We start from the raw sequence: 72,089 nt of genomic DNA on the forward strand, positions 1-72,089 counted from the left end.
GACTACCACTTCTTCTTTGTTTTCTATACATAACAATACATATACATGAATGCTTATGTGATGCTATGAATATGCAGTTATAATATAAACATACTAAGTTGTATCTTGAATACAACCTTCCTTCATGGTACACACTAGTCACTAGGGTTTTTTGGGTTAGTACTCTATTAGGGTTAGGCAATCATACCCTAGGAAGGTAGTGTTTTAGGTTTGGGAGCAAACAATGTCCAAAACATGTCAAACTCTACCCAAAGGCTTTAATCATCAAACTAGGCTTACCCAAAAAGTTTTATTATTTTTGGAGCTACCAAATTAATTTTAAAATTCTAAAAGGCCAGGTTTAGGCATCTTAAAATGCCAAATAATTCCAGGCTTGGACTAAAAATCTTGGAACTATTTTTATGAATTACTAGGTGAATTTAGGAGTCTAGCAAAATTGGTCCTATAACTTTACCCCTTTTCTAGAATTTCCTATAAATTTCTAAGTTTGGCAAAAAAAGGAAAAAGGAAAAGAATGAATAGTACTGGGCTGAAACTAGCACGATCCGGCCCACGATCAGGCGAAAAGCGCCCTCGCGCACCCGCGCTGGCCAAATTACATAGAGGACCCCAACTATTCGAAAAACCATTAAAGAATCATATTCCCTATTCAACTGTGTCTCTGACATGTGCACCGAGGCCCCTCCCTTTTCTTTTCTTCGCAAGATCAGGTCCCCGACCATGGACGGCGGCGTGTACGCTCCGGCGAACTTGTACCGGCCGCAATACCCAACAACCCGTGCTCTAATATGGTATACGCCTAATTCTAACCTTGATGATCCACTGGGAATCACTAATTTAACCAGAACGCAACTCTAGAGCTCAGTCCACGCACACCCGCGGAGCTTGAGACAATCCCGACGCATTCTTAGGGATCTAGCGTTGTCACACCCGGGTTTTAGGGGACCAAAGCCCGGGCGCGAACATAATCACCAGGTGTGCTGGGACCAAGTCTCACACATATGATGAATCATGGCACAGGATCGAATGTCACATCTTTACTACATAACAGGAGTTCTATACAAAATAAATAAATAATTACATTATAAGGAGACAACGGTCCAGCAACCCCAAAGTTGAATGGGAGACGACGACCTAGACCTCTCACGAACACATCACGACATCCTCCAAGCGCCTCATCCTGCGGTACCTGTTCTTGACCTGTGGGGGGGTGTGAGACAGCAAGAGTGAGCTCACATACGTTCATCGCTCAACAAGTTGTGGGGAATAATGTGCATGAACTCGCCAAAGGTGGGAGCTCACGTGAAGTGTAAGGCTTACCAAAGAGAATGGTTAGAGCTGAGCATTGCTTTTAAAGTTGGTCAAAATTTTATTAGCAATTACTAAGTATAAATAAATACCAACCCAATTAAGTAGTAGAACAAAAGTAACAACCTCACCTGCGATGCAATGCATATGACAAATTGAGTTTAAGTTCCATAATTTAATCATGTGAGGGTCCGAGCTGCTCATGACCGTGAGCACGGCTAGTATACCAGTTTTACACTCTGCAGAGGTGGCACATCTTTACCCACAAGTCATGTTACCCATCTGCCAAGGGATCGCGACTTCCCATACACCTCTACCGAGGAGGCGAGGCAGGGTAACACTACGAGGCCTTTACAAAGTTCCACTAGCTTCAGAAAACCCGCTATAGTTTATAGGAAGCTCCAATGCAGGAATTCCCTTGCAGGACCGCCATCGCAGCAAAAATCCTCCCGAGGGCCTCCCTACACTGACCACTCCCCTACTGCCCTTGCCCCTTTCGGGTAAGGTAGTCCTCCACTAGCTTTCCTAATTAATCAGCCAAGGGCGTCCCATTATACCCTTGTGGTAGCACTGTTTTCCCGGGTGGTCGCTCCATGTTCCAATTAACATAATGATCTTATCATGAACGATAAATAACAACGGATAACAAAAGTATAATCATGAGTAATGTATCTTCATACCCAAAACCACATAAAGCACTAGCAAGTACTACCCAAAAAGTTCAGTGGTAACAAGGTATAAAGATAATCAAACTAGGGTAACCTATTGGGTCCCATCAAAATTAACCTATGCAGATCATTATGATTAATTAGAACATGGCTGGGTAAAAAGAGGTGATCAAGGGCACAACTTGCCTGGGACTTGAGATTCCAGGTACCAACTTGCTCTTCAGATGACACGTGTCCTCACTGCTAAACGTAGTAATATAAACAAACAGTGTATAGGCAAAGTTAACATTACACCAAACATATATGCAAAACACATATTAATAATCTACATATTGAAATAAGATCATAGGAACAGGAATCATTAATTTTGGAGTTATATATTTCAAGTTATGAATTTCTGTAGCTTTTATGTATTTAATACAAGATTAAGTATTAGATAAATTTAAATGAGCCTTACATGCCAAAACAGAGGCACTAAGTGATAGATAATAAAATTACAAAAATTTAGAAAGTGGAATGGATCAATTTGGACTAAAAATGGATTTTCTATGGATTAAACAAGTTCTAGGATTATTTTTACACATAAAAATCTATTTTCTAAATTATTTTATAAGTTTTCTCACTGTCTGGACTAGGCCCCAATTCCCAGAAAGCGCAGGGACTAACGTGAAAGAATTCCCAAGACTCATCGCCATGCCCTGTGGACGGCGGGTTCATAACACAAAACCCCAGGGACTCTTTAGTAAAATCACACGGCCGAAGCGGTATGGTGTGATATGGGCCGTTGGATCCGAGATCGAGCGCCCCGATTAGATCCGGCGGCCGCACGAATCGGAATGCAACGCGAACCCCACGATTTGAACGGAACGGTTCAGATTTTATTATGCCCGATTCACTGAGATCCACCCGATCGGATCCGACGGCTACGGTTTACGCACGCGAAAGGGTATTCGGCGTTCTAATCCTGACCGTTCATCCACGAATCAACGGCCCAGGTGCCTCCCCCAATACCCACGTCGAGCTACGGTGGCACCGCCCAGGGCACATGGCGGACCATCGCCGGAGCACAGCGTGCGCCCGATTTGAGGCCCCGTAACCAAATTCCCTGCTTCTACTCTATCCCCATGAGTTAGCGAATGCAAGGGCAGCGTTAATACCTTAATTCGATGTGCTGAACGCCCTGTCCACGGCGCGGCATGGATTTCGGTCATGGCGACAGCGTCCGCCGCGACGGACGAGGGCGAATCCGGCCGGGTTTGTTTGAGCGCGAGAAGAAAGCTGGGACAAGGGAAAGGGTCGCGGCGGTCTCCTTATATGGGGGTAGGGCATGGAGGATAGGCCGGAGCATACCAGACTACTCCGAGGTTCACGGCGGGTTTATGGTGAGCTTGAGATTGTGGCCGAGACCTGGGCATGGACGCGGAGTCCGGGAGCCGTTGCAACGAACCGGAAGTCCCGGCCGAGGGGTTGCGCGAGCGATCCGGTTTGAGGGGATAGAGCTGACGAGGGCTTGAATCCATCATCCAACGAGCGAGGCCGAGGCAGCGGATCTCGCCCGCCATTTACGCATTTGGTTTGGGAGGATGAAGAAGATGGTGGAGCTGACCAGTGGGTCCCAACGAACAGCGACGCACGCGCAAACGGCAGGAGTAGACAGAGGCTGTGCAGTGGGCTCCACGCGACGGTGTCTGGTAAGCAAGCGCGCGCGGATGGGCAGCGCAGTGGGGTAAGTGGGCCGAATTGGCGCCCGGTGGCCCAATTAGGGTTTTACTCCTTTTCTTTTTTTATATATTTCTTATTTTCTTTTCTTTTGAATCTCAAGTTTGAATTTGATTCTTGTTATGAGGTTCAACTTTGAGTCAATTATACAAATTCAAATCTTAATGTGGAAGTAATATATTCTTTATATATATATTTTTATACCATTTTAATCACATAGTATTTCCTTTCTTCTTTTCCAAACTCTATAATTTCTTTTAGGATTTAAGTTCCCCATTTGGATATTTAACATATTTCTTTTCACATTACTGTAATATTGTCACAAAAATGCACATAAGAGAAAATATCCCAGCATGATGCATGTTTTTTTTTTGTGTCCTTTGTTATTTATTATTATTTTCTCTTGTGTAAGTGAGATGTACACATGAAATAATAAATAGAGATAGCACACATATCTATAGGGTAATATAATTTCTCTTTCTAGATTTTTCTTACAAAGTGGGTATTACAAATCCTACCCCCTTAAAAATAATCTCGTCCTCGAGATTTGTAAGGAAAGGGATGTAAAAAAAATATTTATTTATAGTTTAGCGTTTAACTTCTAAATTAGTTTAAGAATAAGAAGTTTCATGTTAATTAGAAAGTGATTATGAAAGCATGGGTATCTATATGTATAGTCATTTTATTACAAAAGATGGGTATGTTAGGGCAAGAATAGCCTAGGGTAAGAAAGTTTATGGTGAGAAAGAACTCCATGTTAAGTGGTAATGCATCTGAAGATTGAGTTTGACTTCTCTCCTCCCTTGATGAGGTTGGTCTTTTCTCCTCCGATCTTGGTCCCATTGATTCGCGGTGAGTGCATATCATCGAGGTTGGGGCATATGGTTAGGATAGATATGGATGAGATAGACTACATGATGTTGGTCAAAAGTTTGGATAGTCCGATTATGTAATTCATCATGACTCTACTGGTTGAGTTAGATCTATTAGGATGACATAAAATCTTTTCAAGATAAGATGAATCCACTAAGGTAATAGAGTATTTTTTTAAGATAAGATGGATCTATTAAGCTTAATATATTTTAGTGGGGGATAATCTAAGTTGGCTAGTTATTTTATTAACATTTTTTTACTATATGTATATACAGATGTAATTGTGGACATTACTCCACAACTCATCGCACTCAATCAAAGATCCAAATCAAACAAGTATCACAAGAACAAGCATTTCAAGCATATAGATACAAAAAAATAGTTTTGTTTTTTTCCTAAGAGTAGGTCTCCTGTTCCTAAAGTCACTTTAGGCACAGGATTTCAAAGTGTGAAATCCACATTTGTCTTTAGAATGAAAAGGTAAGAATAATCAGAGTAAAGCGGAAATAGATGAGAAAAGATTAAGATAAGTTTAGAAAGGATCAGAGTAGCAAAGATAAGTAGATATTGGTTGTCCAGTTCTATCTAGGTTTCGTCCTACAGTCAACATTCCTCTGATACCACTTCTGTCACACCCGGGTTTTAGGGGACCAAAGCCCGGGCGCGAACATAATCACCAGGTGTGCTGGGACCAAGTCTCACACATATGATGAATCATGGCACAGGATCGAATGTCACATCTTTACTACATAATAGGAGTTCTATACAAAATAAATAAATAATTACATTATAAGGAGACAATGGTCCAGCAACCCCAAAGTTGACTGGGAGACGACGACCTAGACCTCTCACGAACACATCACGACATCCTCCAAGCGCCTCATCCTGTGGTACCTGTTCTTGACCTGTGGGGGGGTGTGAGACAGCAAGAGTGAGCTCACATACGTTCATCGCTCAACAAGTTGTGGGGAATAATGTGCATGAACTCGCCAAAGGTGGGAGCTCACGTGAAGTGTAAGGCTTACCAAAGAGAATGGTTAGAGCTGAGCATTGCTTTTAAAGTTGGTCAAAATTTTATTAGCAATTACTAAGTATAAATAAATACCAGCCCAATTAAGTAGTAGAACAAAAGTAACAACCTCACCTGCGATGCAATGCATATGACAAATTGAGTTTAAGTTCCATAATTTAATCATGTGAGGGTCCGAGCTGCTCATGACCGTGAGCACGGCTAGTATACCAGTTTTACACTCTGCAGAGGTGGCGCATCTTTACCCACAAGTCATGTTACCCATCTGCCAAGGGATCGCGACTTCCCATACACCTCTACCGAGGAGGCGAGGCAGGGTAACACTACGAGGCCTTTACAAAGTTCCACTAGCTTCAGAAAACCCGCTACAGTTTATAGGAAGCTCCAATGCAGGAATTCCCTTGCAGGACCGCCATCGCAGCAAAAATCCTCCCGAGGGCCTCCCTACACTGACCACTCCCCTACTGCCCTTGCCCTTTCGGGTAAGGTAGTCCTCCACTAGCTTTCCTAATTAATCAGCCAAGGGCATCCCATTATACCCTTGTGGTAGCACTGTTTTCCCGGGTGGTCGCTCCATGTTCCAATTAAAATAATGATCTTATCATGAATGATAAATAACAACGGATAACAAAAGTATAATCATGAGTAATGTATCTTCATACCCAAAACCACATAAAGCACTAGCAAGTACTACCCAAAAAGTTCAGTGGTAACAAGGTATAAAGATAATCAAACTAGTGTAACCTATTGGGTCCCATCAAAATTAACCTATGCAGATCATTATGATTAATTAGAACATGGCTGGGTAAAAAGAGGTGATCAAGGGCACAACTTGCCTGGGACTTGAGATTCCAGGTACCAACTTGCTCTTCAGATGACACGTGTCCTCACTGCTAAACGTAGTAATATAAACAAACAGTGTATAGGCAAAGTTAACATTACACCAAACATATATGCAAAACACATATTAATAATCTACATATTGAAATAAGATCATAGGAACAGGAATCATTAATTTTGGAGTTATATATTTCAAGTTATGAATTTCTGTAGCTTTTATGTATTTAATACAAGATTAAGTATTAGATAAATTTAAATGAGCCTTACATGCCAAAACAGAGGCACTAAGTGATAGATAATAAAATTACAAAAATTTAGAAAGTGGAATGGATCAATTTGGACTAAAAATGGATTTTCTATGGATTAAACAAGTTCTAGGATTATTTTTACACATAAAAATCTATTTTCTAAATTATTTTATAAGTTTTCTCACTGTCTGGACTAGGCCCCAATTCCCAGAAAGCGCAGGGACTAACGTGAAAGAATTCCCAAGACTCATCGCCATGCCCTGTGGACGGCGGGTTCATAACACAAAACCCCAGGGACTCTTTAGTAAAATCACACGGCCGAAGCGGTATGGTGTGATATGGGCCGTTGGATCCGAGATCGAGCGCCCCGATTAGATCCGGCGGCCGCACGAATCGGAATGCAACGCGAACCCCACGATTTGAAAGGAACGGTTCAGATTTTATTATGCCCGATTCACTGAGATCCACCCGATCGGATCCGACGGCTACGGTTTACGCACGCGAAAGGGTATTCGGCGTTCTAATCCTGACCGTTCATCCACGAATCAACGGCCCAGGTGCCTCCCCCAATACCCACGTCGAGCTACGGTGGCGCCGCCCAGGGCACATGGCGGACCATCGCCGGAGCACAGCGCGCGCCCGATTTGAGGCCCCGTAACCAAATTCCCTGCTTCTACTCTATCCCCATGAGTTAGCGAATGCAAGGGCAGCGTTAATACCTTAATTCGATGTGCTGAACGCCCTGTCCACGGCGCGGCATGGATTTCGGTCATGGCGACAGCGTCCGCCGCGACGGACGAGGGCGAATCCGGCCGGGTTTGTTTGAGCGCGAGAAGAAAGCTGGGACAAGGGAAAGGGTCGCGGCGGTCTCCTTATATGGGGGTAGGGCATGGAGGATAGGCCGGAGCATACCAGACCACTCCGAGGTTCACGGCGGGTTTATGGTGAGCTTGAGATTGTGGCCGAGACCTGGGCATGGACGCGGAGTCCGGGAGCCGTTGCAACGAACCGGAAGTCCTGGCCGAGGGGTTGCGCGAGCGATCCGGTTTGAGGGGATAGAGCTGACGAGGGCTTGAATCCATCATCCAACGAGCGAGGCCGAGGCAGCGGATCTCGCCCGCCATTTACGCATTTGGTTTGGGAGGATGAAGAAGATGGTGGAGCTGACCAGTGGGTCCCAACGAACAGCGACGCACGTGCAAACGGCAGGAGTAGACAGAGGCTGTGCAGTGGGCTCCACGCGACGGTGTCTGGTAAGCAAGCGCGCGCGGATGGGCAGCGCAGTGGGGTAAGTGGGCCGAATTGGCGCCTGGTGGCCCAATTAGGGTTTTACTCCTTTTCTTTTTTTTATATATTTCTTATTTTCTTTTCGTTTGAATCTCAAGTTTGAATTTGATTCTTGTTATGAGGTTCAACTTTGAGTCAATTATACAAATTCAAATCTTAATGTGGAAGTAATATATTCTTTATATATATATTTTTATACCATTTTTAATCACATAGTATTTCCTTTCTTCTTTTCCAAACTCTATAATTTCTTTTAGGATTTAATTTCCCCATTTGGATATTTAACATATTTCTTTTCACATTACTGTAATATTGTCACAAAAATGCACATAAGAGAAAATATCCCAGCATGATGCATGTTTTTTTTGTGTCCTTTGTTATTTATTATTATTTTCTCTTGTGTAAGTGAGATGTACACATGAAATAATAAATAGAGATAACACACATATCTATAGGGTAATATAATTTCTCTTTCTAGATTTTTCTTACAAAGTGGGTATTACAAGCGTGGTATAGCTTAATTGGTCGAGTCAACGAGCATCACAAGCATGCGAGAGTGCTGAAACATGGACAAGGAGGGTGAGGGCGGACCTAAGAGCGGCTGGTCACGGTGGGGTGACACACGGTGGCGCAGACGGCCGATTTGGTGGAAGCAAGAAATTCTCCGGCTATGGTGGCTAATCGACGACGAGGGTTGGTGCTCTGGCTTCGTAACAATCTAGTGGAGCTAGTTGTGCACTAAATTTATAGTATCCGTGAGCGGTGGCTCCGAATTTGGAAGAGGGAAGCTGGCGGCCGAAGAGACGGGTGAGTCACAGGTGCGAACTTCCGTGGCGTTCACCGGGCAAAAGGTTACAACTGTCACTTGGTTATCCTACACAACCCGTGACGACATGGTAGAATAGCTTAAGGCGTGTCGTGACCGAGGTAAGTGGAGGCACAACGACAACGGTCGAGCGGCCACGTCGCCGGTGCAAGTGGGTACGATGAAGCCGGCTCAATCCATTCCCCCTTCGATCTTTTTGCGTCCTCGGTAATATCCTACCCGAGCTGAGCATGAATCGTGGCAGACAGCACGGATCGCAGCACGGAGATCTCTGGCGGCGAAGTTCATTGAATCTGATCTTGTTCAGTTACTGTACCATCGCGAACACCCATCAGTGCGTCTGCCAGAGCAAGTTAGATGGCTTTGTTCTCCAATTTCTATACAACAACCCATTAATCCATCTGCAGCAAAGTTGCTCTCCTATAAACCAGCTTTGGTTTTGTTATAGAAACCTTAATCAAACATCCAATGCATCTTACTCAAAATTGCTCTCACAGTTTGTCCCAGTTCACTGTCAGTCATAATTCAGCTTCAGGGTTGACTGAGAGCCTGACTTTAAGCCCATTTATCTCCCATTTTCATACAGCATCAATGCTTAGTCTCTTAATCAAAATTGTACCCCTAACATAGCTCTATAAGTTTGATGTATTGACCTAGAGCAAAACCTTCATGGATTAAGAAATACAAGGCCCCAAACTTGGCCTAATTACACTGATTTTTCCGAGTTAACAACATAGATGCTCTTGAGGCTTTTTGCAATTAAGTCCAATTTGTTCCACATTACTTGAAAAATCCTCCAATGTAAAAGTTACTTAGTTTTTGATATTCTACCACTTCTCTATATACACTTTGGTCCAAAAGTGTATATAAACTGAAATCACCATATAGGGCACAAATTAGGGTTTCTAGGGTTCCATTTAGGGTTTTGGAGGTACTTTAGGGTCTTTGTGCCACTCAAATCCATCACACTTAATCTCTTGTCAACATTTCCAACAACTTTTGAGGTAATACTCAATTTGGCCTCACATTCACCCCTATACCCCAAACCCAGGGTTAAGTACCCTACTCTAGGGTTCAGAACACTTCAAATCACCACATCACACTGATTTTGAAGTTTTACCTAGTGGATGCATTCTAAGTATAACAAACATAATGACATGTCAATGCATATGATGCCATGCTCAAGTTTTTGTTTTGGTAACACCAGGGGTGTTACATCCTTCCCCCCATAAAAGAATCTCGTCCCGAGATTTAAGGTCGTAGGGTAAGTAATGGAAAAGGAAACACGTCACAACTTTATTTCCTTATTTATCTTACAGAGCAGGGGGTGGTATGGGGCTTGTTCCAGCTTTACAATAAAATATACAAATCTTACAGGTTACATGAAGCTAAAAACCTAGGAAAATTTTTCTCTAAGAAATCTTGAGTTTCCCGGGTAGCTTCGTCTTCAGTGTTGGTTCCATTGTACCTTATAGAACTTGAGAGTCCTTTTTCGAGTGATTCTGTCCTTTTGATCTAGAACTCGAATGGGATGTTCCGCATAAGTCAAGTCTGGTTCCAAAGTAACATCCACCACATCTATGGTTCGATCAGGAATCCGAAGGCATTTCTTTAACTAGGATACATGGAACACATTATGCACCGCAAATAATGATTCGGGTAGTTGAAGTCTGTACGCCACTGGTCTGCATTGTTCAAGAATGGGAAATGGGCCAATATATCGGGGTGCCAACTTTCCTTTTACCCCGAACTGGTTAACACCCTTCATCGGTGATACTTTCAGGTATACATAATCGTTAACTTGAAAGACCAAAGGTCGGCGTCGCTTGTCCGCATAGTTTTTCTGTCGAGCTTGAGCTTCTTTCAAGTTGTGTCTTTTCCGTTGAACTTTTTCCTCCGTTTCTTTAACCAAGTCAGGCCTGAAAAACCATCGTTCTCCCGGTTCAGACCAATTTAAGGGTGTTCGGCATCGTCGTCCGTACAGTGCTTCAAACGGTGCCATCTTAATGCTTTCTTGATAGCTATTATTATAAGAAAATTCTGCCAATGGTAGACAATCATCCCATTTCTGTGGAAATTACAGGACACATGCTCGTAGCATATCTTCAAGTATCTGATTTACTCTCTCAGTTTGCCCACTTGTCTGAGGATGATAAGCCGAACTGTGGAGTAATTTAGTACCCAAGGATTTGTGCAACTCCTCCCAAAACTTGGATACAAATTGTGGTCCCCAGTCCGACACTATCATCTCTGGGATTCCATGTAAACTGAGAATACGAGCCACATATATCTGAGCATAAGTAATGACCGGGTAATATGTTTTGACTGGTAGAAAATGAGTTGTCTTTGTAAGCCGGTCAATTATGACCCAGATAGAGTCAAATCCTGTAGTTGTCCTAGGTAATCCCACAATGAAATCCATACTAATATCTTCCCATTTCTAGGTTGGGATTGGTAGAGATTGCAATGGTCCAGCAGCCTTCATATATATCGCTTTGACCCGTCTGCAAGTGTCACACTTTGCCACATAACGTGCGATTTCAATCTTCATTTTAGTCCACCAATAATGTTGCTTCACGTCTTGATACATCTTAGTGCTTCTAGGATGAATGGAATATCGACTAAGATGAGCTTTGTCCAAGATTTGTTGGCGGCCTTCAACATCTTTTGGCACTACTATGCAATCTTTAAACCATATTACTCCCTGATAATCTTTCCGGAAGCAATTTGACTTGTCGGCCTTCATTTTCTCATGAATATACTTCATACCCTTATCTGTTCTTTGAGCATCAATAATTCTTTGTAGAAGAACTGACTCAAGCTTCAAATTCGTCAAAGTTCCTTTTTGCACTATCCCTAGATTTAACTTCTCCATTTCTTGACATAAAGTGGTGTCAGGTGTTCTTATTGTAAGACAATGACAAGAAGCCTTGCGACTTAAAGCATCTGCCACCACATTAGCTTTTCCTGGGTGATAATGAATTTCCAAGTCATAATCTATGATTAGCTCAAGCCACCTTCTTTGTCTCATGTTTAGTTCTGACTGGGTAAAGATATACTTCAAACTTTTGAGATCCGTGTACAAATCACATATATTCCCCAACAGATAATGATGCCAAATCTTAAGGGCATGAACCACTGCAGCTAGTTCTAGATCATGAGTTGGATAATGTTCTTCATGCCGGCGCAACTGCCTTGAAGCATAGGTATCACTCATCCTTCTTCCATCAAGACACATCCAAGTCCACTGCCTGACGCATCACAATACACATCAAAAGGCTTTTCAATATCCGGTTGAGCTAAAACCGGTGTAGTGGTCAACAACACTTTCATTTGCTCAAAGGCTTCGTTGCATTTCGAGGACCAATCAAACTTAGTATCATTCTTCAATAACCCAATAATGGGTTTAACAATTTTGGGGGAAGTCCAGAATAAATCTGCGGTAATAACCAGCCAGTCAAAGGAAACTCCGAACTTGATGTACTGTAGTAGGTGAGTTCCATTCCAGAATATCCTTGACTTTGCTGGGATCAACCACAATCCCTTTTGCAGACAAAACATGTCCAAGAAACTGGATTTCCTCCAACCAGAACGCACATTTGCTGAATTTGGCATACAGTTGATGTCCCCTTAAGCGCGTTAACACGATCCACAGGTGTTTTGCATGCTCCTTCTCATTCTTAGAATAGATCAGAATATCGTTAATAAAGACCACCACAAACTTGTCTAACTCGGGCATGAATATCGAATTCATCAAGTAGGTGAAGTGGGCTGGAGCATTGGTTAATCCAAAAGACATGACCAAATATTCAAATAATCCATACCGCGTGGTGAATGCGGTCTTGGGTATATCCTCGGGTCGAATACGGACCTGATGATAGCTCGATCTGAGATCAATTTTAGAAAACACTCTCAGGCTCCAGTGAGTTGATCAAATAAAATATCAATCCGAGGGAGAGGATACTTGTTCTTGATAGTGACTTCATTGAGGGGTCTATAGTCCACGCACATTCGAAGAGTTTGATCCTTCTTCTTAACGAAGATTGCTGGACAACCCCACGGCGATGAACTTGGCCTAATGAACCCTTTCTCCAACAAGTCTTGTAGTTGTGTCTTGAGTTCTGCCAGTTCATTAGGTGGCATACGGTACGATCTTCTGGAAATAGGAGTCGTACCGAGCTTCAACTCGATCACAAATTCCACATCCCTTTCCAAAGGCAATCCGGGCAAGTCTTCGGGAAATACATCTAGAAATTCACATACAACAGGAACATCCTTGAGTTCTTGTACTATGGCCTCAAAAACATGTCCAGATGCTTTGATTGGGACAGTTATAGGGATGGACAATTGGACTTCTTCATGACCATAACTCAATTTAATGGTCCTTTGGTCCGCATTGATGATTGCCTTATTCTGGGCTAACAAGTTCATTCCCAGAATCACATCTATATCTTGTCCATTTATAACAATAATGTTGGTAGGGAATTCTCGTCCGGCCAAGGTTACGGGTACATGGAAGACTACTTCCTTTGTAAATATCTGACCCCCAGGTGAGTGGATAACAAATCCCTCCCTTGATTCAGTGCTAAGTATGCAATGCTTATCCACAAAAGTCTTGATCATAATGGTATGTGATGCACCAGAATCAAAAAGGATAACTGCTGGGTGGTTGGCAACGAGGAACGTACCCATCATCACCGGTTCGCCTTCTGGTGTAGTAGCCACCTGGGTATAATAGACTCGCCCAGTTTTCTTCAGATTTTTGCTCGCTCGTGGATTCGTCGGGTTTCCCTTTCCTTGATTTGTGTTCTCGAAAGTCTGTGGAAAGTTGGATTTGTTCTGCTTCGGGTAGGGGTAGTCTTTGATGAAATGTCTGGACTTGCCACAACTGAAGCAACAACTCGAGGAACTGGAAAGGGCAGGGAAACGAGCGCCAGGGGCACTCGGCTGATTTGTCTAGGCGGGGGCAGGAGTGGGACGAATGAACATGGGTTGTCTGAAGGGATATGTTGGCGGACGAGGAGAAGAATGATTGGAATTGAAAGGTCAGATTACTAACCTTGTCCTCTTTTTAGGTCCCTGAGTTGATCTTTCACCCGCATATCCTTTTGACTTTCCTTGCCTGCATTTTTGGCTTCAACTGACAGTGTTGTGCTGACAGCCCTGCTATATGTAAGGTCCAGACACGTAGCCATCTTACGCTGGAGTCTATCATTTAGTCCCCTCATGAAGCAATTCTTCTTTTTCAAGTTTGTGTCCACTTGATCGATGGCGTATTGGGAGAGATGATTAAATTTGTTGAGATACTGCATCACAGAATCTCCCCCTTGCTTCAAACGTATGAATTCTTCCAGCCTCATCTGTAGCACTCCTTCCAGAACATAAAGTTCCCTAAATGCTAGTTTGAACTCTTCCCACGTGAGCTGGTGTCCCATAGGTTGAAAGGAGGAAAAGTTTGCCCACTAGGTGCTGGCGGGGCCTCTTAATTGTTGAGCGACAAATATGGGCTTCCATATCTCAGTGCATCGGATGAGCCTAAACTTTTGTTCCATCACTCGCACCCATTCATCAGTTTCCAAGGGTTCCTCCGCCTTGACAAAGAGTGGTGGACGGGTCTCGGAGAGCTCCAGATATGTGGTGTCTCATGGTCCCTGAGGTTGACCTCTTCCTCCGTGTTGTTGAAATTGATTTCCCACCATTTCACGCAGGAAGCACGTGTTGTTGGTGGTAGCGTTGACCAAGGCAGCGATAGCCTCGGCCAGGGTAGGAGGTACAGGTGGTGGATTGGGAGTGTCCTCCCCGCTGCAGGATGTACCCACCCCATCATGAGCACGAGTTCGCGATGACATCTGAGGAAGAAAACATCCTGAATTATTACATGCCAACACACCACCTTTATTACATTGCGGAACAGTAATGATTACACATACTCAGTATACAACTCAAGCTTCCTTATTTATGATACATAAGTACATTACTTAAACTATACTACTCTAATCCTCTTCATCCTTAGCTGCTCCACTGCCCGCTTCAGGAGACCGTTCATCTGCAAGGTTCATGGAAGGAGGGGCCCCAAAAAGGTCTAGCTCCCCATAAGATCCTCAATTTGCTGTTCCAGATGGTCCAGCTCCCATTGCTACAACTTCTGGTGGCACGTTCGGGTGCAACTGATCATACAACACATGCACCTCTTCATGTAGGGTGTTGCAGTACGCTTGCAGGTTTTCCAGGGATGCGCTAAGTTCTGCTACTCGAGCTAGAGCTTTGGCTTCACAATCCCAAGCGAAAGAGCGTGAGTTTACGACCCATTCAATGGCCATATCGTGTTTCGTGATTTCTTGCTGCAGGCGAGTAACTTCTGCTGATAGTTCAGCAATGTGGCAGCTATCGCGCGCATGCTCCCTACACCCGTTGCGTAGCTCAGACCTGAGTCGCTCCACTCTGGTCTCCAAATCCCCGATAGGGTTGTTGCTTCCACTGCTGCTTCCTTCATGCCTAGAGGCCAGCTGGTGCCGGGGTACACCATGTGGTCCGGTTGATTTGCGCTGAGTGGTCTTGGTTTGTGCCATATCTCGATAAGAGGGAAAAAATTATTTAGTGTAGTTTAATCATGATGCATGCATAACCTAATAATCATGGGATCAACTTTTCATTGATCCCCTATTTCCTACATATACCTTTTATTTAGCACTCTGTTACCCGACTTTAAAAAGTGACTACTAGAAAGTGGTAAGATAAGAATGAAAGAATATTTTAAGGTAAGTATTTAAAAATTCTTTTGAAGTAATAAGTAATGTTCGAAGAGACAGGCTTCGCTCCGATACCAGCTGTCACAGAACCTCCTAAGGTTTTAGGCCCACCTATAGATGTTCTTGTCCTAAGGACCTCGGACAACCATGTAGATGCGCATAATCACTCGACAAGTTCGATCATCTGTATCATCATCATATCAGCCAAGAGCGCTTCACCCATCAAGCAGACATTACACACATAATCGGAGTAAGAATAAGGGGAAGGATTACAATAACATAATTTACATTCATATAAAATATAGAGAGAGTACTTATTACAACATCGAGTGTCTGAGTGCATAACTTATTATTACATATCAGGGAGGTAAAACATCCTCCCACCAACAAGTTTACTGATTTTTCTCCTGCTTCGGCACCACCTTCGAGCAGAAACAACAAAACTCAGTTGTTTCATCACCTATAACATTATTTGTTTGAAAACCCTAGGTACGAAGTAAACTTTTGCAGGTATTACCCGACAAAGGAAAAAGACTTCTCAAGGATATGATGGCTTATGTGATTCAAGGTAAAGCTGATCAATAATCAAAGACTCTGTTTGCAGAAAAGCTTACTAACATTGGATCCTTAAAAATCCAGTTTTATTATCAGGTTAAGTCATTACCTGTATCTAGAGTTCTTTCTATCCTAGTTCAGGCACTTAGCATACACTAGCCATCTTTTATCACCCCTTCAGTTCATTGGATTGCTACGTGTAAGTCAGTGACCAAGTCTTCATGTCCGAGAAGTAACGGCGATCCAAATCGATTAATACCCAGCTGGGGATCTCCAACCACACGACATATGTAGCACTTAACCCTTGCATATGTCAACTCGCCACCGGGTTTCTCAAGACCAGAACGGGTTCACGCTAACCGAGAGCACAGATACACCACCGTCCAGCCTCTTGCCACGGAGGGTACATGCTACTCTCGCCATCTCACCACTCCCATTGCATGGTGGCCTTTCTGGTATTGGTCCGACCGAAGCAAAGCTTAAACATGACGAGGCATGTGGCTAGTTAAGAGGTCCTCGATCATCAAGCCTACATCGACACAGACCTTAATTGACTCAGACGGAGACACTACACCGAGACTTCTTGTCGTGCAAGTCACCCGCTCGATCTCGCCTTTATCATTTACAACCCAAAATTTGGTACCTGACAGAGGTACATCTTTTCAGATGTTGAACCCATCATAGCCATGATGGATTCACCATCAAGTCTTTTCTTTGAAAACTTCCCATCCCATATGAAGCATCATCTTTGTTTAAAACAAAACATTTTGTTTTCTAAGGCAAGACTAAGCATCAGAAAACTTTTAAGTAAAATAGGTTTCAAGGAATGGTAATCAGTTCCAAGGAAGGAAATGCAGCAATTGTTTAGCATACAACTCCTATCACCTAATGCATCATCTCAAGTGGTAAAGAGTTTAAACAACAAGGAAAGGGGTGAATGCATCGTGGCTTTCCTTGTGTTGTAGGAGGCACTGGGTCTGTCCCGCAGATGTCAAAATAGAAGTTGATCTCGACAGGTGAATTTCAGCTTGTGGGGCAACTTCTTCTTTGACTACCACTTCTTCTTCGTTTTCTATACATAACAATACATATACATGAATGCTTATGTGATGCTATGAATATGTAGTTATAATAGAAACACACTAAGTTGTATCTTGAATACAACCTTCCTTCATGGTACACACTAGTCACTAGGGTTTCCTGGGTTAGTACTCTATTATTAGGGTTAGGCAATCATACCCTACGAAGCTAGTTATTTAGGTTTGGGATCAAACAATGTCCAAAACATGTTAAACTCTACCCTTATGCTGATAGTTCAGCAATGTGGCAGCAATCGCGCGCACGCTCCCTACACCCATTGCGTAGCTCAGACCTGAGTCGCTCCACTCTGGTCTCCAAATCCCCGATAGGGTCGTTGCTTCCACGGCTGCTTCCTTCATGCCTAGAGGCCAGCTGGTGCCGGGGTACACCATGTGGTCCGGTTGATTTGCGTTGAGTGGTCTTGGTTTGCGCCATATCTCGATAAGAGGGAAAAAATTATTTAGTGTAGTTTAATCATGATGCATGCATAACCTAATAATCATGGGATCAACTTTTCATTGATCCCCTATTTCCTACATATAACTTTTATTTAGCACTCTGTTACCCGACTTTAAAAATTGACTACTAGAAAGTGGTAAGATAAGAATGAAAGAATATTTTAAGGTAAGTATTTAAAAATTCTTTTGAAGAAATAAGTAATGTCCGAAGAGACGGGCTTTGCTTCGATACCAGCTGTCACATAACCTCCCAAGGTATTAGGCCCACCTACAAATATTCTTGTCCTAAGGACCTCGGACAACCATGTAGATGCGCATAATCACTCGACAAGTTCGGTCATCTGTATCATCATCATATCAGCCAAGAGCGCTTCACCCATCAAGTAGACATTACACACATAATCGGAGTAAGAATAAGCGGAAGGATTACAATAACATAATTTACATTCATATAAAATATAGAGAGAGTACTTATTACAACACCGAGTGTCTAAGTGCATAACTTATTATTACATATCAGGGAGGTAAAACATCCTCCCACCAACAAGTTTACTGATTGTTCTCCTGCTTCGGCACCACTTTCGAGCAGAAACAGCAAAACTCGACTATTTCATCACCTATAACATTATTTGTTTGAAAACCCTAGGTACGGAGTATACATTCGCAAGTATTACCCGACAAAGGAAAAAGACTTCTCAAGGATATGCTGGCTTATGTGATTCAAGGTAAAGCTAATCAATAATCAAAGACTTTGTTTGCATAAAAGCTTACTAACATTGGATCCTTAAAAATCCAGTTTTATTATCAAGTTAAGTCATTACCTATATCTAGAGTTCTTTCTATCCTAGTTCAGGCACTTAGCCTACACTAGCCATCTTTTATCACCCCTTCAGTTCATTGGATTGCTACGGATGTGTTTGGTTGCCTGGTCCAACCCACAACCAGGCCCGTTTGGTACAGTGTAGATTTGTTTGGTTGACTGGCCCAGCTCGGCAGCCTGGCTGAGGCGAGCCAGAAACAAATTTGGGCCTGGCTGAGTACAAACGTGAGGTTTCGAGGTTCTCAGTGCGGCCTGGCCCGACTTTGGTTAGGGTTTGCCTCAATTGACGTCTTCTCTCTCGCCTCTCTCGTCGCTCGCAGAACTCGTCGTCGGAGGGCAACTCGGGGTCCGCCGCCGAGGTCGGCTGCGTGGGGGAGGTCGTCAAGCACGAGCGCTTCGCCGATGACTGGTTCTTCCTCATCTGCAAGGGCCAGCAGAGGTTCCGCGTCGCCCGCGTCGTGCGCACCAAGCCCTACCTCGTCGCCGCCGTGCACTGGCTCGAGGACCGCCCGCCCGCCAAGCCCCCGGCACACGAGGAGGACGCCGAGGCGTTGGCCACCGACGTCGAGGCCCTCATGCGGGATGTCATACACATCACCAACCGCCTCAACGGTAAGCCCGAGAAGGAGGTCGAGGACTTGCGCAGGGGCCTGTTCCTCACCCCCTTCTCCTTCTATGTCGGCAACACCTTCGAGGGCGCACCCCGCGAGCAGCAGGCGCTTCTCGAGCTCGAGGACACCGCCGCTAGGCTGCGCAGGGAGCGGGACACGCTGCGCAACACGCTCAACTACCTCACCACCGCCTCCGCCGTCAAGGACGCATTCCCATCCTCGCCGTCTTCGGGGTGAGGTGAGGTCGTCACTTGTCAGCTAGGAATGGATGACGATAAGGGCTCTGTGGTCGAGGCTATAGGATAAAACTTTGTTATCACTCTTCGAAGCCCTTTTTTTCTTGGCATTTTTTCTTATTATATTTTTATGGCTAGGTTCTATCTGCATATGTTAGCATTCTAGCGTGTAAAATTGTATAACATGGTGTGTGTCAACTCAAGAAAATTTGGAGCTGTGATATATAGGTCCTTGATAAGGACGAGAATTTTGCTCTCAGAGAGTGACTCATGCTTCAGCCCCTAAATTGGAGTTGAATCGAAGTTAGTACTTTTAACTCTGACTCTTGGTTTAAACAATTTCCAGTAATCCAGTACTTGTAGAATGTTCTAATGGAGTTTTATTGTTTAGGAAAGTTTGTATGTGAACTGAAGTAGTGATAGTTGCTACTGACCTGCCTTCATCGTAATACCTGCAAATGGTTCAGGATAGCAATTCATAATCATGTGCCTTTATATTGAGGAAGCATGCAACCGATATGAAAGCCTTCTGAGGTTTTGAAAGTTTGCTTTCTATCTGAACCTTTGATTTCAACTTCTTTCAGATGCTTTTTAGACAGTATGTTTTCAGCTTTGCACCACTTCTCTTCATTTTGATGCTCTAGATGAGTCTGCTGTTCTAGACATTTCGCCAAATGCTGAATCTGAGCTTTTAGATTACTTAACAATCTATGTAGTCTCGCCGTGCTTGTAGTTTTATTTAGGTGTTGTTTGAATGCCCTACAACTAATAATTAGTTGGCTAAAAAATGCTAGTGAAATTAGCTAGCTAATAAATAGCTAACTAACTATTAAGTACATATATGTTTTTTTCTGTTTCCTGATTGTGTTTAGTTGTAAAATAGTGTGCTTCTTTTTCTGTTTGCATGCAGATATCTTGTGTTTTTTGTTCAATTACTTCGTGTAGCACCCTTGTTTTGCATTGGAACCTCCAATCAAATAATTGACGGTACTCACTGATGTCATATTAGGCTGTTTCTGTAGATATATTTATTAGGCAAAATATATACTGTTTTTGTTTCTCATATTAGGTTAAAATGTCATATGGATTTCTTCTCAACTTGATAAACATATGGGTGTTAAACAGAAGAAACCCGTATGATTGTTTCTTCTGTTTATGTTTTTTCTCTTCTCTTCTCAAGTTGTATTACTCTCTTCTGTTTATGTTATTTCTCATATTCAAATGATTGTATTCACTACACCACAACCCAAAATCTGCAACTTACTGTCAGTCGCTAAAAGCCCTTTTAGCGTCTTACAATCCATCGCTAAAAACATATGCCGACTACACATATCTGACGCTATAAGTCACTACACGACGGTTGATCTTTAGCGACCCTTATTAGGGACCGACGGTTGGTCACTAAAAGTTATGGACTGACGGTTGGTCGCTAAATACGTTTATAGCGACGATCTGTGGGTCGCTAAAAGTCTAGAAATTTAATGACTTATGGTCGGTCGCTATAGGGGTAAGTGTGTGACTGATGGTGGGTCGCTATAGGGGTACGTGATTTTTTTTTGTTTCTTATTTACTCACCAAAGCCCATCTAAAGGCCTACTAAACAAGCGACCATGTGGAACCGGTTGGGGAAAACTATTTCGTGGCGGCTAGGGTTTAACAAATGCCAACCACGCTGCTTTGCTAGACCGCCGCCGATATCTACAGTCGGATTAGGTTCGGTGCCCTCTTCGCCTCTGTCTCCCGAGGTCTCCCTGCGGCGGCGGTCACCGTAGTGGACCCGGCCACCCCCACGACGACCGGCAAAAGGGTGAGGAAGTGCAAGAAACTGGGGTACACCGGCCTCGCGAACAGCTCCATCAACAATCTCTTTGATCTCATCACGAACCAAGGTACGGGAGTGTGAACTATGCCGTGCAAAGACCTGCGCTTCACTGCCTTTGCCCACACCGCAGGCTAGAAAATGGTTCCTGATTCCGTCAATAACCAAGGTATGAATAGTTGAAAGCTATTGCAATATACTACTGCAACATTCATTGCTTTGTACCACTTTGCTTATGTCAGTAATTTCGACATGCTCTGCTTATTTAGTTGACACTTGTTGATACGATTGTGCTTGCTGTCCATAAGTGAGTTCTAAAGACTATTGATTTCATTGACGATATTTAATCTTATGTACTATTTTTATGTGCCCTATTAATATTTTTGCTGCTTTGTTGATTGCTTATACCTCTTTACTGTTATCTCAGGACAGTTATAGTTTTCCAATTTGTACACTTACATAGAGATTACTATTTGAAGTCCAATTGTTGTTAACAAAAAATATTCCTTAGACATACAGTGCGTTAAGAAAATACCGATGAAGTTGTGTAAAAAGTCTTTACTACGATTGAGTTACACCCTTAGTTAAATAGGGACTTTATTTTGGAGCAATGAATATTGATCAGCACATTCCCTTAGTATGTTGCTACCTGCAATTTTTTTCTTACAACCTGAGAAGCGGCATGTTTACTACAAGGTATCATCTTCACATGTTTGCATTACACGCCCATTTTCATTATCCCTCTTTTCTCTTTTCTGTGATAATAATGGAATTAATGGCACTCTTTCTCAGCTTGCAGTTCAACAGTTGAATTTCATCGAGTCCCAGCCAGTTTGATTATATGAACCAGAGGCAAGCCAGGATGCCCTAGCTGTGGATCTCTGTTAGGCTGTGAAGCCTTTTTTATCATAAAGTTACTGCCTTCTCCATTCTTGTTTGCCTATATTTTTGTGAGATATAGCTTGCCCGAGAGAGGGAGTTTTTAAAAGCGGTATGAAAATCTAAACTTTGCTACAACCTGCAGTGTATATATTTGTAGATTTTCGTAATCAATGCTTTTCCGATGGTGTACTACTCTATTTTCTAGGTTTTGGATCGTATGTGCTTAATATTATTTGGGCACACAACACAGTTCACTAAGTGTATCTATATTTTTTATTCCTGATGTTTTCGTCCAAGAAGATGCACTCTGACTGTATTAAACCAATCTTCTGAAGTGTACACAGTTGATTTTACTTCCAAAGCATAACTGAGTATATGTTTCCTCTAGGTACATAAATGTGTTTCTGGTGGAGGTAAAGTTCTAATTCCAATGTTTGCTCTGGGAAGAGCTCAGGTATTGTAGTTCTCTTAATTCTACTTTATGAGACAAAGTGATGGTTAAGTGTGATAACTATATATGACTTAAATGAGCAAGTTTCCCTAAGAAGTACCATTCCGAGGGCACACTGTTCAAAGGTTTCATAATTTGTGATGACTTGTTCCACTTTTTAAAAAAATCAGTAGAGTTGTCTGGACAGCTAACCTCTTGACTGCTTATGTTTGATTTGTATTTGATATGTGCTTTTAATTATTTATTAACTAGCAGTAGACTCCTAATTCCATGCTTGGTTAATTACTCTGAACTTAAACTAGCTAAATATAGCTTATGCAAGTTCTTAGACTGGCACATATCACTTGCATCCACTGCCTGTAGCCCTGTACATGCAAAAATTCGTGTTAGTAGTATGTAATGGCCCTAGCTACAACTGCAAATAGTACAAGGGACAGCAGTAGAGAAAACAAATGCGGTGAGAATGAGAATCAAGGTAAGTTGGCTTGCAAGCTTCTATGCAAGTGTTTCCTGTATCCATAACTCTGCAAAAGTTTTGGCTAGGATAGGAATCAAAGGGAGAGCTAATTCTTCCATTGACTTGCTAGTTCGGTGGTACTCCCAACAGAAACTAAATTGCAAGGTAATGAACTTAACTTTATATATTCCGTTTTGTGGTACTCCCAACAGAATCTAAAATTGCAAGGTAATTGCAAGTGTTCTTTGCTAATCCTCTTGACTGGTGGGATAACAGGACAAATAAGGTTAGACTGGGATTGTTCAAAGTTATAACCACTTGTCATTTACATGGTAACAGTTTACCTCGCATCTGAATAAATTAAACCTTCCTTTTGAGCGCATTCTAATTAGCAAACATAAAAAAACAGAGAACACATGAGAACTCAAGAACTAAATAAAAAAAAGTTCAAATATTTACTGAGGGAGAGGGATATATGGTCAGTAGAGTGGGTGAATATTGAGACGAAAATAATAAACAGCCAAATGAGTTATGAAAGGTATTATTGTTTTTCTAGTGATTTAATGCAGATGGAAATAATAAACAACCAAATGAGTTATGAAAGGTATTATTGTTTTTCTAGTGATTTAATGCATATTTTGTGTGTCTTTTTATCATGGTCCATATGACGTTTAATCTGAGTAACATGTTACTTGCATGATTTTTTCTGATGATTGATACTTATATGACTGACTATTCACCCTTTAAAATTATTGCAGTTTACCAGGATACATATTTTTGTAATTGTTTGTGACATGTTAGTCTTTTGTTTAACCTATGTTCATCCATAGGGTTCTGCTAAAAACCTTTTAGAGTCTGTCAGTGCCCTTTCTTTTCTTTTCAATGCAGTAGTCTTGAGGTTGAGGATATATCCATTGTGATACGTGTACTTTAATTTCTGCAGGATTGTTTGATTTCTCTTGTGGGATTTTGGTGGTGTCGATGGTAAGGTTTAGGCAATTATTGAAACTGTGTTGGAGAATGATCAATAACTTGGCAATCATTCAATGATATATTCTTTTTTTTTATTTTCACCACTGTGTGGTCCTTTTCCTAATAGTTAACGTTGCATATTCAGGAGCTGCTAATAATAGTGTTTTGGCAGTAATTTGTTCAATAGTATAGAGCATATTTATGACTAAATACTTATAACTAACATTCTAACGGGCGTACATTTGTACAGCTGGAGAGTGAATTCGAGGAACGATGGGCCAATGGAGAAATACCTGGATGGGGAAATAAAGGTGCAGAAAAAGGTCTGAAATAGATCTTGATTACTACAGCACAGTTGAAGAACTTGTTGAGCTTGGCCCAGAAAAATTAAAACAGGTTTGATCTTAAAACATTATGTTGTTACCAAGCATTATTTTCTTGTCACTTAGCATTGACTGTACATCGGTTTCTTGTCTGATGAGTTCTGTTGATGCATTTACATCTTTTTAGGCTTTATCTGCTCAAGGTTTGAAGTGTGGTGGTACTGTTCAACAGCGTGCGTATCGGCTTTTCTTGCTGAAGGTGATATTAAAGACGCCAATGCTACTGTAGATTCATTTATATTCACTTGTTTCGTGTTGCAGTCTTTAAGATTATGTATGCTTAGAATATACTAGTAAATTTACATTCACTTGTTTCCCTTGCAGGTACTTGAATGCTATACAGACAAATGCACACCATCTTATTAGGTATCTAGCTACTACAGTTGTTGTCAACAAAAGGAGAAGGAATATGCTTAAAGAGTTGATTAAGGTCATTCAATAGGAGCACCATAGCTACAAGGATCCCGTAACTGAATTTCTGGAATGCTTATATGTTAACTATGATTTTGATGGTGCTCAACAGAAACTCATAGAGTGTGAGCAGGTAACTTTGAGGTTGTTTTTCCTGCAATTTTCAAGGCCTCAATTTTGTTATTCACGTGTGTGCTTCTTGAATTATGGAAAAAGCCTGAAAGACAACACATCCTTTTTTGTGTGTGCAAAACATCCTTCTGTGAAATGATCCTCAACCGTCAATTCTTTTAAATGTTCCCTAGTAAAATGATTTATTCTTGATGGTTCAAAAGTTTCCCTATTCCTTGGATGTATCATATGCATCGGGGATGTCATATTGAAGAATCAGTATAATAATATGGACTATTCGGAGGGGTCTTTAAATGAGCTTGGAAGTTGGTGCATAAGGCTGCAACACCGTCTAGTGGAGGTAGATAAGGCATCAAAACTGTATTTTTATTTGCAAATGTAGCAACAATATACTAATTTGATGTACTTTTTTCTAGGGTGTTTTGGACAAAGAAAGCTTGTACCTTAAAACAGGAGGATACAAGAAGCTGGAGTGGTTGTCTGAAGGCTTTTGAACTGCTTGAAGCATTAGTGTAGCTTTGGTGCTTTTGTGACTGATCAACTCTGGAGCAGCTAGAGTGATGTAGTTGTGGGCTTTTGAACAATAGCTGGAGTGATATGAAATATTAGTGATGTAGTTGTGGGCTTTTGAACTGCTTCAAGCTGGAGTGATGTCGTTGTGGTGCTTTTGTGACTGATCATCTCTGGAGCTTTTGTGAATGATCTAGCTAGCTATCTGTAAATGATCTAGTCGTGAATGATATTATAATTGTGATGCTTTTGTGAATATATAATTGTGGTGCTTTTGTGTTTATGTGATGGATCTATGGCTGTGGTATACTGATTAACTGTGTATATCTTTGTGTATAAAAATCAGTGATTTGTGCTGCTTAATTAAATGTATATTATTATTAATAATAACTGTAAAAGGGTGACTTTCTGTTAGTTGCTAAATGTATAGTATGACGACTTACGGTTGGTTGCTAAATCTATAGTACAGCAACCCACGATTGGTCGCTAAATGTACAATATTAGCAACAGACGGTCGGTCGCTAAAAAGATGTCGGTCGCTAAAGCCTTTAGCGACGGCACTTACAGCGACCATCCTTATGGGTCGCTAAAAGTTTTTAGCGACCAACCGTAGGTCGCTGAGGGCCGTTTTAGCAACCAACCGTAGGTCGCTGTAAGTGAACCGTCGTGTAGTGAGTGCCGTCGGGATAAATCTATAGCGACGCACGGTTTTTGCCGACTGATCATCTAGCACTGATGAAACATATGCCGACTGACTTAGATATAGCGACGCACAGTTCATTAGGATTTACGCTGACTAAAGATTAGACGCTAAAAATTCTTTTAACGACTGTAAGTAAGTTGCAGAACATATAAACTTGAATAGACAATAAATATATTATTCTGCATAAGCATCAAACACAATTGGCAGATTAACATAGTTTTCTTTGAACATATCAACATAACAACCGTTATATTATAGGAGCCAATACATGTTTAGGTACAACAAAAAAAATAGAATTCATGATAGCAGCCATTATATGTTTAACTACAACAAAATAGGATTCATGATAGCAGCCGTTACATGTTTAGCTAACCAAAATCAGGACTCATCTACAAAATGATTCATCTCTGAGTCTCAAACAAAAAATCCTACATATAGCATGCCATGCCATGACATGTTTAGCTACAAATCAGGACTCATTGTCTACAAAATGCTCTATCAGTCTCTTGTTTGTCCAACTGCAGCTTGCCTCTAGTCTCATCCACCTGCAATCCAAAGATTACATTTGAATAAGTTGCCATCCACAATGAATTTCTAAAGCAGAGCAGATCAGCCATATGTCCATTTTTTAACAACAAAATGCTAGTCTTCGAGGCCACAAAAATGCAGAGCAACATTACCAAAAAAATGTGTGGGTTTTTTGTTATCGTGCTTAATCTATGATCTTAATGTATCACAGAAGTGGGTTAGTATGAACAGCTAGCACATAAAGCAAGGATCCAATGGCTGCAGATTTTTTACTTGCCTCAACTAATAAAGCTATATATATGAGAGCGAGAGATAGAAGAGACAAAACATTCATGAGTATGGTCAGACAGATCGATTTTTAGACACTGCGGAAATTACGAGAGTTAAAAAAATGTGCTTGGAGGTTGAACCAAAACAAAACAACTTTAGTACTCTGCGTCAACAAATAAATTGTTGTAGTGTGAAAAGATGTGTTCATGTGTCAGCTAGCACTAGAGTCATAGTTACAGCCATACTAGAATGTGGTGCTCTTTCTCATCGATATCATAAATTTTCTATTTTTTCATGCAAAAGTAGCCAATTAGTGTATATGTGGGTAATAATGTACTAATCATCAAAGTAGGATAATGATATACCTTCATATCTTCCCACACCTCATACTTCTTTTGAGGATCCACAAGTCTCCAGACAGAACAACCAACTGATAATTTCCTTCTCACATGGCAGCCAAGAGCACTAGAAAACCTTCTACAATTGTCCCCAATAGGCTGACCATATTTATTGAGTTCTACTTTGATTTTAGGCATGCTGGGCTTCCTTGCAAATATTTCATCCAATCTAGTGATACCCCTTCCTTTCCTCTTCTTTTCTGCGATGTTGCGTGAATCTATTACATGTAATTTAAAATATGAGAAACTTGCTACAATACATGCTATAACAAGATACATATTTGCACAACAAGATATATATCATACATGGTACAATACCTTCATTATCACATAAGAAATCTTCAATTGATTCACAACCAAGGTCTTCATTAATTTGTTCATTTCCATTTTCAACACAATTCTTTTGTGGCCTTGCACGCAGATTGTGACCTTCAGTTGCTACATCACTAGTGTTATGAATCCTCTGCAATCATTAAACATGGTGTAAAAAGATGTTTTGAAATGAACAAATCCTATTTGAAGAGAATATATATACATAACCTTAGTTCTTTTTTTAGTTCTACCATGTTGATTCATATTGCTCAAAGTAGGGATATTAAGAGCTTCCAATCGCCTTTTGTTTTCTGCGATGGTTGCAAGTCGTTGTTCCCCGTACTCGTTAAGGGAGGCATCCTTATCCCTTCTTCTTCCGCTTGCCATCTTTCCTAAAACAAAGAAGAAAGAGTACAACAAAACAGTGTCAATGAACTACTAGCAAAATAATGTAGCTACCCATGTGCATAGATAATACTTACTTTGTAGATTTTTTTTAGATTTTTTTGGATCAACAAAGTAACCATCTATATCTCTTCTAGTAGTGGGGACAACACCATTAACAATATCAACAGTTACATTTGCATTCAGATCAAATAATGGCACAAATACTCCATTATCAAAATCGGTATGCTCATTATCCAAATTATCCAATTCAAACACATCTCTTGGTTTAGAGTGAACAACAGCAGCCCACTCAGTATCAACTGGATCTGGAACATAGTACACTTGAACTGCTTGTGATGCTAAAATGAAAGGCTCGTCAGATAATTTGTCACCTGTATTGAATAAATGCTTAAAGTTCACAGTTGTGATGCCTAACTGATCAATTTTGACCCATTTGTCTTGCACACGGTTGTCAACCCAATCACATTTGAAGAGCACCACATTTCCTTTATGGTGATAGTTTAGTTCAATAATTTCCTTGATAATACCAAAATAGGTTTTCTTTCCTATTATAATGTTATCATTGCTGCCCTTGTCAAAGATTGTTGACTCCGCAACCACAACAGCCCCACTATTTTGAATAGGTCTACCCTCATCATATGATGCTGTGTGAAAGTTGAACCCGTTCATGTTATAGCTACTATACTTATTTGCAACCGTCATTGGTGATTTAGCTAAAATTTTAATCTCATCTTGTGCTTCCCCACACATTTCCTTAACCTGTGGGATTGAAATGCCACTATTAATGTGTGTGCAAAATAATCTCAAAAGACATTTGGTAAGAATTATCCTTATACTTAAATGCAACCTAAACCACTCATGAAAGGATTCATGCTATAAGCGGTTGATATCTCTTTTATTTCGATGACCAATTGAGGACAAATAGTGAGCATGCTTGCTGCAAAGGTCATCTTATATATCACTTTAGCATACAAAGAAAAACGATCATGTGATGACAAGAGATATAGATAACTTACTCCAAGTAAGGGGTTATATTGTCGTAGTTGAACAAAACATATCTATGAGCTTGTAGCCATGTTTTATGGTCTAAATTAACTAAACACTTCCCAGCCAATCCTTGGCCAATGGTATGGAAGAAAGGAGTTGTAGTACAATATTTGTCATACTCATATCTAACTTGATGGTTCAATTGAGTCTCACCATGTAAATAGCGAGCACAAAATGTAAGACACTCAGTAAACATAGACCATTCCATAATTGATCCCTCACAATGACTCTTTGTATGAACAGAACCCTTCAATCTCATTAGATACCTATTCACATAAGTAATAGGCATGTTGAAAATGTTACAAAAATATTGTGTAAGTAATTTTTCACTAAACTACAATATGAATAAAGTGTACCATGATATCAAAAAATTACCTCTCTATGGGCCACATGCTACGAAAATGGACCGGACCAGCTATCCTTGCTTGGGTACGAAGATGTACCATCAAGTGTACCATGATATCAAAAAATGAAGGCACGAAAACGGTCTCAAGAAAGCTCAGGGTTTCAGCTATATTAGCCTCAAGCTTTTCCATATCACTTATTCGAATGACAGGTGATGAAAGTTTCTTGAAAAATTTACTTATACGAATCACTCCAGCACTAACTATTTCTGGTAATATTTTCCTCAATGCAAGCGGCAACAAGTGTTGTAGAATAATATGGCTCTCATGACTCTTAAGCCCAATTATCTTTCTCTCATTAACATGTACATTATGACGTATATCAGATGCATAACCCTCAGGAAACTTCACACCTTTAAGTACTTGACAAAATAATTTCCTCTCATCAGGACTCATTGAGTAAGGTGCAGGTGGTAAATAAAATTGGTCTTCAACTTTAATAGGATGAAGATCACTTCTAATACCTAAAGCTTGAAGGTCCAACCGAGAATTCAAGTTATCCTTTGATTTCCCATCGGTGCCCATGAATGTATTAATTAAGCTTTCGCTCACATTCTTTCCTATGTGCATGAAGTCAAAATTATGTCGCAACATTAAATCTTTCCAATATGGTAGCACGAACCAAATAGATCTCCTTTTGAAAATGACTAATGGTTCCCCTTTCTTGCGTCTCTTGCTTGTTGGTTTCTTCCCAGATGGGTCCTTGCCAAAAATTGGATTAAGATGTTTAGTGCACTCCAATATTTCCTCTCTCGATAGTGGAGTAGGTGCTGCCCTAAACTCAGTACAACCAAATTTGTCAACATCAAATCTAAATGGGTGGTTTTCATCCAAAAATCTGCGATGGTCCATATAGCAATTCTTGCTACCATTTCCAAGTCTAAGTGAACTCGTGTAGTAATGGCAATCAGGACATGCTGCTTCACCTGATGTGATAGATCCAGATGCATATCCTAGGCTAGGGAAATCTGTAATAGTCCATATTACTGCAGCTCGTAGCAGGAAAAACTCACCCTTTGAAGCATCATAGGTTCTGACTCCATTAACAAACATATCTAATAAATCATCAACAAGTGGCTGGTAATAGACATCCATGTCACTACCAGGACTATTTCGGCCAGGAATCAGCAAAGAAAGGATGAAATTTGATTGCTTCATGCACATTGAAGGGGGGAAATTATATGGAATACAAATACCAGGCCAAACACTATAGCTAACATTCATGCTCCTAAATGGATTAAAGCCATCAGTTGCAAATGCTAGACGAATATTTCGGCTATCTGCTGCAAACTCTGGATGTTTTCTATCAAAGTCTTGCCATAAAGGTGAATCTGCAGGATGCCTTAGCAAACCATCTTTTATTCGGTGTTCATCATGCCATCTTGCTAGACCTGCTACTTTAGGGGTCATGAATGGCCTTTGGAGCATTCTTGTTATTGGAATGTAGCGGAGAACCTTTCTAGGAACCTTGTATATATGTTTCCCATCTAGACTCTTCCTTATTGATTTCCAACGTGAAACCTTACATTTTGGACATGAATTCAATTTTGCATTATCCTTCGAATAAAGAATGCAATCATTTTCACATGAATGAATATTATTGTATCCAATTCCTACAGATTTCACCAATTTCTTAGCTTCATAAAAGCTCTTAGGTAATGTTGAACCCTTAGGGAGTGCATCATTAAGTAGATCTAGTAGCAGGTTCATAGATCTATCAGTCCATCCTCCAAGGAGTTTGATGTGAAGCAATCTAACTAGGAAACGCAGTTGTGTATATTTCTTGCAATTAGGATACAACTCTTTTCTGTTTTCTCCTACCAATTTTTCAATGGCCGCTAGCTCATCACAACACCCAATAATGGAACTGTTGTCCTCAAAATCACTTTTATCATCTAAACCAGCAGCTAAATCTCTAAGCAAACCAGATATGTCATCATCTTCGTTAGGCTCCTCTATAACCTCAGCATCGTCATAGTTCGCATGATTCACGGAAGAGCTAGCTTCTCCATGTAAGTTCCATATCATGTACCCTTTAAGAAACCCATCACATATCAAGTGCTCACGTACTTCACTTGCCTCTTTCCAAAATGAGTTGACACACTTTCTACAGGGGCATAAAATCTTACTTCCTACTGCTGAATTTCTAAATGCAAAAGCTAAGAAACCATTCACTCCTTGCAAATATGCCTTGTTGTGCCTACAATATTTTTATGTTAAATGAAATTTTAACCATGTGTGTCATTCAATTTGTGAAACATGGTTTGTACCTAGCATCATTATCGATCCATGTTTTGTCCATCAACCTTTGTATAGGGGACCAGATAGCTTCCAAAATGAAAAATATCATAAGAAATACAATAGTCATATAATTTTATATATCTATAATTATGTCCATGCATATGATATTCAAATCCACATGTTATGAAAAAGATGAATAGAAAAACAATCATACCGTCACACAAGAGCCTGTGCAGGTTCTTTCACCTTTAGCCTTCTATTCAAATAAGAGGTTGTGCTAGCACTAGATCAAATGTAGATTCAGATGCTGCAGTGTATGAATGGATTAAATTAGATAAGTGCACATAAATGATATAGTAAGCTACAAAGACATCATGGTGGTTCCAATTATTAGTCAATTTTTTCAGAAACAGAAACTGGTTCAGTCTTATTGATAATAAAAAAATGAAATTGGTTCAGCCTTATTGTTTACACAGAATATTGTGAATCCTTTATATCTGAAAGCAAGTTTCTAATAGCTAATAGTTTCTAATAGCTAATAGTTTCTAATAGTTTACACAGAATATTGTGAATCATTTACACAGAATATTGTGAATCCTTTATTGTTTACACTAGCTAATAGTTTCTAATTAAATTGGTTCAGCCTTATTAACAGCTAAAAGTGGACACTAGCTAACAGTTTCTAATTAAATTGGTTCAGACAAATGAAAGCTAATAGTCCTCGGACCCAGAAACTAATAGATGCATTCGAACTCCATAAAACGCAGCAACTCCACCAAGAATTTGATGAATGCATAAAAAATTGAGAAACAAAAACACCCATCTGCCATTGCGGAAGGCTGTCCACTGCTGCCCATCTGCCCATTGCGGAAGGCTGTCGAGTGGCCGAGGGAGGAGAAGGAGGAGGCCGCTCACCGGTCACCGTCACACGCCGTCACTGGAGAAGGACGCCACCGGCCGATTGGCTCTGGGCGCCGCCGCAGCTGTGCGAGGAGGCGCTTGCCGAGATGGTCGCGGCGGCTGTGGCAGGTGGAGACGGCGAGGCGCGCGCCGTCACACGCCGTCGCTGGAGAAGAGAGGCGCGCGCGCGGTGGATGCGCGCGACAGACGGCTGTGTGCGTGCGCGCGCGCGGTGGATGCGCGAGAGACAGCTGCGTGCGCGTGGGAGGAGGTGGCGGCCAAAAGAAAACCCTAGGGTTAATTGGTACTACAGGTGGGCCACCAAAATAAATTTTAGCGCCAAAGGACAAATGAAGCGCGCGCGGGTGAATTTGTAATGGGCCTTTTTGCCGACTGATATATCAACGTAATAACAAGTTATCCCGACTGACGGTTGAACGCTACATGTGTATACATATACCGACTGATGATTAATCGCTAAATAAAGGATTAGCGACTGATAGTTTGTGACTCACATTACCGACTAACTGTTCGACGAGAATTCTCTATTTATAGCGACAGTCGTCCGACGCTATTTTGGTGTTGTGGTATAGTGATTACAAATGATTGTATTACAAAGGATCTGTTTCTCAACTGTTTCTTCTGTTACCATATTTTTAGTTCAAATCTGTTCAATTTATTATTTGAAAATCATATTCAAATGATTGTATTACAAAAGATCTGTTGTAATTTATTTTAATTTATGTTTATGTAAGTTGCTCCTACTGTACAGAGACCTGTACAGAGACCTGATGGGGTATTATTCAAAATCTGTTATAATCTATGGGTGTAAATCATATTTAGATTATTGTAATTAGTTAAATTTATGGGTCAAAATCATATTTTTAGTTAAAGTTGGTGTAATTTGTTTAATAACGCTTAAAATTTTGAAATTTGGCGGGAACGGCATCTAACACATCAAAATTGGTGGTAACCCAATTGGGCCAAGCTAAAAAAAATGAGAACCAAACAATATATCATATGGGCCAGACTTATTTTGACCAGCCAACCAAACATATTAGGTTAGCTCTATTACATGCGGGCTCCCTTGAGCCTGGTCCTCTCATTGAGCCAGGCTCAGGCTGAACCAGGCAACCAAACACATCCTACGTGTAAGTCAGTGACCAAGTCTTCATGTCCGAGAAGTAACGGCGATCTGAACCGATTAATACCCAGCTGGGGATCTCCAACCACACGACATATGTAGCACTTAACCCTTGAATATGTCAACTCGCCACTGGGTTTCTCAAGACCAGAACAGGTTCACGCCAACCGAGAGCACAGATACACCACCGTCCAGCCTCTTGCCACGGAGGGTACATGCTACTCTCGCCATCTCACCACTCCCATTGCATGGTGTCCTTGCTGGTATTGGTCCGACCGAGGCAAAGCTTAAACATGACGAGGCACGTGGCTAGTTAAGAGGTCCTCGATCATCAAGCCTACATCGACACAGTCCTTAATCGACTCAGACGGAGACACTACACCGAGACTTCTTCACGTGCAAGTCAACCGCTCGATCTCGTCTTTATCATTTACAACCCAAAATTTGGTACCTGACAGAGGTACATCTTTTCAGATGTTGAACCCATCATAGCCATGATGGATTCACCATCAAGTCTTTTCTTTGAAAACTTCCCATCCCATATGAAGCATCATATTTTTTTTAAACAACACATTTTGTTTTCTAAGGCAAGACTAAGCATCAGAAAACTTTTAAATAAAACAGGTTTCAAGGAATGGTAATCAGTTCCAAGGAAAGAAATGCAGCAATTGTTTAGCATACAACTCCTATCACCTAATGCATCATCTCAAGTGGTAAAGAGTTTAAACAACAAGGAAAGGGGTGAATGCATCGTGGCTCTCCTTGTGTTGTAGGAGGCACTGGGTCTGTCCCGCAGATGTCAAAATAAAAGTTGATCTCGACAGGTGGAATTTCAGCTTGCGGGGCAACTTCTTCTTCGACTACCACTTCTTCGTTTTCTATACATAACAATAAATATACATGAATGCTTATGTGATGCTATGAATATGTAGTTATAATAGAAACACACTAAGTTGTATCTTGAATACAACCTTCCTTCATGGTACATACTAGTCACTAGGGTTTCCTGGGTTAGTACTCTATTATTAGGATTAGGCAATCATACCCTACGAAGCTATTTATTTAGTTTTGGGATCAAACAATGTCCAAAACATGTCAAACTCTACCCAAAGGCTTTAATCATCAAACTAGGCTTACCCAAAAAGTTTTATTATTTTTGGAGCTACCAAATTGATTTTAAAATCCTAAAAGACCAGGTTTAGGCAACTTAAAATGCCAAATAATTCCAGGCTTCGACTAAAAATCTTGGAACTATTTTTATTAAATACTAGGTGAATTTAGGAGTCTAGCAAAATTGGTCCTATAATTTTACCCCTTTTCTAGAATTTCCTGGCAGAAAAAGGAAAAAGGAAAAGAATGAATAGTACTAGGCCGAAACTAGCCCGATCCAGGCGAAACGAGCCCGCGCGCGCCCGCACTGGCCAAATTACATAGAGGACCCCGACTATTTCAAAAACCATTAAAGAATCATATTCCCTATTCAACTGTCTCTCACATGTGCATCGAGGCCCCTCCCTTTTCTTTTCTACGCAAGATTAGGTCCTCGACCACGGACAGCGGCGTGCGCGCTACGGTGAACTTGTACCGGCCACAATACCGAACAACTCGTGCTCTAATATGGTCTATGCCAAATTCTAACCTTGGCGATCCACTGGGAATCACTAATTTAACCCGAACGCAGCTCTAGAGCTCAGTCCACGCACACCCGTGGAGCTTGAGACAATCCCGACGCATTCCTAGTGATCTAGCGTGGTATAGCTTAATTGGTTGAGCCGAGGAGCATCACAAGCATGCGAGAGTGCTGAAACACGGACAAGGAGGGCGAGGGAGGAACTGAGAGCGGCTGATCACGGTGGGGTCACACACGGTGGCGTAGACGGCCAATTTGGCGGAAGAACGAAATTCTCCGGCTATGGTGGCTAATCGAGGATGAGGGTTGGTGCTCTGGCTTCGTAACAATCTAGCGGAGCTATTTGTGCACTCAATTGATAGTATCCGTGAGCGGTGGCTCCGAATTTGGAAGAGGGAAGCTGGCGACCGAAGAGAGGGGTGAGTCACCGGTGCAAACTACCGTGGCGTTCACCGGGAAAAAGGTTACGGCTGTCACTTGTTTATCCTCCACAACACACGACAACGTGGTAGAATAGCTTAAGGCGTGTCGTGACCGAGGTAAATGGTGGCACGACGACGACGGTCGTGTGGCCACGTCGCCGGTGCAAGTGGGTACGGTGAAGCCGGCTCAATCCATTCCCCCTCTGATCTTTTTGCGTCCTCGGTAATATCCTCCCCGAGCTGAGCATGAATCATGGTGGACAACACGGATCACAGCGCGGATATCATCGGTGGCGAAGTTCATTGAATCTGATCTTGTTCAGTTATTATACCATCGCGAACACCCATCAGTGTGTCTGACAGAGCAAGTTAGAGGGCTTTATTCTCCAATTTCTATACAACAACCCATTAATCCGTCTGGAGCAAAGTTGCTCTTCTAAAAACCAGCTTTGATTTTGTTATAGCAACCTTAATCAAACATCCACTGGATCTTACTCAAAATTGCTCTCAAAGTTTGTCCCAGTTCACTATCAGTCGAAATTCAGCTTCAGGGTTGACTGACAGCCTGACTTTAAGCCCATTTATCTCCATTTTCATATAGCATCAATGCTTAGTCTCTGAATCAAAATTGCACCCCTAACATTGCTCTATAAGTTTGATGTATTGACCTAGAGCAAAACCTTCATGGATTAAGAAATACAAGGCCCCAAACTTGGCCTAATTACACTGATTTTTCAGAGTTAACCACATAGATGCTCTTGAGGCTTTTTGCAATTAAGTCCAATTTGTTCCACATTACTTTAAAATCCTCCAATTTAAAAGTTACTTAGTTTTTTATATTCTACCACTTTTCTCTATACACTTTGGTCCAAAAGTGTATAGAAATTGAAATCATCATATAGGGCACAAATTAGGGTTTCTAGGGTTCCATTTAGGGTTTTGGGGTACTTTAGGGTCTTTGTGCCTCTCAAATCCATCACACTTAATCTCTTGTGAACATTTGCAACAACTTTTGAGGTAATACTCAATTTTTCCTCACATTCACCCCTTTACCCCAAACCCAGGGTTAAGTACCCTACTCTAGGGTTAAGAACACTTCAAATCACCACATCACACTGATTTTGAAGTTTTACCTAGTGGATGCATTCTAAGTATAACAAACATAATGACATGTCAATGCATATGATGCCATGCTCATGTTTTAGTTATGTAACACCAGGGGTGTTATAGGAACAAGCCCCGTACCATCCCCTGCTCTGTAAGATAAATAAGGACAGAAAGTTGTGACGTGTTTCCTTTTCCATTACTTACCCTAGGACCTTAAATCTTAGGACAAGGTTCTTTTATGGGGGAAGGATGTAACACCCCTGGTGTTATAAGAACTCAAACTTGAGCATGACATCATATGCATGGATATTTCATTATGTTTGTTACATCTAGAATGCATCCATTAGGCTAAAACTTCAAAACAAGTGTGATATGGTGACTTGAAGTGCTTCTTAACCCTAGAGTAGGGTACTTACCCATGGGATTGAGGTATATGGGTGTATGTGATACCAAATTGAGTATTATCTCAAAAGTTATTGTCAATGTTCAAAAGAGACTAAATTTGATGGATTTGAGTGGCACACAAACCCTAGAGCACTCAAAACCCAAAAGAGAACCCTTGTAACCCTAATTTGTGCCCTATAAAGTGATTTTGAGTTCTAAGCACTTTTGGACCAAAATGTCTATATCAAAGTGGTAGAGTATAAAAAAATAAACAATTTTTACATTGGAAGATTTTCAAGTAATATGGATCATAAGGGAGTATTTTGCAAAAAGCCCCAATGCCACCCTATGGCTTAAACCCTGAAATTAGTGACATTGGGCAAAGTTTGTACCCTTGTATTTCCTAATCCATGAAGATTTTGCCCCAAGTCATTACAATAAACTTGTAGAGCTATGTTAGTAGTTCAAGTTTGATTAAATGATCTAGCCCAAGGACTGTCCAGAAATTGGAGAAAATAGACATGAAGTTGGACTGTCAGTTAACCTTAAGATTGAATCTTGACTATCAGTGAACTTGGATGAACTTTGAGATCGATTTGTGGGGGATTCAGTGGATGATTGATCAAGGTCTTTGTAACAAAGTTATAGCTGGTACATTGGACACAACTTTGATACCGACAGGTTAATGGGTTGTCACATGAAAATTAGAGAAAGAGGCCCTGCAAGTTGCTCGGTCAGATGAACTGAAGAACATAGCCATGGTACAGTAGCTGGAAAGATCTCCAGTGCCGTGAACCTGACGCCGGTGATCTTCTGCCGCAATTCGTGCTCGCCTGGGAGATTCATGCTGTGTGAGAAGTAGATAACGTCAGGAAGGGGTGAAAAGATCCTGGGAGAGGTGGAGCCAGTCACTGGCCGGTTCGGCCATCGTGTCCCACCGTAGTTAGTCATGTTGGCATCACCGGAGCTCACTGTTTCCCCGACCGTGACACTCAGCGATCTATCCTTCGGGTCATAAAGATCGTGGCAAGCAACCAGTTATCATCCCTGAACCATTTCCCTCTCACGCGCCACGGTGAGCAAGCCACCGTAAAAATATCCTAGCCGCGGTAACCTCGATCCCAATCCAAAATTCGTGATAAGCTCAGCCGGAGTCTATAAATTGGAGGCACCCCTATTCCGCCTACTTGTTACGCGCCCAGCACACCACTTCTCGCCTCCCATCATCCACCGTAGCGCCCAAATTCGGGTTTTCCCCCAAATCAGTTCTCCGCGCCGCCGCGAACACCCCCTCCGTCGACCCACCACTCTGTCCCTCCACCCACCTTCCTAGCCGACGTTCTTGAGTCCTGGTAAGTTGCTAAAGCTTATCATGCTCCCAATTCGTATGCTACTGCACTGTGTCATTGGGAATGCACCGGGACTGCTTCAAATCCTCGGGTGCTTGTAGACCGAGCTCTAGGACGGTGTTTGGGCTCAATTAGTGATCCCCAGTGGAGTGCCAAGTGTAGAATTAGGTGTAGACCAAATTCGAGCATGGATTATTAGGTATTGCGACCGGTAAAAGCTCGCCGGAGCAGCCACTCCGTCGCTCGTGGTCGGGGACCCGGTCTTACGAAGTAGAAAGAAGAGAGGGGTTTAAGTGCACATGTCAGAGACACAAGTGAATAGGGAATAAGGATTCTTTACTGGTTTTTCGAATAGTCGAGGACCTTTGCGCAAAATCGCCAGCGCGGGCGCGCTTTGCCTGGTTGTGGGCCGGTTTGGGCCAAAATCAGCCTGGTAATATTCATAGTTTTCCTTTTTATGCGAGACTTGGAAAATTGTAGGAAATTCTAGAAAAATGGTAAAATTATGGGACCAATTTTGCTAGACTCCTAAATTCATTTAGTATTTAATAAAAATAGTTCCAAGATTTTTAGTCCAAACCTGGATTTATTAAGCATTTAAACATGCCTAAACCCAGCCTTTTAGAGTTTTAGAATTAATTTGGTAGCTCCAAAAATAATAAAACTTTTTGGGTAAGCATAGTTTGATTATTAAAGCCCTTGGGTTGAGTTTGAAATGATTTGGACATTGTTTGCTCCCAAACCCAATACACTAGCTTCCTAGGGTATGGTTGCCTAACACTAATAGAATACTAATTCAGGAAACCCTAGTGACTAGTGTGTACCGTGAAGGAAATTTGTATTCAAGATACAACTTAGTATGTTTCTATTATATACCTGCATATTTATAGCATCACATAAACATTCATGCATATGTATTGTTATGTATAGAAAACGAAGAAGAGGTTGTAGTCGAGGAAGAAGTTGTCCCGCAAGCTGAGAATCCCAGGTTGAGAACAACTTTTATTTTGACATCTGTGGGATAGACCCAGAAACTCCTGCAACACAAGGCAAGCCCCGGTGCATTACCCCATTCCTTGTTTTAAACTCTTTATCACTTGAGATGATGCATTAGGTGATACGAGTTGTGTGCTAAACAATTGCTGCATTCCCTTCGTTGGAACTGATTACCATTCCTTGATACTTGTTTTACTTGAAGTTTTCTGATGCTTAGCTCTTTATCACTTAAGTTTTCTGTGCTAAACAAAAGGTGAGGCTTCATATGGGATGGGAAATTTTCAAAGAAAAGAGTTGATGGTGAATCCATCATGGCCATGATGGGTTCAAGATCTGAAAAGATGTACATCTGTTAGGTACCAAACTTTGGGTTGTAAATCGTAAAGAAGGACCATGCCGATGTAGGCTTGCACAAGAAGGAAGTCTCGGTGTAGTGTCTCCATCTAAGTCGTTGAAGGACCATGCCGATGTAGGCTTGCTGATCGAGGACCTTTTAACTGGCCACATGTCTCGTCATGGGTAAGCTTTGCCTCGGTTGGACCAATACCAGAAAGTCCACCACGTAATGGGGGTGGAGAGATGGTGAGAGTAGTGCGTACCCTTCGTGGCAAGAGGCTGGATGGTGGTGTATTTGTGCTCTCGGTTGGCATGAACCCATTCTGGTCTTGAGAAACCCGGTGGTGAGTTGACATATGCAAGGGTTAAGTGCTACATATGTCGTGTGGTTGGAGATCCCCAGCTGGGTATTAATCGATTCGAATCGCCGTTACTTCTCGGACATGAAGACTTGGTCACTGCCCTACACGTAGCAATCCAGTGAATTGAAGGGTTGATAAAAGACATCTAGCATAGGCTAAGTGCCTAAACTAGGATAGAAAGAACTCTTGGTGCAAGTAACTACTTAACCTGATAACAAAAATGGATTTTTAAGAATCCACTCACAGTAAGCTTTTCTACAAACAGAGTCTTTGAATTTTGATGAGCTTTACCTTGATTCCCAAAAGCCAGCATATCCTTGAGAGTATTTTCCTTTGTCGGGTAAGACTTGCGAAAGTACACTCCGTACTCAGGGTTTTCGAACCCATGTTGTTGTTGGTGATGAAACAGCCGAGTTTTGTTGTTTCTGCTCAAGGGTGGTGCCAAAGCAGGAGGAAGAACATTGAACTTATTGGCGGGAGGATGTTTTACCTCCCAGTTTTGTAATAATAAGTGCTGCTCTCGAACACTCGTTATGTAATAAATACAATCTCTATATTTTATATGAATGTAAATTATGTTATTGTAATCCTTTCTGATTATTCGTTACTCCAAATATGTGTGTAATGTCTGCGTGATGGGTGAAGCGCTCTTGGGCGATATGATGAATATATAGATAACCGAACTTGTCGAGTAATTATGTGCACCTACATGATTATCTGAGGTCCTTAGGACAAGGACATCTGTAAGTGGGCCTGTTGGGGACTTGTTCTCAAATGCTATGAATTAAGAACAAGGCAACACAGAAAATGTTAAATAATAATGCCCTTCGTTCGTTGAAGCATTATTTCCCCATGGATTTAATGAACTTCGAACGAAGGCCACGGACAGAAGACCACGAAGGTCATACCTTCGTGGTCAAACATTCATCAATGCGAAATAAAATATAAAATATTAAACATTAGGAAAAACAAATTACATTATTCATATATTTCATAATATGAACTTAAATGCCAAAACATAATATTTAGGTACGTTTATACCTTCGCCTCTGACAGAAAATAATTCCAGCGTAATGCGTTAGCGATTACATGATTGCGTGAACAGTGTCGGGGTACTTTTCACCTATTTATAGGCATAGGGTGCAGCCTGTGTAAAATTACATTTATGTCCTTTACAATCGACTACAATAATGACACAAAACATCATGGGTCTTTAAGTCAATCCATCTTTAAGTCGGTTCGGCCCTTCGTCTTGAGATCTGTCATTATGCCGAAGCTCTATAGGTAATAGCTTCGGCGCTTGCTCCTGAGAGGATCTTCCGAAGGTGTTCTCTTTCTTTAGGATCTTCGGCTACGAAGCATACCCCCAACAGTAGCCCCTTCGCGGTGCTAGATCGTTTTTTGTATTGAGCTTGATCCGTGAAAAATCTTCTAGGCTTCGGGACGCCGAAGATTCGAAAAACAACTTCCCTGAGCTCGTTGGCGAGAAACGATTAAAATAATCGTCGCGCGCGCGGTGGCCCCATCTTGCAGCAGTTACGCGCGCCTTAGCGATTCACCTTCTCGGACCCTGTGGCCCACCGTTCAGCGAGTGCGGGTGACTGTTTGTTCGGTGCGGGAGACCTTGACGATTCACCTTCCCACCTGCGGCACTATATAAACAGACGGGTAGGTGTGAAGTTACCACATCATTCATTGCTATTGCACTGTTTTGCTGCCAAAATTTTAGTCATAGCCGAAGCTTAATCATCGTGCTCAGACGAAACTTCGCTTTTGATTCTGCTTCGTCACAAGAGGAAGAGCTTCGGGAAAATCAAAAAAGTCAACAACAAAAATTTCAAGAAAGTCATAATCAAATGGCCAGAGTTTGCTTCACTGCTAGGGTTGATCGTGAGGGAGATGAGACCGAAGCTACTGAGACTGTTCCGATTTCCGAAGCAATGAAACGGTCTGGGCTGGTAACATCGGAGGACGTCCCTGCCGCTGAAGCAGAGCAAGCTGATGTTGAGGAGACCGAGTCTGAAGATGATTATAGCAGCGTGGTGCCGAGCAAACCCAGCCATCTGGATTTCGGAAAATCCACCATCTCCGAAGGTGACCTACCTAAGATGTTGAAATTGGGCTATTTTAATGAAGAAAAGAAAGAGCTGGTTCGCTTTGGTGGGGAGGAAACTACTCCGAAGCCAGGAAAAGATGAAGTAGTAGGTTTTAAAAGTTTCTTCAAAGCTGGTTTGAGATTCCCTTTGAATAAGATGATTGCTGATGTGCTGAAGAAGTTTGGGATCTACTTTCATCAGCTAACTCCTAACGCTATCATTAGGCTTAGCGTTTACATTTGGGCTCTTTGAAGCCAAGGTGTGGAACCGTTTGCCGAAGGTTTCTACCGAGTGCATGAGATGCATTACCAAACCAAGGCTAGAGGAGATGGGTTACATGAAAACTTCGGCTGCTACAATTTTGCCTACCGCAAGACTACAAAATTTCTCGTGATCAGTTACCGAAGCAAGTGGCCAGCTGGTTGGAAATCTGAATGGTTCTACATCAAAGTTGACGATGATAAGGAGAAGCTGGTCCAGAGTCCGTTAGAGCTGATCTTCGGAGAGACCAGACCCCCGTGCAATATGACACCAGAGGGTCTAACCCAAATTGCGGAGCACATCGGCACTAGGGACTTAGTGCATGAATTCTTAGCTTTCAAAGTGTTTCCAACTATGAAAGAGTGGACCATGCCGAAGCTTGAAGGAAAAAAGAAGGAAGGAGAACTTATCCGGTTGCCTTATCATTACAAATTCAAGAGACATTTCAAAGTGCCTTGCCAAGAATGGCTGGACACAATCGAAGTAATGTGCAATGAAATACTTAGAAATTATTCTAAAAAAGAGGACCAATTGATGAATGTGGCCTTCGGCACCCGTCCGAAACGAAGGCTAAATCGAGTGATGGATGCTATAGGTTTTGAATATCCTGACTACGAGCGGCTAGACAAGGGTGCCGAAGGCCAAAAAAGGAAGAGAGTAGCTAGTGCTCTAAATAAAGGCGATGAAGATCAACCGAAGAAGAAAAAACAAGAGTCTGAGGCGAAAACAATTGTTCCAAAGAAAAGAAAGGCTTCGACTCCGAAGCAAAAACCAAATGATGAAGAAGAAGGGACTTCTGCGACACCCTCTGCTACCGAAGTAGAGGAAATCTTAAAGGTAATGACTGAATCTTTGCCTGTCAAACTAAGTCCACTGGGGCTACATCTGACGAAGCTTTTTCAGAAGGAAAAGGAGCCCGCAAAAACGAAGGCATCTAGACCAAAAAGGCAAAGAATCGTTACTGTGACAGAAGTCATCGAAACAACACCACCAGGAGCTTCGGCTCCGAAGGTGCTGGCTATTGAAAGCATGACAGCTACTGAAGCTGTACCTTTGGAGGCTACCGCAGAAGAGGCCAGAGCCGAAGCTGCCAGATCCGAAGATATTAATTTAGAAAGCATGGTTGCTGATATAGATAAAATACTACTAAACATGGCCGCGGAAGAAGCTGCCGCAGAAGAGGTTGCCGCAGTCACCGAAGAGACTACGGCCGCAAAACCCGAGAAGGAAGAAATGACCGAAGATACTTCGGAAGATGAAGCTTTTAACTTTCAAAACTTAGTTGGCCAAGAGCTGACAAAAGCTGAAAAAGAAGAACTAAAAGAATATGCTATATCTTGCGGGTATCGGCCGGGAGCGCTTCTCTTCGGTGGCATTGATGACGAAAGGTTGGGCTGCATACGAGATCAGACCGGCGCGAAAGTTATCGATACTCTATCAAACAGTATCGATTTCCCGAAGCTCGAAGCAGATATCAACCGCTACTGACGACAACACATTGTCGGTAGTCTATTTTATTCCAATTTCAAGGTAAACAACTTTTCTCTAACTTTTATTGTTTTTAATAGCATAGATGTTTTCTAACGAAGGTTATTTGTTCGCAGAGTATGCTGCTGAGCAAAGCTTTCAAAATGCAGCAGGACTTAGAAGATAAAAAACACGAAGTTATAATTGAGAATTTAGAGAGCAAGATAAAAGAGCAATCAATTGCTATCGAAAAGAAAGACTTCGAGCTTCAAACAACCGAAGGCTTATTAGCGGAGGCTGAAGCTAAAATAACATATTTAAAATCGAAGCTTCTCTCTCAATCAGAAAACTTCGAATAAGAAAAGCTGAAGCTTAATGCAAAACTCGAGGCCGAAGTCCAAAAAAGTTCAGAGCTGAAAAAATCATTGACAAGCCTTCAGAATAGATGTCTGGAGTTCAGCAATCGATGCGTTCAACGGCTGAAGCAGGTGTTCTATTTTGTTGGAGCCAGCAGCGAGAAATTTACTCCTTCGGTTGAAGACCTGCCTGGTGCCTTTGAGCATATTGAAGGTGAAATTGATGATCTTGACGAAGTTATAGCCGGACATGGTGACTTCTGTGCCCTGGTAGCTTCTCGGGGCACAGTTGTTGCCTTTCTGAAGTCTGGCTGTGAACACGGAAAGGTTATCAATAGACCCAACTTTAGCTTATCACCAGCAGACTTAGATAACATTCCCAACCTTGCCCGAAGTATTGCAAATAGATTTATAAAATTAGTATGGACAAAGGGTGGACGAAGCAAAGCTGGTGACGAAGCTCGAAGCCACCTTAAGCCGGTAACAAAATCATACCTTATGCTTACCTTTTCCTTTGAATTTGAATTTTGCTTATAATACTTAAATACAGGATGACGAAGCCGAAGCTGAAGCTACGGAGTAAAAATACGAAGCTCCATGAATGCTAACGAAGCTCAAGTAGTCTGTAGAAATAGCTCAAAAAACTCCTGTAACAACTTGTATAAAGTATGATGTAATTAAATTTCACTTCGTGGACTTTATCCATGCCTTGTAATAAAGTCTTACCTTTCCGTCAATGTATAAAGTGCTTTGGTGTGGACGAAATTAATATTTTTGAGCCAAAGGCGAAAAATACCTTCCCTTCTTTTCGTACACAGCGAAGCATAAAATTGCCTCTTTTCCCTTTTTTCCGAAGCCTTCTCTTTTAGAGCCGAAGCAAGTGTGTATGTTATGATGATGATGATCCTATGTATGTCTAAGTGAATGTTTATGAATGCAAATGTATGATTTAATGTATCGTGCAAATGAATGTTCAAAGACACATACGAAACCACAATCAAAACTCTTATTCCCTTAGGAATAACAAATCTTTGCCGTTTATTTTTCGGCTTCACCGCTTATTTTTCGGTGTATCAGCGCTGACTTTTCGCTGTAAGTTCTGCATTCCCTTAGGAACGTCTTTTGAACTTCTTCGCCTTTTACTTTCGGCGGTATAGCGTTGACTTTTCGCGCTTCGCCTTATACTTCGTCGGAATCAGCGTTGACTTTTCGCTGTAAGCTCTGCATTCCCTTAGGAACGACTTTTGAGCAGAAAACTTACGCTGCGCTCCCTTAGGGACGGCTTTTTGTAGCTTCGTCGTGCTCTGCATCCCCTTAGGGACGTCTTTCGAGCTTCTCCCTGTTTTTCCTTTTCTCTTTGCACTCGATGGTGCATGCTCAGTTTTTACATTTACATCTTCGGGGGATATTGCTCTTGTAGAGCTGATATAAGAAAAAGAGAATTACATGCTATGGCCCCATTAAAAACCTTTCTCCCCCTTTGGAAAGGAAAAGGGTGCCATAGGAAAGAATAAAAAAGATTACATCAGGCCACACATAATACCGTCGAAGCTCATCCGTATTCCAAGATCTAGGAATGTCGTTGCCGTCCATATCCTTCAACCTGTAGGAACCGGGTCTTGACGAAGATACTACCAGAAAAGGTCCTTCCCACTTCAACTGTAGCTTGCCTACTGTATCTGGGTTGGCAACTCTCTGAAGTACCAAGTGTCCTGGCTTAATATTTTTTAACCAAACTTTTCTGTCACGCCATTTTATTATTTCGGCTTGATATTTATTGATATTCACCACAGTCTGAAGCCTGATCCCTTCTATAGCATCTTTTGCCACTGTTCTTATTGATCTCGCTTTAGCTTCTTATGGGTTATTGCTTCGTCACCAAATAGCAATTTGAATGGTGTAAAACCTGTTGACATTGACATTGTTGTGTTGTGGCTCCACACCACTTTGATTAATTCGTATGGCCACTTCCCCCTAGGCTGGTTGAAGATTAACTTTATTATTCTTGTCATTATAATGCCATTAGCTCTTTCGACAAGTCCATTTGACTCCGGATGCCTAACCGATGCAAAATGGATCTTCGTGCCAATTTGTTCACAAAATCTTTGAAAGCTTCGGCATCAAACTGTGTTCCATTGTCTACAGTAATAGCCTTCGGCACTCCGAAGCGACAGACAATATTTTGCCAGAAAATTTTTTGGACAGTGACCGAAGTTATTGTGGCTAAAGGTTTCGCCCCAATCCACTTAGAAAAATATTCTACTGCCACCACAACATATTTTAAATTTCCTTGTGCTGGTGGAAGTGGACCTAGCAAATCAAGGCCCCATCTTTGCAACGACCAAGTGGGCTGTATTAATTGAGTTAGAGACGAAGGCTGTTTTTGATCTCTTGCACATTTTTGACAACCTTCGCATTTTTGGACTAATTCTGTTGCATTCGAAGCTGCCTTCGGCCAATAAATCCTTGACGAAAAACTTTACCCAGCAAGGGGCTAGATCCGATGTGAGATCCACACAGGCCTGCATGTATTTCTTTCATCATCTCTATACCTTCAACTCTGGATAAACATTTGAGTAATGGAGAACAGACTCCATGCTTGTATAACTCCCCTTCTATTATTACATATGGACGGGCTCTTGCCGCTATTCTCTTATTATAAGCTTCATCATCTGAAAAGAAATTGCCCTGGAGAAAAGACATGATCTCAGTTCTCTAATCTTCGCTATAAACACGAGATATATTGAGCACTGCTCTTTCAAGAAGGTCGACCGAAGGTGCTTTTATTGTTTCAAAAAATACTTCCGAAGGTAAAGGCAGCCCCTGTGCCGCTGACTTGGCTAGCAGATCAGCGTGCTCATTTTCTCCTCGTGGAATATTCTTGACAGAAAACCCTTCGAAGGAAGCTTCAAGCCTTCGAACTGTATCCAAATATTTCTCGAGCTTTGGATCTCTTGCTTTACAACTCTTATCAATATGACCAGAAATAACTTGGGAATCGGTTTTGAGAACCGCCCTTCTTATCCCCATTGCCTTCAACTTCCGAAGCCCCAAAAGTAAAGCTTCGTATTCAACAATATTATTTGTGCAGCTAAAATCAAGTTTCACTGCGTAGCATGTTCTGACTTTGGAAGGTGCAATTAAAACGGCAGCTGCACCTGCCCCGAAGGTTCCCCAGGAACCATCGCAGAACACTGTCCAAGCTTCGACATCTTTACTTACTTCTTCCTCCTGAGCCCCTGGCGTCCAGTCAGTGATGAAGTCTGCTAGCGCCTGGGACTGAATCGAAGATCTATGCACATAATCAATGCTGAACTCGTTGAGTTCCTCAGCCCACTTTCCAATCCTTCCAGTAGCTTCTCTGTTTCTCATAATATCCTTCAAAGGCTGTAATGAAGGAACAACTATATGGTATGCTTGAAAATAATGTCGAAGCTTCCAGGAGGCCATTAAGACAGCATGCAGCACCTTCTCCAATTCTGTATAGTTTTTCTTTGATAAACTAAGAACTTCGGAGGCGAAGTATACTGGAGCCTGCTTTTCAATTGTCCTTCAAGCTTCTCCTGGACAAGCGCCGCACTTACTGCAGAGTGCAAAGCTGCCACATACAGCAGCAGAGGAGCCCCTAGCGCTGGTGGAGTTAAGGTTGTTAAATCTATAAGATACTGCTTTAGCTCTTCGAAGGCTTTTTGCTGAGCTGATCCCCATTGAAAAACTTCGGCTGACTTAAGCACTTCAAAGAATGGTAAATTTCTCTCTGCTGATCTAGATATAAATCGATTCAAAGATGCCAGTCTTCCTGTTAGCCGTTGAGCCCCTTTCTTTGTGCTTGGCGGTTCCATCCGAAGGATAGCTTCGATTTTATTTGGATTAGCTTCGATCCCTTTTGTTGAAACCAAACAACCAAGGAATTTCCCCTTCTTTACTCCGAAGACACATTTTTCTGGATTCAGCTTCAGACCAGCTTGCCTAAAATTAGCGAATGTCTCCTTCAGATCAGCAATGTGATTTTCTTGCTTCGTGCTTTTTACTATGATGTCATCAACATATGTTAGCACGTTTCTGCCTATCTGAGAATGAAGGACCTTCGCTGTCATTCTGCTGAAGCTTCCTCCAGCGTTCTTGAGCCCCTCAGGCATCCGAAGATAACAATATGTACCACTGGGGGTTATGAAGCTGGTTTTTGGCTCATCTTCTTTCTTCATCCAGATTTGATGGTAGCCTGAATAACAATCTAGTAGACTCATGAGCTCTGACAAAGTTGCTACATCTACTAGAGAATCTATTCTTGGTAATGGAAATTCATCCTTCGGACAAGCCTTATTAAGATCAGTAAAGTCAATGCACATTCTCCATTTACCATTGGCCTTCTTCACCATAACAGTGTTGGCTAACCATTCTGGGTACTTTACTTCTGTAATGACACCAGCACTAAGAAGTCTTTTCACTTTGTTCCGAGCACCTTCGGCTTTGTCATCAGACATCTTCCGAAGTCTCTGCTTTCTGGGTCTGAAGGATGGATCAACATTGAGCGAGTGCTCAATGACATCCCTGTTCACATCACAGAGATCATTGGCCGACCATGCGAAGACATCTTTATTGTGGAACAGAAACCTTGTCAAGGTTTTCTCCTGCTCCTCAGACAATTGAGACCCCAGCAACACCTTCTGCTCTGTTATATCTTCACATAAAAGCATGGGCTTCGACTGATCAGCCGAAGCAGCCTTCTCCCTTCTGTACTTGTATTGCTCACAAGCTTCAGCTCCATCTATATTATGGATTGCTTTTGAATCTGTCCAGTTTCTTTCGGCCTTTCTGGCAGCTTCTTGACTTCCATGAATAGCAATAGGCCCTTGATCCGAAGGTATCTTCATGCAAAGATATGCTAGGTGAAGAATTGCTTCAAAAGCATTGAGTGTCCCATGACCAATGATTGTGTTGTAAGGGTATTCCATGTCAACAATATCAAACACAACTTGTTCAGTCCTTGTATTGTTGATAAATCTGAAGGTCACTGGATTCGTGATCTTGCCGAGTGCTACAATCTGCCTTCCTCCGAAGCCACAAAGGGGATGTGTAGCATCATGGATCTTATCTTCGGGCTTTTGCATCTGTCTGAAGGCCTTAGCAAATATAATATATGTTGCACTGCCTGTGTCAACCAGAACATTGTGGACCAGAAATACTTTGATGACACAAGAAATAACCATAGCATCATTGTGAGGGTAATCCTTGAGCTGAAGGTCCTCTTGAGAAAAGGTAATTGGGAAGTGGGGCCATCTTGACTTGATGAAGGGTCCTTGCACCCCGACATGTTGTACCCTTCTCTGTGCCTCCTTCTTCTGCTTCTTGTTAGCTGGCTCTGAACATGAACCGCCTGTTATCGGGAGTACCAGCTTCGGAGCCGAAGCAGCTCCAGCTTGGTTGTTGAACGAAGCCATCAGCTCAAAAAAAGTGGAAGTGAGTTCACCAGAGGTGGGCGCCAATGTTGGGGACTTGTTCTTAAATGCTATGAATTAAGAACAAGGCAACACAGAAAATGTTAAATAATAATGCCCTTCGTTCGCTGAAGCATTATTTGCCCATGGATTTAATGAACTTCGAACGAAGGCCACGGACAGAATACCACGAAGTTCATACCTTCGTGGTCAAACATTCATCAATGCGAAATAAAATATAAAATATTAAACATTATAGGAAAAACAAATTACATTATTCATATATTTCATAATATGAACTTAAATGTCAAAACATAATATTTAGGTACGTTTATACCTTCGCCTCTGACAGAAAATAATTCCAGTGTAATGCGTTAGCGATTACAGGATTGCGTGAACAGTGTCGGGGTACTGTTCACCTATTTATAGGCACAGGGTGCAGCCTGTGTAAAATTACATTTATGTCCTTTACAATCGATTACAATAATGACACAAAACATCATGGGTCTTTAAGTCAATCCATCTTTAAGTCGGTTCGGCCCTTCGTCTTGAGATCTGTCATTATACCGAAGCTCTATAGGTAATAGCTTCGGCGCTTGCTCCTGAGAGGATCTTCCGAAGGTGTTCTCTTTCTTTAGGATCTTCGGCTACGAAGCATACCCCCAACAGGGCCGAATACCTTGGGAGGTTCCGTCACACTCACGAACTGGGCGCTCTCGGGTTTTCTCAGCGCGCGTCCGCTATAAATCACCGGACTGTCCGGTGTGCCACCGGACTGTCCGATGAGCCAACGGAGCAACGATCAACTTCTCCAACGGTCGACTGCGCTGACGAGTGAACAGTGCACAGAACAGAAGTCAGAACGCACCGGACTGTCTGGTGCCGCAAGAGGACAGAGGGCTTCAACGGTCAATCGCTCCAAACCCCAACGATTGGCTGACGTGGCACGCACCAGACAGTGAACAATGTCATGTCCGGTGCACCACTGGACTGTCTGGTGTGCCCATCGACAATAACGGCTAGGAAGTGGTTGGAGGCTATAAATACCCCCCAACCACCTCCATTCAGGCCATCCAAGTTTTTAGACCTTCACATTCAACACTAGAGCAAAGATATACACTCGAAGACACAATCAAAATATCAAATCCTCTCCAAGCCTCAAAATCAACTCAAGTGCTTAGTGACTTGAGAGAGGGTGTTTTGTGTTTCTTTTGTTGCTCTTGTTGCTTGGATTGCTTTTTCTTTCTCACTCTAATTCTTATAAGTGCTTGTAAAGCTAGCAAGAGACAACTAAGTGTGTGGTGATCCTTGCGGGGTCTTAGTGACCCAAGTGATTAACGAGAAGCACTCAACTAGTCTAATTGACCGATTGAGAGAGGGAAAGGGTTGGAACAGACCCGGCCTTTGTGGCCTCCTCAACGGAGACTAGGTTCTTTCGAACCGAACCTCGGGAAACAAATCACCGTGTTCAATTGTGTTGATCCTAACTTGATTTGTTTCTCCCCTCTCCTCTCTCTAAAGTTCCCTTGCTCATATTTATTTGAGTTTGCTCCCAAAGTTATCCACATTGATTGAGCAACTCATAGCAAGAGGAACAATCTTCCGCACTCCAATTTTATTTCTAACCCTAACCTCAAGTGTAGTGCGTGTTTAAAGTTTGTAAAATTCAGGTTTTGCCTATTCACCCCCCCTCTAGGCGACTTTCAATTGGTATCAAATCCTGGTGCTTCATTAGAGTCTAACAACTCAAAGTGATGTCGGGAGAACACGCCAAGAGGGATATGCTCACCGACGATAAGCCCGAAGCCTCGGGAAGGAAGAACGACGAACGAACTCCGTCGAAGGAGGACGGCGACAAGCACAAGGAAGAATCCACCAGCTCCATCAAGTCACACAGGAAGGGTGACAAGAAGAAAAAGAAAATGAAGAAGGTCGTCTACTACGAGACCGACTCTTCATCACCTTCCACATCCGGCGCTGAGTCTACATCTTCGAAGCGCCAAGAGCGCAAGAAGTATAGTAAGATGCCTCTACGCTATCCTCACATTCCAAAACACGCTCCTTTACTTTTTGTTCCCCTAGGCAAACCACCATATTTTGATGGTGAAGATTATTGTATGCAGAGTGATAAAATGAGGCACCATCTAACCTCCCTTCACGAAAGCATATGGGATATTGTTGAGTTTGGAGCGCAGGCACCACAGGTGGGCGACGAATACTATGACTTCGATGAGGTCGCCCAAATAAGGCATTTTAATTCCCAAGCAACTTCTATACTCCTCACCTCCTTATGTCAAGAGGTGTATAATAAGGTGCAAGGGTTGAAAAATGCCAAAGAAATTTGGGATGTCCTCAAGACGGCACATGAAGGGGACGAGGTGACCAAAATCACCAAGCACGAAACGATCGAGGGTGAACTCGGTCGATTCATCCTCAACAAAGGAGAGGAGCCACAAGCAATGTACAACCGGCTCAAAACTATGGTCAACCAAGTGCGTAACCTCGGGACCATGAAGTGGGATGGCCATGAAATGGTCAAGGTTATTCTAAGATCACTCGTTTTTCGTAATCCTACAAAATTTCAATTAATTCGTGGAGATCCTAGATATAAACAGATGTCTCCCGAGGAAGTTATAGGCAAGTTTGTGAGCGTTGAACTTATGATCAAAGACTCCAAACACATTGTCAACTTGGAGCAAGGTGCCACCTTCACACTAGAGGTGCAACCCGTTGCGTTCAAAGGAACGGAAGTAAAGAAGGAAGACTCTACACCAAGTAGACTCCCAATCGATGCCTCCAAGCTCGACAATGAGGAGATGGCTCTTATCATCAAGAGCTTTCGACAATTCTTCAAGCAAAGGAAGGGGAAGGAGTACAAACCCCGCTCCAAGAGGGTTTGCTACAGGTGTGGTAAGTCCAGTCACTTTATAGCTAAATGTCTATATGCAAGTGACAGTGACAGGGACGACGACATGAAAGGGAAAAAGAAGATGGAAAAGAAAAGATACTACAACAAGAAGAAGGGTGGCAAGGCGCACATGGGGCGGAAATGGGACTCTGACGGAAGATCCACCGACTCCTCCGATGACGAGGACACCGCCAACATCACCGTCAACAAGGGCCTTCTCTTCCCCAACATCGGCCACAAATGCCTCATGGCTAAGGACAGTAGGAAGAAGATGGTACATTCTAGAGATATCCCTAAATATACTACATCTGATGATGAGGGTAGCTCTAGTGATGATAATGATGATTTAACTTCTATTTTTGCCAACCTTAACAAGGACCAAAAGAAAAAGATAAATGAATTGATAGAAACCATTAACGAGAAGGATGATATCTTGGAAAGCCAAGAGGACTTGCTCGTTAAGGAAAATAAAAAATTTGTCAAGTTGAAAAATGCTTATGCTCTTGAAGTAGAAAAATGTGAAAATTTATCTAAAGAGCTTGATATTTGCAATGATTCAATTTCTTGTCTTAGAACTGAAAATGCTAGTTTAAATACTAAGATAGAAGAATTGAATGCTTGCAATATTTCTTCATCTACTGTTGAGCATGTCACAATTTGCACTAGATGTAGAGATGTTAACATTGATGCTATGAATGATCACATTATTATGATTAAAGAACAAAATGATCACATAGCTAAATTAAATGCTAAAATTGTCGAGCATGAGTTAGAAAATGAGAAATTTAAATTTGCTCGTAGCATGCTTTATAATGGGAGACGCCCTGGCATTAAGGATGGCATTGGTTTCCAATAAGGGAGCCAAAGCAACATCAAGCTTAATGCTCCCAAGAATAGACTATCTAATTTTGTTAAGGGTAAGGCTCCAATGGTTCAGGATAGAGAGGGTTACATTTTATATACTGAAAACTATCCTGAGCACAAAATTAGGAGAATTCATGCTAGGAAATCTCATTCTGTTTCAAATCATGCTTTTATGTATAGTAATGAGGCATCTAGCTCTAGGGATTCAACTCATATTAAAATGCCTAAAAAGAATATTGTTGATGCATCCAACGAACATGGCATTTCATTCAAAACTTTTGATGCATCTTTTGTGCTAACTAACAAATCAGGCAAGGTAGTTGTCAAATATGTTGGGGGCAAACACAAGAGTCCCAAGACTTGTGTTTGGGTACCCAAGGTGCTTGTTTCTAATGTGAAAGGACCCAAGAACTTTTGGGTACCTAAGAACAAGGTCTAAATTTGTTTTTTAGGTTTATGCATCCGACGAGACAAGTTGGATAATCGTAGTGGGTGCACAAACCACATGACAGGGGAGAAAAGGATGTTCTCCTCATATGAGAAAAATGATGATCCTCAAAGAGTGATTCGATTCGGGGATGGAAATCAAGGTTTGGTCAAAGGTTTGGGTAAAATTGCTATATCTCCTGACCATTCCATTTCCGATGTTTTCTTGTAGATTCTTTAGATTACAACTTGCTTTCTGTTTCTTAATTATGTAAAATGGGCTACAACTGTCTTTTTACTGATGTTAGTGTTATCGTCTTTAGAAGAAGTGATGATTCAATAGCTTTTAAGGGAGTGTTAGATGGTCAGCTATATTTAATTGATTTCAATGATAACAATGCTGAACTAGACACTTGCTTAATTGCTAAGACAAATATTAGCTGGCTCTGGCATCGCTGACTTGCTCATGTTCGGATGAAGAATCTTCACAAGCTTCTAAAGGGAGAGCACAGTTTAGGACTAAAAAATGTTCATTTTGGGAAAGACAGAAGTTGTAGCGCATGTCAAACGGGGAAGCAAGTTGGAACTCATCATCCACACAAGAACATCATGATGACGGACGGGCCGCTTGAGCAACTGCACATGGACCTATTTGTCTCGATCGCTTACATAAGCATCGTCAGGAGTAAGCATTTTCTTGTTATTGTGGATGATTATTCTCGCTTCACTTGGGTATTCTTTTTGCAGGAAAAATCTCAAACCCAAGAGACCTTAAAAACATTCTTAAGACGGGCTCAAAATGAGTTCAAATGGAGAATCAAAAAGATTAGAAGCGACAATGGAACGGAGTTCAAGAACTCTCAAATTGAAGGATTTCTTGAGGAGGAGGGCATCAAGCATTAGTTCTCTTCTCCATACACACCTCAACAAAATAGTGTTGTGGAGAGGAAGAATATAACTCTTTTGGATATGGAAAGGACCATGCTTGATGAGAACAAGACACCAGATCGGTTTTGGGCGGATGTGATTAACACCGCTTGCTACTCCATCAACCAACTCTACCTTCACCGAATCATCAAGAAGACATCATATGAACTCCTCACCGGTAAAAAGCCTAATGTTTCTTATTTTAGAGTTTTTGGGAGCAAATGCTTTATTCTTATTAAGAGAGGTAGAATTTCTAAATTTGCTTCTAAAGCAGTAGAAGGCTTTTTACTCGGTTATGACTCAAACACAAGAGCATATAGAGTCTTCAATAGTTCACTGGATTAGTTGAAGTTTCTTGTGATATTGTGTTTGATGAGACTAATGGCTCCCAAGTGGAGCAAGTTGATCTTGATGAACTAGATGATGAAGAGGCTTCATGCGTCACACTAAGGAACATGTCCATTGACGATGTGTGTCCAAAAGAATTCGAAGAGTCAACACAAGCACAAGATCAACCATCATCTTCCATACAGGCATCTCCACCAACTCAATATTAGGAAATGGCTCAAGAAGATGAGGATCAATACCAAGATGATGAGCCGTCTCAAGATGAGGACATTGATCAAGGGGGAAATGAAAATGAGCAAGACAAGGAAGATGATCAAGAGATTCAAGATCAAAGACCACCACACCCAAGAGTCCACCAAGCAATTCAAAGAGATCACCCCATCAACTCCATTCTTGGTGACATCCATAAGGGGGTAACCACTAGATCTAGAGTTGCTCACTTTTGTGAACATTACTCTTTTGTGTCTTCTATTAAGCCATATAGGATAGAGGATGCACTTAGAGATCCGAACTGGGTGGTGGCAATGCAAGAGGAGCTCAACAACTTCACGAGGAATGAGGTATGGCATTTAGTTCCACGTCCTAATGAAAATGTTGTAGGTACCAAGTGGGTATTCGACAACAAACAAGATGAGCATGGTGTGGTGACTAGGAACAATGCCCGATTTGTTTCAAAAGGTTATATCAACTTCACAAGTCGAAGGTTTGGATTTTGATGAAACCTATGCACCCGTAGCTAGGCTTGAGTCAATTCGTATATTACTTGCCTATGCTACTTACCATGGCTTTAAGTTATATCAAATGGACATGAAGAGTGCCTTCCTCAATGGCCCTATCAAGGAAGAGGTATATGTTGAGCAACCTCCCGGCTTTGAAGATAGTGAGTATCCTACACATGTGTATAAGCTCTCGAAGGCGCTTTATGGGCTCAAGCAAGCCCCAAGAGCATGGTATGAATGCCTGAGAGACTTTCTTATCACGAATGGCTTGAAAGTTGGAATAGCAGACCCTACTCTCTTCACTAAAACTATTGCTAAAGACATGTTTATATGCCAAATTTATGTTGATGATATTATATTTGGGTCTACTAACAAGTCATCTTGTGAAGAGTTTAGTAGGATTATGATACAGAAATTCGAGATGTCTATGATGGGGGAGTTGAAGTATTTCCTTGCATTTCAAATCAAGCAACTCCAAGAGGGAACCTTCATCTGCCAAACTAAGTACATTCAAGACATACTCAGGAAGTTTGGAATGAAGAATGCCAAACCCATCAAGACTCCCATGGGAACAAGTGGGCATCTCGACCTCGATACGGTAGGAAAATTCGTAGATCAAAAGGTATAGTGGTAAATGATAGGATTTGTACCCTATTTATGTGCTTCTCGACCAGATATTATGCTTTCTGTATGCATGTGTGCAAGGTTCTATGCAAATCCTAAGGAAGTTCACCTTAGGGCCATGAAAAGAATCATGAGATATTTAGTTTACACTCCTAAGTTTGGGCTATGGTACCCCAAGGGATCTACCTTTGATCTAATTGGGTATTCCGATGCCGATTATGCTGGATGTAAAATTGACAGGAAGAGCACATCAGGGACTTGTCAGTTTCTGGGAAGATCCCTCGTGTCTTGGGCTTCAAAGAAACAAAACTCAGTAGCTCTATCCACCGCCGAAGTCGAGTATATTGCTACAGGGCATTGTTGTGCTCAATTACTTTGGATCAGTCAAACACTTAGGGACTATGGCTATAAGTTGAGCAAAGTCCCTCTCCTATGTGATAATGAGAGTGCAATCCGCATGGCGGATAATCTCGTTGAACACAGCTGCACTAAGCACATAGACATCTGGTATCACTTTTTGAGAGATCACCAACAAAAGGGGGGATCGAAATTGCGTATGTTAGCGCCCACAACCAACTAACCGATATCTTTACCAAGCCCCTAGATGAAAAGACTTTGAGCAAGCTTAGGAATGAACTCAATATTCTCGATTCTCGGAACTTTGATTGAAATCTTGCACACATAGCCTATTTATATACCTTTGATCATGTCTCTTTCATTTGGTACAAATGTATATTTCTTATTCTTCTTGTGCCAAAGCTAAGGCTAATGTGCTTTCAAGTGTATTTCTATCCTTAGTCTTAGATTGAAAGGAAAATGGAGTATTCGGCAAAGGCAAGGCTTCCACTACGACTCTGTCGATATCATTTATCCTTTGCCCTACTCATAAACTTTCAATTGGCATATTCAATGGGGGAGAATTAAAAGGTCTCTCAAGTTTCTTCGTTTTTGGCGATTAATGCCAAAGGGGGAGAATTAATAGCAAAAGGACCACACCACCACCCCGTTTTCAATTTTCAAAAACTGTTTCACAAAGGGGGAGAAATTATCCAAATTGCAAAAATTTGAAATAGGGGGGAATTTTCAAAAATCTTGAAAATGCGTTTTGAAATAACATTCTTATACCATTGGCTATTTGCAAAAGAATTTGAAAAGGCTTTTCCAAAAGATTTGCAAAAACAACCTAAGTGGTGCAAATGTGGTCGAAAATGTTAAACTACAAGAAAAGCAATCATATATACTTAGAAATACTTTTAGTTGGTTTAACACAAAGTAACTTATGCACACGGTCAAAATTGCAAACTAGTTACATTCCTGCACTTTATATTTGCTTTGGGTTGTGTTGTCATCAATCACCAAAAAGGGGGAGATTGAAGGAGAAATGGGCTTAAACACTTCCTATAATCGATTTTGGTGTTTGACGTCCATCACAAATCATGTGGACTAACTAGTTTGCCTAGTTGTCATTTATCTCAAGTGCATAAAGTTCAACATAAACCAACAAGGAAAAAAGTTGGGGAACTCTATAAAGTTTGGAGCAAAAACAAGTATTGGTGCAGCTAGTGGCGCACCGTACACTGTCCGGTGCCCAAGCCGAGGCACTCACGAACTGGCCGTTCTCGGGTTTTCTCAGCGCCTGCGTCCGCTATAAATCACCAGACTGTCCGGTGAGCCAACGGAGCAACGGTCAACTTCTCCAACGGTCGACTGCGCTAACGAGTGAACAGTGCATAGAGCAGCAGTCAGAAGTCAGAACGCACTGGACTGTCTAGTGTGCCACCGGACTGTTCAGTGCCGCAAGAGGACAGAGGACTTCAATGGTCAACCGCTCCAAACCCCAACTGTAGATAGACGTGGCACGCACCAGATAGTGAACAGTGTCATGTCCGGTGCACCACCGGACTGTCGGGTGTGCCCATCGACAGCAACGACTAGGAAGTGGTTGGAGGCTATAAATACCCCCCAACCATCTCCATTCAAGCCATCCAAGCTTTCAGACCTTCGCATTCAATACTAGAGCAAAGACATACACTCCAAGACATAATCAAAAGATCAAATCCTCTCCAAGCCTCAAAATCAACTCAAGTGCTTAGTGACTTGAGAGAGGGTGTTTTGTGTTTCTTTTGTTGCTCTTATTGCTTGGATTGCTTTTTCTTTCTCACTCTAATTCTTCTAAGTGCTTGTAAAGCTAGCAAGAGACAACTAAGTGTGTGGTGATCCTTGTGGGGTCTTAGTGACCCAAGTGATTGAGGAGAAGCACTCAACCGGTCTAAGTGACCGATTGAGAGAGGGAAAGGGTTGGAATAGACCCGGCCTTTGTGGCCTCCTCAACGGGGACTAGGTTCTTTGGAACCGAACCTCGGGAAACAAATCACCATGTTCACTTGTGTTGATCCCCACTTGATTTATTTATCCCCACTCCTCTCTCTAAAGTTCCCTCGCTCACATTGATTTGACTTTGCCCCAAAGTTATTCGCATTGATTGAGCAACTCGTAGGAAGAGGAACAATCTTCCGCACTCCGAAATTATTTCTAACCCTAACCTCAAGTGTAGTGTGTGTTTAAAGTTTGTAAAATTCAGGTTTCTTCTATTCACCCCCCTCTAGGCAACTTTTAGTAGATGTTCAATTTTTGGTACATAGATCGTCTTTTAAACCAAACTGTGCCTTGTTCATCTTCTGTGAATTCAGGGGCTCTACCCAAATTAATCTACATTTTAATTTCCTTAATTTTCTCATCGGATTCCTATCCTTTATGAATTTCTTGTTCCAATGTAGATTCTACTTCCATAACTGTTGCTTCCATCTTATTAACCATACCAAGATTAATTTGTTCCATTTCCCAACATAATTCTTACGGCACCAAATAGGCAGTAATACTATTCAGTTGACCTTTACGGCTCAATGCGTCTACCACGACATTTGCTTTTCCTAGATGATACTGAATATCCAAATCATAATCTTTTATTAACTCAAGCCATCTTCGTTGTCTTAGATTGAGTTCCTTCTAAGTGAATATGTATTTGAAACTTTTGTGATCGATGAAGATTTTGCACTTATTTCCGATCATGTAGTGACTCCAAATCTTCAAAGCATGTACTACAGTAGCTAATTCCAAATCATGTGTTGGGTAATTCTTTTCATGCTTGCACAACTGCCTTAAGGCATAAGCTATTACTTTTCCTTCCTGCATTAACACACATCCAAGTCCTAGATGCGAACCATCACAATATACATCTAATCCTTTGTGAATATCTGGCATTACCAAGTCTGGTGCAGTGGTTAGCTTTTCTTTTAGTTCCTCTAAACATTTCTGGCAAGCTTCATCCCACTTAAACTCTTTACCTTTCTCTAGTAGTGAAGTAAGAGGTTTCACTAACTTATAGAAGCCTTCAATAAATATTCGATAATATCCTGCTAATCCAAGTGTTGGGGGCCTTCCTCTTTCGAAGGTCCTCAAAAACATGGCTAACCATTTGCTTTCAGCATACTACTGAATATTACAGGAGCTTCATCATCATAAATGCTTCGGTACAACACAAGAGGGGCGAAGCAAACTTCGTCTGACAAGATTCATCACGGCGAAATAGGTACACAACATGGCTTCGGCACAACAAAGCAAGGAGAAGGTGTTACTCAAGTTATTAAATATAAATGGCGATGTTACCCTTGTGACATTTTGTAAACTCTGTATGTAATCATTGAGGGCAAAAATATAATAGCGTACGAACCCTTGTGGTTGCCTATAAATAGATGAACAATACCCCCGTACAAGGCACGCTGAACTGTAATCGCTCTCGCGTCAACTCCTTCAGACAAGCCAAAGGTATCAATGTAATATGAATTCTGTTAATGTTCATATATTTATCATGAAATAAATATATGAATGAATGGATGGATGAATGGATAAAATATATTGTCTCTATGAATTCTTATTCTCATGAATGATGAAGGTGTGTTCTTCATGACCTTCGTGCAGAGATCGTTATATCCGAAAGGAGATAATGCTTCGGAGGATGAATGTCCTTTATCTTTAACAATTGTGTTGCCTTGTTCTTGATTCACAACATTTGAGAATAAGTGACCAACACCAAGAAAACTCCTGATCTTTGACACATCTTTCGGTTGCTTCCAATTTAGTATTTCACTTATTTTGCCTGGATCTACCTTAATTTCTCCATCTGTGATGATATGTCCTAGGAAAGCAACTTCTTTCAATCAAAAATCACACTTCGAGAACTTTGCATACAATTGGTTGTCACAAAGCTTCTGCAGAACTAGTCTTAAATGGTCTTCATGTGTTTCTTCATTCGGGGAGTATACTAGTATATCATCAATGAATAGAACCACAAATTGGTCAAGGTATTCCATGAATACTTTATTCATCAAGTTCATAAAATATGTTGGTGCATTACTTAGTCCATATGACATGACCAAAAATTCATATAGTCTGTATCTTGTGGTAAAGGCTGTCTTGGGCACATATTCAGTTCGAATCTTTAATTGATGATATACTGATCTTAGATCTATTTTTGAGAATATCTTAGCTCCTCTCATCTGATCAAACAAAACTTCAATCTGTGGTAAAGGGTATTTGTTCTTAATGGTCAGTTCATTTAAGCTTATAAAATGAACACACATTCTTCTCGAACCATCTTTCTTATTCACTAATAGAACTAGGGCTCCCCATGGGGACGAGCTTGGACAAATAAAACCTTTTTCTAATAATTCTTCTGTTTGTTACTTAAGTTCACCTAGATCCTTGACATCCATTCTATAAGGTCTTTTTGAAATAGGTGCAATTCCATGTAATAATTCGATAGAGAACTCTACATCACGATCAGGTAGCATACCTGATAATTCCTCTGGGAATGCATCTTGGTATTCACACACCACTCTGATGCTTTTCAAAGATTTCTCCTCCAAATGATTTATCATGGTTTCTGCTTCTACTGGCATGCTAACATTGACTTCAACTCTTTCTCCTTGCGGACTTGTTAATGTAACCATTCTCTTAGCATAAGATATTACCCCATCATACTTGGTTAAGTAATCTATTCCAAGTATCACACCACTTGACTCATGATTATCAGCTCTACTAGGAAGTTTATTCCTCTAATCTTAAGCTTAGTGTGAGGGCATGAGTGAGTGACTCTAATTTCACCTCCTAGTGACTTAATTAATAATTTCCTCTTCAAAGGATAGTTTGATATATTATTCTTCTCCACAAATGACTTTGTTACGAAAGAATGATATGCTACAGAATCAAGTAAAACTGATGCAGGATGGAGTTAATAAGGAATATACCATACACCACGTCAGCGTCCTCTCGAACCGTCTCTGTTGTCACATGATTCACCCTACCTTTACTCTGGTTCTGCGGAGTTTTGTTCTATGCATTACCACGAGCATGTGTATTGTGATCAAATCTTTGATTATTGTTCCATTGAGGCGTTTGTGGGTTGCACTTTGGGCAATTGTTTGCATAGTAGCCAGTTTCGCCACACATGAAGCATCCACTGGGCTGAACTGGGATAGTTGGATTGTTGGTTCTAGTCGGTGTGTTCACGGCGCTTCCTTGACGATTCTGCGAATTACCCCCAGCTCTCTAACATGTATGAGAACTATTTCTCTACTGGTTCTGGTATTGGTTGCTTCTTTGTCCTTGCTGTCCAGAGCATTGCATTTGATAATTATTATATCCACTCTAATTTCTAGAGAAGAACTAAGAACCTTGAGAGTTGTTATGTTGACGAGTGTTTCTGCTATACTGACCATGAAATTTCCTTTTGTGATCTGACAATTCCTTTCTCTTGCTTTCCAAGCCAATTGTCTTGTTAAGTAGAGTCTGAAAATTAAGGAAATTGTGCCTCTATAGTTGATAGTTTAGGGGTCCAATTAATACTTCTAAGAACCGCTCTTAGCGCTTCTCGTCAGTGTCAACCTCCTCAGGTGCATAGCGGTAAAGTTGAGTGAAACTGTCACGGAACCTCCCAAGGTATTAGGCCCACCTACAGATGTCCTTGTCCTACGGACCTCGGACAACCATGCAGGTGTGCATAACACTCGACAAGTTCGGTTACCTGTATCTTCATCATATCGCCTAAGAGCGTTTCACCCATCACGCAGACATTACACACATAATCGGAGTAAAGAATAAGCGGAAATGGATTACAATAACATAATTTACATTCATAAAATATAGAGAGAATATTTATTACAACCCCAAGTGTATGAGTGCATAATTTATTATTACATAACAGGGAGGTAAAACATCCTCCCGCCAACAAGTTTACAGATTTTCCTCCTGCTTTGGCACCACCTTCGAGCAAGAACAACAAAACTCGGCTGTTTCATCACCTACAACAACATGCATTCGAAAACCCTGAGTATGGAGTGTACTTTCGCAAGTCTTAACCGACAAAGGAAAAAGACTTCTCAAAGATATGCTGGCTTGTGGGAATCAAGGTAAAGTTAATCAAGAATCAAAGACTCTGTTTGCAGAAAATCTTACTAACAATGGATCCTTAAAAATCCAGTTTTATTATCAGGTTAAGTCATTACCTGTATCTAGAGTTCTTTCTATCCTAGTTCAGGCACTTAGCCTACACTAGCCATCTTTTATCACCCTTCAATTCACTGGATTGCTACGTGTAGGGTAGTGACCAAGTCTTCATGTCCGAGAAGTAACGACGATCCGAATCGATTAATACCCAACTAGGGATCTCCAACCACATGGCATATGTAGCACTTAACCCTTGCATATGTCAACCTGCCATCGGGTTTCTCAAGACCAGAATGGGTTCACGCCAACCGAGAGCACAGATACATCACCGTCCAGCCTCTTGCCACGGAGGGTACACGCTACTCTCGCCATCTCTCCACTCTCATTGCATGGTTGTCACACCCGGATTTAAAATGAAAAAGCTGGGTGCATCTCATACATGCGCCAAAGAAGACAACATATATAATAACAGGAGTTAAATGTCACAATAATCAGAGTACTTATTACATAGCAGAAGTCTTACAAAAATAAAAGATAAATATAAATCAAACTAAGGATCATCCTTGGCGCAAGTCAACTGGGAGACACCACCTAGACCGAATCGAACTCCTCGTTATGTGGCTCCTCTGGAACCACCTGTACTTCTCCTATGGGGGGTGTGAGGCAGCAAGGGTGAGCTCACACATGATCATAGCTCAACAAGTTGTGGGGAATAATGTGTCACGAATTCACCAAAGGTGGGAGTTCATGTGATGTGTAATGCTGATCAACAATAGGAGTTAAAGTTGAGCATTGCTTTTAATAAGTTGGTCAAAATTTTATTAGCAATTACTAGATGTAATTAAATACCAAACCATAATAAATAATAATAGAACAAATTAACAAATGATCCCACGCAATGCAAATGACAAATTGAATTTAAGTTCCATAATTTAATCATGCGAGAGTCCTGAGCTCCTCATGACCGTGAGCTCGGCTAGTATACCAGTTTTACACTCTATAGAGGTTGTACCCTGTACCCACAAGTCGTGTATCCCATGTCTCCAGAGTTTGCAAGGCCCTAGACACTACCGAGGTGAATGGCTAGGGATCCACTACGAGGCCTTTACAAAGTTCCACTAGCTTCTGAAAACCCGCTACAGTTTATGGGAAGAGCACTTGCAAGAATCCCTCGTCTGACCGCCATCGCAGCAAAATCAACCCGAGAACCTCCTTGCATGCAACTCTCCTACTGCCCTTGCCCCTTTCGGGTAAGGTAGTCTTCCACTAGCTTTCCTAATTAGTCAGCCAAGGGCGTCGCATTCCACCCGTGTGGTGGCACGTGTTTCTCAAGTTAAGTTCCATGTTCCAATTAAAAATATGATGATCTTGAAATGAACATAAATAACATAACATAATAATTGGAACATGGATATAATGAAATATTAATCCCAAAACCAAATAATGCAATAGCATAACTACCCAAGTGAATCAGGGGTAAACAACGTAAACAGGATAAACAGACTAGGGTGACCTATTGGGACCCATCAAAATTAAACCTATGCATTGAATAATGATAATAAAGAATATTATTGGGTAACAAAAGTGATCAAGGGCACAACTTGCTTGGCACTTGAGATTCCAATTAACTTGGTGATTCTTCAGATTCCTCGTGACCGCACTGCTAGTCGCAGCAATACAAACAAACATGGTATACACAAAATTAACATCACACCAAACATAAGTACAAGCTGAATAATAATAATTTATGTGTTGCTACGAGATCACGGGATCGAGAACTACTAAGATCGAAGTCATGGTTCAGGAGTTATGATATATGGAAGATCTATGTGATTAAAATATTAAACTATATTATGAATTGGTTAGGATAAATCATATGAGAGGTTATTCTATAAATAATTATCTCAACTTTAATCTAAGTTATAAATTTACCATAAACTATATTTTGGTAGATAATGATGAGCACATTAACAAGACTAACCAACATAAGTTAAATAAAGATCTAATTATAAAAGAATGAGACATGGTATAATAAATGTTGTTATTGCATAGTAAATACTTATACGAAACTAACGCAACTGGACGAGTCAATTTGGAATTAAAACGAAGGAGTTACGAATCTCTGAAGGCTTTATCTATTTGATACAATATTAATTGAGTGATCAATTCTAATATGTTTTTCATGTAAAAACTGAGACACTAGTTGATAAACAATATTATTACAAATTTATAGGAACTAGAATGAGTCAAAAATGAGTTAAAATGAATTTTATATTCATTTTACAAGTTTCTAGAATTATTCTTGAGTTAAAAATCAATTTCTATAATCAATTTCCTAAATTCTCAATTCTCTGGACCAAGCGCATAAAAACAGATAAATGCAGGGGCTTGCTTACAATGTTCCAGGGCCTGTGTAATTACTTTACACAGTCAGTGGAGTGCGGGTTCATATGCCAGAAATGGAGGGCCTGTGTAATTACTTTACACCGCGAAGGGGTATCCATAGTTTCTGGCCGTCCGATCTGTACCGAAGGGCCATGATTGAATCTGCTTAAAGATGAACCGGTACGTTTCTACTGCCGCCCGAACAGAGATCAACGATCAGCAGTGATTCACGTCATGACCAAATCTAACCGACCGTCTACGAACCAACGCCCTAGATTCGTTCATCTGAAGCGTTAACTTAAGCTAATCGAGACCACCCAACCGCACATCAGCGGTCTAGGAACATCCCGCCTTCTACGACGCCCAGCCACAGCAGCGGCCACCGCACCACGGCGGTGCCATGACCGGCGTAGGCTGAAACTATGTTGACGTGCTCGGAACTCTCAAGCGAAAAAGTGCTACACGATACATGGTTCCTAGTGAGTACGAGGGTATGGGTCTCACCGACACTCGCTGCGAAGGGCATCCTGGCCACGGTCGATGGTGGCATTGCAGATTCGCACGGCTACAGCGAGCAATTCCCCGCCAATCGGCGGTTCCTCCTTCGATTGGCTCTGCTCCCAACGCCTGCCACCGCCTGCCACCGCCGCCCGATGAAGCACGGGGCCGATTTCACCAGTTCGTCGCGGCGGTCGCCCGACTGCTCTCCTCCACACACGGCGGCTCAACTCTTTCCCTCTCTCAGATTTGTCTGGATGTCGCAACGGCGCTGGGGTGATTCTCAGGTGTCGCAAAGCGAAAGAGAAGAGGACTCCACGGCAGGGTTTGATGCTCCCACCGGCCGGTTCGGAGAAGCACAAGCTGGCGCATGAAGTGGCGCAAGAATCGGGCGCCATCGGTTGCAGAGAGGAAGATCTATAGGGTGCACAGTGGCTGACACGCGGACCCCACACGTCGGAGAACTCGGGTGCGCGAACGTCCGCGCACGGCTGAGACGGTCAGGCGTGGCCCACACGTCGGCGTCAAGCGCACGGTTGAGAGAGTTGGGTTGCGCGGCTAGGGTTTAGTTCAGTGGATACACGCGGGGGGGTGGGGGAGTAGAAGCGGGCCGCGCAGAGCACAGTGGATGGGCCGAGCGGAAAGAATCAGCCCAATGCCACATTTTCTATTTTCTTCTTTTTCTTTTCTATTTCTGGTTTCTCTTTTATTCATTTTGTAAATCCAAATTTGAATTCGAATTTAACTATAAATTATATCATTTTAAACATACCCATTGAGTACTCCAGTATGAGAGGCTTTTATTTAATTAAATGTTTTATTCTCTTTATTTTGGTGTAGTATTTTTCCCTTTCCTATTTTCTATTTTTCTTTTCTTTCTTTATTTTCATTTGAAATTTCTATTTTGTTTTAGTTTTAGATTTTGAAATTCAAAGCTGGGGTCAAGGTCTCAATTAGAATTTATGTGCACAATTCAATATCTCCAACATGAATGCAAAAATATATTTTATCTATTTGTTTCATTTTAGTTCTTTTATACATGCTTCCAATCATATAATAGAGAATAGTTTACACCCTATTAATTATAGGGGAATATAATTTATATTGTAGATTATATATATTAGGAAATAGTTTAATCATAATGCTTCTATATAATCCAATCCAAGGGCAATTTAGTTTATCTAAGCATCTTTCATTTTGGGAGTAGTAACTTCGAAAGTATGGTTATTCTTAAGGAGAGGTGTTTTGATTTAAAGTCTTTGTGAAATTTTCCTTAATCTCTCAAGATTGAACTTTAGGGTTTCACAAATTCTACCTTTCAAACTTAATTTGTCTCAAAAATTTGAGTACAAATGCAATCATACAAGAACTCCAACATGAAATGCACATTTAGGTATTTATTTATTTATCATTTGAATGCTTTAGTTCCCTTGGTTGAATATGCACAACGAAAAGAAGATCAAGAAATCCTCAAAATTCTAGTGTAGAAGCATATTTATTTATTTATCTGATTATCTTTCTCTTATACCAATTTTGGGCATTACAAATCCTACCCCCCTTAACATAAATCTCGTCCTCAAGATTTGTAAGAAAAGGGATACAGAAGGATTGGTCTGTAATTTGGCTTTTAGTCTATAATTGGTTCAAAAATCTAGAGTCTCATTTTTTATAGTCAATAGTGGGTGATTGGAAGAGCATAGGTATCCAGCTACTTATTGTATGGGACATAAGCTGGACAGGTTGAGGTAAGAAAGATTATGGCAAGAAAAGACATCATCCGAAAGGTTTAAGTCTTGATTCATCTCGAGATTCGCTTTGACTGTTATATCCTTCCTTGTCGATGTTGGTCTTTTCTTTCTCTGGTCTTGGTCTCATTGATTTGAGGTTAGTGTATATCATCGGAGTTGGGGCATATGATTAAGGTATATATGGGTGAGATAGACCTCATGATGTTGGTCAAAAACTTGTTTGATGTTAGGTGGGGATAGACAGATTATGCAATCCATCATAACTCTATTGGTTGGGTTAGATCTCATGAATGTGACTGAGTTGGTTTAAGGCACTAGTTTAGTTTTAAGTGCATGAGGGGTATGGCCTTATCTTTTGTACCAGCATTAAGCAACTTACTCTAGATTAGATCATAATAGATTAGATAAATTCTAGATTAGGTTGGATATGACTAGATTAGACTAGTTAAGATCTAAATAAATTTTGGATTAGCTTATGGTTGTTTTTCTAGAGTGGAATAAATATGCTAATTAGGGCAAGATGAATCCATAAGGATAAGGTAGAATCTTTTGAGGTCAGTTAGATCTATTAGGGTGACATAACATCTTTTCAAGATAAGATGAGTATCTTATAAGATAAGATGGATCTATGAGTGTAGGATAAAATCTTTCAAGATGAGATGGATATTGTTAGGTAGATACTTTAATGAGGGATAATCTAGTTTATCTAGTTATTTTTATAAGCATTTTTCCCATATGTATATGCAGATGTAATTGTGGACATTACTCCACAACTCATCACACTCAATCAAAGATCCAAATCAAACAAGTATCATAAGAACAAACACTCAAGCATATAGATACTATAAAAATAGTTTTCTTTTTGTTCCTAAGAGTAGGTCTCCTATTCCTAAATGTCACTTTAGGCATAAGATTTCAAAGTGTGAAATCCACATTTGTCTTTAGAAGGAAAAGATAAGAATAATCAGAGTAAAGCGGAAATAGATGAGAAAAGATTAAGATAAGTTTAGAAAAGAATCAGAGTAGAACAGTAGAAGGTGAAACATGATCAAGATAAGTATAGAAAGAATCAAAGTAAGGTAAGTAGGTAAGGGTTTGTCCATTTCTATCTAGGTTTCGTCCTACAGTCAACATTCCTCTAATACCACTTCTGCCACACCCGGATTTAAAGGGACAAAGCCGGGTGCATCTCATACATGCGCCAAAGAAGACAACATATATAATAACAGAGTGCATACAGATAAATGTCACAATAATTAGAGTACTTATTACATAGCAGAAGTCTTACAAAAATAAAAGATAAATATAAAACAAACTAAGGATTATCCTTGGCGCAAGTCAACTGGGAGACAACACCTAGACTGAATCGAACTTCTCGTTATGTGGCTCCTCTTGAACCACCTGTACTTCTCCTGTGGGGGTGTGAGACAACAAGGGTGAGCTCACACATGATCAAAGTTCAACAAGTTGTGGGAATTAATGTGACACGAATTCACCAAAGGTGGGAGTTCATGTGATGTGTAAGGCTGATCAACAATAGGGGTTAAAGCTGAGCATTGCTTTTAATAAGTTGGTCGATATTTTATTAGCAATTATTAGATGTAATTAAATACCAAACCATAATAAATAATAATAGAACAAATTAACAAATGATCTCATGCAATGCAAATGACAAATTGAATTTAAGTTCCATAATTTAATCATGCGAGAGTCCTGAGCTGCTCATGACCGTGAGCTCGGCTAGTATACCAGTTTTACACTCTATAGAGGTTGTACCTTGTACCCACAAGTCGTGTATCCCATGTCGCCAGGGTTTGCAAGGCCCTTAGACACTATCGAGGTGAATGGCTAGGGATCCACTACGAGTCCTTTATAAAGTTCCACTAGCTTCTGAAAACCCGCTACAGTTTATGGGAAGAGCACTTGCAAGAATCCCTCGTCTGACCTCCATCGCAGCAAAATCAACCCGAGAACCTCCTTGCATGCAACTCCCCTACTGCCCTTGCCCCTTTCGGGTAAGGTAGTCTTCCACTAGCTTTCCTAATTAGTCAGCCAAGGGCGTCCCATTCCACCCTTGTGGTGGCACGTGTTTCTCAAGTTAAGCTCCATGTTCCAATTAAAAATATAATGATCTTGACATGAACATAAATAACATAACAGAATAATTGGAACATGGATATAATGAAATATTAATCCCAAAACCAAATAATGCAATAGCATAACTACCCAAGTGAATCAGGGGTAAACAAGGTAAACAGGATAAACAGACTAGGGTGACCTATTGGGACCCATCAAAATTAAACCTATGCATTGAATAATGATAATAAAGAATATTATTGGGTAACAAAAGTGATCAAGGGCACAACTTGCCTGGCACTTGAGATTCTAGTTACCAGGGTGATTCTTCAGATTTCTCGTGACCAAACTGCTAGTCGCAGCAATACAAACAAACATGGTATATACAAAATTAACATCACACCAAACATAAGTACAAGCTAAATAATAATAATTTACGCGTTGCTACGAGATCGCGGGATCGAGAACTACTAAGATCGAAGTCATGGTTCAGGAGTTATGATATATGGAAGATATATGTGATTAAAATATTAAACTATATTATGAATTGGTTAGGATAAATCATATGAGAGGTTATTCTATAAATAATTATCTCAACTTTAATCTAAGTTATAAATTTACCATAAACTATATTTTGGTAGATAATGATGAGCACAGTAACAAGACTAACCAACATAAGTTAAATAAAGATCTAATTATAAAAGAATGAGACATGGTATAATAAATGTTGTTATTGCATAGTAAATACTTATACGAAACTAACGCAACTGGACGAGTCAATTTGGAATTAAAACGAAGGAGTTACGAATCTCTGAAGGCTTTATCTATTTGATACAAGATTAATTGAGTGATCAATTCTAATATGTGTTTCATGTTAAAACTGAGACACTAGTTGATAAACAATATTATTACAAAATTATAGGGACTAGAATGAGTCAAAAAGGAGTTAAAATGAATTTTATATGCATGTTATAAGTTTCTAGAATAATTCTTGAGTTAAAAATCAATTTCTATAATCAATTTTATAAATTCTCAATTCTCTGGACCGAGCGCATAAAAACAGATAAATACAGGGGCTTGCTTACAATGTTCCAGGGCCTGTGTGTAATTACTTTACACAGTTAGTGGAGTGCGGGTTCATATGCCAGAAATGGAGGGGCTCTTTAGAAAAATAGACACCGCGAAGGGGTATCCATAGTTTCTGGTCGTCTGATCTGTACCGAAGAGCCATGATTAAATCTGCTTAAAGATGAACTGGTACGTTTCTACTGCCGCCCGAACAGAGATCAACGATCAGTAGTGATTCACGTCATGACCAAATCTAATCGACCGTTTATGAACCAACGCCCTAGATTCGTTCATCTGAAGTGTTAACTTAAGCTAATCGAGACCACCTGACCGCACATCAGCGGTCCAGGAACATCCCGCCTTCTACGACGCCCAGCCACGGCGGCGGCCACCGCACCACGGCGACGCCATGACCGGCATAGGCTGAAACTATGTTGACGTGCTCGGAACTCTCAAGCGAAAAAGTTCTACACGATACATGGTTCCTAGTGAGTACGAGGGTATGGGTCTCACCGACGCTCGCTGCGAAGGGCATCCTGGCCACGGTCGATGGCGGCATTGCGGATTCACACAGCTACAGCGAGCAATTCCCCGTCGGTCGCTGGCTCCTCCTTCGATTGGCTCTGCTCCCAACGCCTGCCACCACCACCCGATGAAGCACGGGGCCGATTTCACCGGTTCGTCGTGGCGGCCGCCCGACTGCTCTCCTCCACACACGACGGCTCAACTCTTTCCCTCTCTCAGATTTGCCTGGATGTCGCAGCGGCGCTGGGGTGATTCTCGGGTGTCGCAAAGCGAAAGAGAAGAGGAGTCCGCGGCAGGGTTTTATGCTCCCACCGGCCGGTTCGGAGAAGCACAAGCTGGTGCATGCAGTGGCGCAAGAATCGGGCGCCATCGGTTGCGGAGAGGAAGATCTACAGGGCGCACAGCGGCTGACACGCGGACCCCACACGTCGGAGAACTCGGGTGCGCGAACGTCTGCGCACGGCTGAGACGGCCAGGCGTGGCCCACACGTCGGCGTCAAGCGCACGGTTGAGAGAGTTGGGCTGCACGGCTAGGGTTTAGTTCAGTTGATACGCGCGCACGGGGGAAGTAGAAGCGGGCCGCGC

The 72,089-nt window shown here is 41.4% G+C and overlaps 1 protein-coding gene across 1 annotated transcript; it reads left to right on the plus strand.

Annotated features, from left to right (window-relative positions):
• Positions 1–3,172: 3,172 nt before the first annotated feature.
• On the plus strand, positions 3,173–19,579 carry LOC103639888 (uncharacterized). The gene is made up of 2 exons (XM_008662573.3): positions 3,173–3,358; positions 18,782–19,579. The coding sequence occupies exons 1-2, from the start codon at positions 3,173–3,175 to the stop codon at positions 19,307–19,309; spliced, it is 714 nt and encodes a 237-aa protein (XP_008660795.1). The 3' UTR covers positions 19,310–19,579.
• Positions 19,580–72,089: the final 52,510 nt, after the last annotated feature.

Source organism: Zea mays, chromosome 9, assembly GCF_902167145.1.
Source record: "Zea mays cultivar B73 chromosome 9, Zm-B73-REFERENCE-NAM-5.0, whole genome shotgun sequence".
Classification (NCBI taxonomy): Eukaryota; Viridiplantae; Streptophyta; class Magnoliopsida; order Poales; family Poaceae; genus Zea; species Zea mays.

Bases quoted from the DNA above. Each gene is read 5' to 3' on its own strand.
- LOC103639888 (XM_008662573.3), top strand. From the start codon at position 3,173: ATGGATTTCGGTCATGGCGACAGCGTCCGCCGCGACGGACGAGGGCGA. The intron at 3,359-18,781 runs GTGAGCTTGAGA...CGTCGCTCGCAG, and splicing joins AGGTTCACGGCGGGTTTATG to AACTCGTCGTCGGAGGGCAA.